Source organism: Coccinella septempunctata, chromosome 4 (genome assembly GCF_907165205.1).
Source record: "Coccinella septempunctata chromosome 4, icCocSept1.1, whole genome shotgun sequence".
In the NCBI taxonomy this organism is placed as follows: domain Eukaryota; kingdom Metazoa; phylum Arthropoda; class Insecta; order Coleoptera; family Coccinellidae; genus Coccinella; species Coccinella septempunctata.
Genome location: NC_058192.1, coordinates 20,267,091 through 20,339,179, shown reverse-complemented (window position 1 = coordinate 20,339,179; position 72,089 = coordinate 20,267,091). Strand labels below are relative to the sequence as shown.

At 36.7% G+C, this 72,089-nt stretch overlaps 1 protein-coding gene across 1 annotated transcript; it reads right to left on the bottom strand.

Annotated features, from left to right (window-relative positions):
- Positions 1-22,420: 22,420 nt before the first annotated feature.
- LOC123312218 (zinc finger protein Gfi-1b-like) lies at positions 22,421-68,413 on the bottom strand. The gene is made up of 3 exons (XM_044896530.1): positions 67,502-68,413; positions 66,531-66,712; positions 22,421-23,453 (listed from the first exon to the last, which is right to left on the bottom strand). Exons 1-3 carry the CDS (start codon positions 68,368-68,370, stop codon positions 23,260-23,262), a joined length of 1,245 nt encoding a protein of 414 aa, XP_044752465.1. The 5' UTR covers positions 68,371-68,413; the 3' UTR covers positions 22,421-23,259.
- Between the last annotated feature and the right edge of the window lie 3,676 nt (positions 68,414-72,089).

Genomic DNA, 72,089 nt, shown 5'->3' with positions numbered 1-72,089 from the left:
TGTTTCAATTAGTATATAAGTTTATTAGGAGGTTTTTATAGTTCAAAGCTAACCTGAATACATTTATGACTCGTTGTTCGCCTCTTTTTCAATTAGAGAAGTTGCATATGCCATGAATATCTCTTCCCAAATATAGTAATATATCTTTAAAGAATTGCAGTGGATGAAGAACTGAATGTACTCAAAACGTTTTGAGTAAACTTTTTCCCCTATATTCTAAACCTAGATTCAGTTCAAAAATATAGTAATCTAACGGCGTTAGATCAGGTGAACGTGGTGACCAGAGATGAGGACCATTATTTGCCATTATTCGTTCCTCAAATAAAGTCTTTACAAAATATTACATACATGTCATACATCAACCTTGTTGTTGTCAATCTTTTTCTGAACTTCGTTCTCCACAAGCGTCTCAATTATTTGAGTGAATATCTATCTTCTAAAAGTTAGGTTTCGAATTATAAAAACGCACCCTTCAGGATTGCAGTTATTAGTTAATGTTCAATAGTAAATAAGAACCTCAAGATTTGTGTTACTTATAATAGCTCATCAGTTCTGGTGAACGGCCACCATACTGTTCCCACGTACTCGACAGTAGACAGAAACTGTTTCCAGATCGTGCTGTAGAATGTGTCTCTGACTCAGTGGAAAGTTGTAAATCTTTGTGTCATCAGCTGATTATGAACAACAACAAGCGAATTAGTCGGAATGTTCAGACGGGTACAGTGAAATTAAGACCGCGGGACCCAGGACAGAACTCTGGGGAACACCAAAAGTGACAGGGTAATCCTTCTTTAAGAATGGCTTTTCCACTCATACAAAAAAATTTCAGTTAGAAATGCCTCCAACCAACCAATATTCTGCCTCTGATACCAAGATGCCGAAGCTTATGCAACGGACGACGATGTGGAAATCTATCAAAGGCCCTGGAGAAATCAAGATACAACACATCCACTGAAGAACTCATATCCCATGCTCTCATCGTCAAAGAGTCTAAGCAGTAGGTACATCAAGTTCGTTAAAGTTGATCGACCAAGTATGAAATCATGCAGATATTGTTTCATGCAGTGAAGTAATACATAATAAGGATTAATTCAGATGCATACCACCCGCTGAAAGTGTTACGATCTGAATTGAACTAGACAATTTGCCATCGTCAGTGCCCTACTCCATAGTAGGTACGCTTCATCGAAGAAAAGCATGGTTTCGGTCTCAGACAGAGCAACATAGCATCTTCATTGATGAATGGAGAACGTTTGGAGTTGATGGACCCTGGAATTGATTGATTCAATACTGGCAAGCGCTATTGAGTACTATCTATCCAGTAAACAAATCACTACTGAGTACTATATAGTAACACAAAGCGGCACCCAGTATGAAACGATATCCGATTCAATACCGTCCAGATAGAAACCCAGACGAAGACAATAGCATATCTCTAATTCAGTACTTCGATTCGCTTTGCGAACAACATGCGTGTAACGAATTGAGAAGTTTGGGAACACGTTCAGATCCTCTGCAGAAATGATGCCAGCGATAAAATAAGCAATAAAGCATTCTTGCTTGTAATACATATTATTCTTTCCAGGACCTTCGCCACGGTTGATGGCAAAGAGATGTGTCGGTAATTTTGAAGTGATAATTTTCGACCCTTTTTGAAAATGGTGGGTTACGGAAGCTTTCAACCAGTGAGCTGGCAATTTGGCAGCTTTCAACCAATGAGCTGGCAGTTTGGAAGCTTTCAGGGAACATTAAAATATCTTACTCGAAGGCAAAGTCAATTAGTGGCGCATGCTGTAGCAATCGAGAAGTTATGTCATCGATTGCAAGGACTGAATCCAGTCTAACCTGCAGAAGATATCTTCCAACCAGCTCAGTATCCACCATGATGTCACTGATGTCAGATATTTCAACAGCAGAACAGCGGATCTGGACTTCTGTACTTGTAAAACTTATTCCAGTTATTTGATTGATTCGGTCTTTATTTGATAGAGGTTTATTTTGAATTCTATCTACTTATTCTAGTTTCCGAGAGATGTCATCCTTCCCTCAGCAATGAAAGCATATGCTATCATTGCTTGGTATATATATATAAAGTGAGAAGCGGTTTGAATAAGAACGATAAGTCTGGTAATCTCTATAGGATAGAAAACGGAGGTACCTCTGCCATATTGATTTTTTTAACCACGGCATCAAACCACAGTCACACTCTATTTTGTCTGATAAAGCTGGATCTCCTCCACACTGTCTTTTTCCCGGTACATATTCGACCAGTTCTCAGCCAGCAGCTTCTAAATTTGTTATCCCTTATTAGTGTATTACTATCTCACTAATATAGGAATTAGAATTACTAATATGATAAACAATTACCCAAAGGGACACAGCGCCCACTAAATTCTGAGCAACCAGCTAACCTGCGAACATCATCAATAATCCAGAAGCTCATCGCGAAGATATATCCATAAATTGAGGCCTCGTTCCCAGACGTTCGATTCTAAAAGTTCGGCATCAAAAATTGTCATATCGTTGTACCCTTGGCTCGGATATCTGTTTAGGAGACCTGGTCCCCGAAGAACGTTTCAAGCAGGGACATGTGTGCGCCAGCCTGATATAGGTTGGTATCTCTGAATATGTCATGAGGCGAAATGACAGACCTTCCGCGATACCCGAGTTATAGATTATGGGAACGTGATCCATTTCGGGGCCGGGACGTGCTTCCTGTTGGGAATCATAAGGATATATCGTCAATTTAAAATATTCAATCATCTTCCATCTCTGGGCGTTCCGCATCCGCATTGACATCTACCGGAAAATTTGTTATATTTCGACGATGGCTATAAATTTTTCACTTGATTCAACCGCGCTGCGGTCGGAAAATGATGGGTTGTAAGCAGCTCTACAATTTCATTTTATGCTCGAATTTTTACGTCGCTCATTCCGACATTTCGAACTACATTAGGAAATCCGTTGATAAGACGACTTAACCATCAGCGTTATTGTTGCTCTAAATAACCAACAATGATATATTAATTTTTCAGTTTAAACTTAATTTGATATCAATTACCAATTGATTTCATAGGAAAACTTATTTCTTACTTGTCTGGGTTTACTGTGTAGTAACTTCTTCACGAAAACCCAGCTCATGAATTCTAACTCGATCAAAGAGGATGAGCTAATGGAGACCATACATATACTTGAGGTGACTGTCAATTCTCCTGTCCATTGAGGGGAAACAAATAGCCATAGTCGTCTAGAGAAAATATCAGTAAGATTAGAATCACTCACTTATCGGGAGATTCATATTAAATTTTTTTTACATAGAACTCTTAAGAAGGGTCTACAACGTTTCGGTAGTCAGCTCCAAAAGCGACAAGGCATCTTACCTCAGAAACCACTAATTTATATGAGGTTTTCATTATAATTCAATTCAATTAGTTCGTCATCTCGGAAAGCTAGTAATTTTTTAATTCGTTAAACAGAAAAAGAAAAAAAATATATAAAAATGAATGTTCATTCATGTTATTCACTTTCCGAGGTGAAATGATTTTTTCAATGAATTCCCACATAAAATTTTTTATCGAAAAGTCTCGCCATTGGCTACAATTCCGAATCTGCTGAAATTGAAAGGAGACGTTCGTAAAGAGCTGCTATCTTTCTGACGAACTTGGAAAATATTGTAGATAATATTCGTAACTTCTACTCATCGTTCAATTGTTCTGGCAAAACCCCATATTCTGGTAGTCTTTCCCTCTTTACGGATGGCGAGAAAGTCCCGTGGTATAAACTCCTCTTAAGGCTCTTAAGGAGGTTCAACTTTGAGATGGAATATCGCTAGATAGAAGTGAATGTTAGTGTAGAGCAGAGATGCACCAAATCATTGTGTTTAGCGCTTGTGAAAGCAATCGAAGTCTTTTTGTGCTCCCAAGCACTTTCTAACCAGTGCTTAGTAATTCGACCACTTTATCGGAAGGCATAATGGTTAGTACTCTTTAAAGTGTTCGCGAGTACTTCTGGGGATTACTAAGTACTAAACTGTTCGGAAAACTTGTCGAAACATGAATAAGCGATCGACGCATTGTCACACTTAGAGCATGTATAGATACCACAGGTCATTAAATTTTATATTTTATTGATGGGTCAGACTGATGAATGATGAGGAATCAGTGGTTTGATCCATAACGTCTGTTGAAGCTTCTGAAAGAAAATAGATAGGTTAGGCATAGGTTAAGGGTCCAAATGTGCCTATTTAGATCGTAAATTGGCCCAGTTTGCCCAAAAATTTCCAAAAATGTTCGAAACATTATTTCAGAGCTAAGTGGGTACTCATTTCCAACCTTTTCGGAAAACTTTTTTCTGAAACATACGGTGCCGACTAGTCGGCATTGTTTTAAGGAGTGATTTTTGTTCTATAAACCTGACCTTTTTCCTGTCAACTGAAGACTCCTTCATTATCCTGTTGCTCCCCAGAAAATATTTGCAAAAATTAAAGAAGGCTAAAAACCTCTAATATATCCTGAAATATTAGGAATAGGAATGTATTCTCACAAAATTTAATTGATTTACTTTGAAACCCAAGGAATGCATTTCGAAATATCTCAGATTTCCACCGGAAATGAGAGGAATATCACTTGAGACCTTCCGTGGAAATCACGAAGATAGCACTGGCATGAAAAGTGACAGACGGCGAGTGCTTGAGAAGCATCCAATTGAAAATGGAAGTGCAGACAGGATGGTGAAACTGGAAACCGGCTTTCCACTGTCGTGATCTCGCCTCTGTTAGCGCCTGGGGGAGTATGAAGTTACGAGACATGACAACTCTGGATTCTGCATAATTAAATCAACATTGCTAATCTCATTATCCATCAACAGCGTCTATTTCATCGAGAGGCGGAGAAAGCTTCGACGTATCTGATTTGGGGGAGATGGCTACCTTAAGGATGACTTTTTTATCAGAATGAATACATATATGCTCTTCTATTATAGGATTAATGGGAATAAATTGAACCTCAAAATAAAAAGAAAAGTTCTCTTGGAGGTATACGGGAATGTATTGATATCTAGTTAGCCTAGACCGGTTCCATGCATAAAAAAAATATTGCGTTACCACTGCAATGAACAATAACTCATAAGGAGTGTTAGTGTGAAACTCAGTGTGAAATTTGAGGTCAAAAAGGTGAACATGAGTTACGCAATAAATTGAAAGAAGATGTACACCGAAATTGTGGAAATCGAAAAATTGGAGTATCGAGCCATCATCAAGTAACTGTATAAAAAATGGTTAAAAGGTAAACAGATTTACGAAGATATGCTTCATACCATTGGTGATCAATGCCCTTCGTATGCGACCGTGAAAAATTGAACTGCAAGCTTCAAAAGAGGTAAATTTTCCATTGAAAATGGAAGGCCAGTTTCTGTATCAGTCCCCGAAAATATCGATGCAGTTCATGACATGATTTTATAAGACCGTCGAATTGGGCTAAAAGCTAAAACCTTGGAACATAGATACAAGGAATGGAAAATAAACATTTGTTGTTGTCCAAATACTGGAGTGAGATAGTTGCTTAGTGTCGCCAATCACACTTGATATAGTTGAATCTGACATCACTGTCACGTCAATTTTCCGTACAAGAAGGTAGGAGATATATAAATTTATCTTATCGAATGTTTGTTCCACAACAAATACATTCATAGCACGTAAATGTCAATTCCATGTATTTATGTTTTAAGGCTAAAACGGATATCTGAAGCACTGAATATTTCATACGAACGCGTTCACAATATAGTTCACGTTAATTTGGACATGAGAAAAATTGCTGCAAAATGGATCCCAAAATGTTTGCATGTTGACCAAAAACGCGCAAGGGTAGAACCATCGCGTTCGATCTGTGCTCGATTTGAAAACGATGTAGACTTCTTCAACCAAATTGTTACTAGGGATGAGACTGGGGTGAATTTCTATGATCCAGAAACAAAGCAATAATCGATGGAATGGCGACACTCTGGTTCTCCAAGACCTAAGAAGTTTCGTGTCCAAAAATCTTCTGGAAAAGTTCTTGCTTCAGTTTTTTGGGATTGCTATGGAGTAATCATGACTGATATTTTGGATAAAGATAGAACAATAACCGGAGATTACTATTCGACATTACTGACCACTCTACGGGAAAAAATTAAAGAGAAAAGACGCGGAAAGCTATCCATACGTGTTGTTTCTGCAGAACAATGTCCCTGCACAGAAATTTCATGTTGCCATGCAAAAAATTCGTGATTTAGGGCTTGAATTACTAGAACACCCCCCTTATTCCCCAGATTTGGCTCCATCCGACTATCATCTCTTTCCTCAACTGAAAAAAGTTTAAAAGGTCGTTAATTTCCATCCAAAGAGGAGGTAATAAAAGCTGTGCAGGTCTGGTTTGCAGAGCAAGAAGAAACATTTTTTTTGAAAGGTCTAGAGACGTTACAGATTCGCTGTAATAAATGTATCCAATTAAGAGGAGAATATGTTGAGTAATCAAATATTTTGACATTGAAATTTTGTTTGGTTCCATAGTAGGCTAAAGCCGGGTCCAGAATATGTAACAAAACATTTTATTGACAAAGTTATACAACAAATGTGTTATACAACTTTGTTATATAACTTGTTATAAAATAGCAGAGACATACAGACTATGTAACAAAATAAAACTAAACAAAAGTGCTCATCTGGAAGCAGTAACATCTGTAGTATTGAAAATGTCCTCAAATGTAGAGGATGTCATTTCGGCAGCAGCTTGCGTGATTTTATGTAGACGAGTGAAATCTGATCGTTGAGAGCTAGAGGAATATTATAGTGGAACAACTCTTTTGAAGGATCTAGCAATGGATGACGTAGACCCATGTGATGGTAGTTTTAAATATTTCCTAAGGATGACAAGTTCTGATTTCGAATACCTAATAAATCAAATCGGCCATAAAATAGGCAAAAAAGACACGACATTTCGAGATGCAATATCAGTAAAAGAAAGATTGACGCTGCAGTAAATGTTTAATAACACAAGTGTGGACAAGTTGCGGCGTGTTTTATAACAAAGTTATATTACTTTCTTTGATCTTTACCGACACCAAACGGATAACATAAAATTTGCTATATAGCAAGAAAAATGTTGTATAACATTGTGTTATATAACTTTTTCAATTGAATTTCTCTAACGAATTATATAACTTTGCTATATAACCTGTTTTGTTACATAGTCTGGACCCGGCTTAAGAATTTTTCAGTATATCCTAGTATGTACCAGTTTCAACATTCAATCACCTGAATATTTCTCTTAAATGTATGAAAAAAAAATTCAAGAGGTTAATCAATGTGAACAGCCAGAATCTACGGAAAAGCGATAAAAGGGAAAACGAGATTTTTCAACTGACATCGCAATAGCGTAGCTCACAGCTCACTCTCCAATTCCGACGATAACACATAAACCGACGGAAATAACAAAGAGGCCAATTCGTCAGGATTTTCCAAATCATATCATCGGGGGCCCGTCGGTGCTTTATACATCACGATGGTCAGCAACGGTCGTTCTCTGGAGAAATACAATCAGCAACCCCCGGTCAATCTGCCCTCGTACGTCCGACAGCCACCTAGCTCACTGACGGAAATTACACAGCCCTTAAACATTTCCTCTCGACAGAGAGGATAAATTAAATTTGTAAATGTTCCGCTAACATGAACGCTTTTATCTGCTGCCTTCAAAATGTATCTGACCGTTTACGTCGGGGGTTTTTGCACGAAGATTGAGCTCCCGCCGATGCAGGTTTGTGCGGAATGTGCGTTTTTCAGAAGGACTGAAGTAATTTATGGGAATTATCAGCCGACTGGCCGAATGCTGAAATGAAAATTGAACCACACAGAGGGTATTTTATTAATTCTTCAATTTGGCTGGGTAGAATAAAAATGCAATTAGAAAATAAAGACGGGTTGAAATTCTATTGTTTGCCATCATCAACAGTTTTTTCAAAAGAGGGCTTAGTATCAAGATTGACCAACATACACTTTCAAAAATGCTTCTCCTTTCATTGTACGATTCCACTTTTTTAGTATTTATACCCTCACATTTCTTGAAATAAGCATGTTTAGGCTCTGAAAAATGTATTGATTTTGTTCCTGTTCCTTATTATACCTATTTATGTTTTCGTTCTTATGACTTTCCCAATTGTGTCCGCTAGACCAGGAACTGAACTCAAATAAGCCTTCGTGTCATAATCAGGAACCTCAATTCTCAGATGGCAGTTTTGGTTTTATTTCCCCTTCAGTTTCTTTCAGAATATACACATGGGAACAGTGCCGGACTGATACAATGAACCAAAGTTAGCACTCGCTACCGAAATGTGATTGTTATAGCGATAATTAAAAATTCATAATTGAAAAACAAAACTGTTTGTCATTTCCCCTAGAACCTCATTTTAACGCCACGGTGACAAATTTCTCGAACAATGTAGACCAATTGTTTGGTGAGTTTTTGAACTCACTCTCGATTTTTTTTAAACTTACTGGTGATAATATACAAGATAATGAGAAGAATTCGGAACTCCTGTGTTGCCAGCTATCATAAATTAAAAAACTTCTTCATCTTTAATGTTTTGTATAGGTGGTTTATCTTGACGAGATCCTTTATATAGGGCGAGTCTTTGACTTGTACAAATATTATATTTTAACAGTAGATTCTTGAGGTCGAAAGAACCTCTTTTTTCCTTTACCATTTCTTTCGTATCGGCTCGGTTTAAAATATACAGGGTGTTGAAAAACCATAAAGAAATGTTATTTTTAGTTGTCACAAACGCTTTTATCGAATGAAATGGATTTCGAATATAGTTTTTCATTTATTTGATGTATCTTTTTCGAACACAAGATATCACACACGTCTACCAGTTTTCTGATTATGACCATTATACGTACCTTATAAATACCAAACATTCAAAGAACCCAACTCTTGCAACTAAGTTGGACGCTATCTAATGAAAACTTGAACGTTTTGTGGAATAAAAGTATTCTTCATATTTTCTCGTATTTGATGATAAAAAATTAAAATGTGTCTTTAAAATTTGAAAAATTAGGTACTTTGGCTAAATACAACTCTGTTTGAAAGACCCACAGATGTGTAGTGACACAGATTTAGCTAAAGTTATTCTGAAGGTAATTTTGTTTTTCTATGGATGGCAGAGCTCATTATGAAAAGTTAAAATAGGTACTTTTTTATCAGGGCCGAATCGTAAAAAGTGGTATGGGAAAAAAGTGTTTCTTTTGACCTCAAGAATCTACTGTTAAAATATTTGTACGAGTCAAAGATTCACCCTGTATGGAAACTGTCGGTTTTTTTCGTCGGGCTGTTTTTCTAGGCAACGATTCTGTTTAGACCATCAAACCATGGACGTCATTTTTTTGATAATCAATCAAGTTCCAGTGAGACACATTCTTAGACCAACATTCCTCTGAAGATTCCTACCTTAGTTGTTGATGAAGCTCCAGTTGAAAACATAAACACTGGTTGAAAAGTCCGGAAATTTATAATATTCTTGTAGTACATACTTCAAGAAGATAAGTATTCAGAGATATAAACCATTAAGAATTGAATAGCTGGTGAAAAAATGACTTGAAATGAACGGTTTGAACTTGAGCATCTCATACACAGCAATATACCTTTTTATTCCTTAAATTTCAATCATCGCATTGTGAAAACAAGTTTTACAGACACTTAATGTTAAACTTTTTTTTCTCATAAAAAAACAACTAAATTAAGAAAATAGAGACAGGTTGATATCAAGACATCCTTAAACTTGAATTTGAAAAAAAATCATGGCTTTACGTACAAAATTTAAAGCGTAAATTAAGATTTTGACAGTAGGTACTCGAATATACGAGTAGGTACATATAACATTCAATCGAAAATTAATCGGATTAACAAGTATGTCAGATGTATTGAAGTTCGACACCAGCGCAAGCTTCGTCAGTCCTGCCATTTGAGGCACTGTGTGCACTACTCTTTCGATTTGCCTAAAGGCGCATTTATACCAAACGAGCATTATTCGCGAACACTGTTTGCAAACAGTAGTACGGGCGGTGTAAACAGTCATCGGCGTCGAACAGAGTTCGCAAACCCTGTTTTCGAACGTTTCAGAGAGCTCGAGCTCATTCGCCACATGCCGGTAAAGTAACGTTTCATTATAAGGCAGTGTTTGCGAACAATGCACGCAATATGCACAGGCGGTGTAAACACTCATCGACGCCGAATAAAGTTTACGAAGCCTGTTTCAAAACGTTTTAAAATGCTCGATCCCGTTCCGTCTCATGTCGGTAAACCGACGAATCATCAAAGGGATTCAGATTTCCTTGCACATCTGGCGTCATATCATCGAAATCACCGGTGGACCGTGATAAGTTATTGGGTCTTGGTATTTAATTTATTTTGAATTTTGGTTAGATCTCTTGAATCGTGATTTCATAATTATTGATCAATCCATTTGAAATGGAGTCCATTTACGATGGCTTCACAGACAGACGATAATAATTTTCGATATTGATGGTTTTGAAATTCGGTAAAGGTACATGATACCATAAGAATCTCCCGTAGCCTAGGCTGACCAGATTATCCAATGTTCAATGACGGACGGACCTGATCAAAAGAAAAATTTTTTTTACCATTTTTTCCGATTCAGCCCTGATTAGAAGATATAGCCATTTTAGGTTTTCATAATGAGCTGTGCCATCCCTGGAAAAACAAATTACCTTCAAAATAACTAAATGAATCTGTGACGTCTGTGGATCTTTCAAAAAGAGTTGCATTCGGTCAAAATTACCCAATTTTTCGAATTTCACAGATATCTTTTATTTTTGAACTTCAAATTACTCGAAAACTATATTTCCAAATTCAATTCATTCGATAAAGCCTAGAAATAACATTTTTTTTATATTTTTTAACAACCTGTATCTTTTAAACCGAGCCGATTCGGAAAAAAACGGTATAGGAAAAAAGTGTTTCTTTTGACCTCAAGATTCTACTGTGAAATATTTGTACGAGTCTATAAGACTCACCCTGTATATGATTCCAGCTACTCAGTTTCCTACAAGGTATGGCGATAAAAAAAATCTATTTATTGAAAATAGAGAAATAATAAAAGTGTATTACAACACAAAAACGAAAATTTAATAATATTAATATAATGGTTGTGCATTACACTGTGGAATGAGAAGAGTGCTTCAGGCGTTTCTAGAGAAGCTTCTTCATCCCCAAAATTTGAATGCCTCAAATATTTGGTCAGGGAGGAAGACGCTGCTGCATTAAATTTTTTTTTATGTTCGTAACTTGAAACATGCCGTACATTATCTCTTCTTCCTCCAAATGCAATCTGAATTGGCCCAAACACTTCGTACATTGGACTTCAGAATCAAGTTTTGTGTTTTAAAAAATGGAAATTCTTTCGAAAGATCTTCCATAAATTTGCACTTTCTTTTTTTACTATCCATCTCAAATAATCTTGACAAAATACTGAATTAAATTTTGACGGACGTTTTCCAGAGACGGACTTCTTGGACGATTGACGGACTGTCCGTCACAATGACGGACGTCTGGTCACCCTACCGTAGTCAAAAATCGTTAGTGCCAGTCTAACCGACGCTGGAAATGCTCTCTCGATGATTGGTGTCTTTCTTGACACTTTTTCCTCAATTTTGTCCGATAATGACATGCGGCAGAAATTTCTAAAAAGTTCAGTTTCGTCCGCTCTCAAGTCATCTAGCAGCTGGGTATAATTTCTTCCTTTCAGAAAAGAATTCACCCAGGTTGTTCGTCTCCTCCTTTGGCGTAGAGTTCATTTGAGAGATTATTACTGTCAGAGACTCTGAGTACTATAGATTCAGTAGAAATTGCAATTTATTGCAATTTTTACTAATTGCATTATAGATAATGAGGGTTCCATGTCGGTGCACTTTAGAGAGACCTCGTTGAATTATCAAGAACAACTGCTCGTTCGGACAGGCGCGGGCTGTGTGAACACCTCCCATTCTGAGTTCTCGAACGTTTGAAAACATTTCAAAACGTTTCGAAACGTTTTGAAACGTTCGAAAACAATGCTCGTTTGGTGTAAATGCACCTTAATGTTAAAGATCTCAACTAAAACAATTATTTTCTGCATTTTCTTCGGCTTCCTCCGCTTCGTCATGAACTTTGCTTTTCTAATTTATTCGTCTTCTTTATCTTTTAAGGCTTCTTTTTTCTCGCTCACAACACTCCTTTTAACATTTTTCATATACTAGCAGTTTCTAATGAGGCACTTTCATTCTCAATAAGTGTGTCGGAGTGTCGGTAAGGAGAGTAAGAACATTAGATTTGGTCATACCTATACTCCTTCCACTTTTATTTTAGCACTCGGTCGGCCATGGAAATTTGACACATTACCATTACACATTTCACTGTGAATAGTACGAAAATGTGGAGTTATGAAGCTTGTCAAAATAGTTTTGGGTTTTAAATCAACGCTATGTTGCCCGTTCTACGAAAAAGTTTCTGTTATTACGTATTTTATCACAATGTCGAATCTCTTCGGAAAATATCTGACGAACATAATTGAAGTTTATACAAACTGATTGAAAGCATACCAAATCTAGTTATTTGCATGGAAAATACAAGAGATCAGTATAATATCATAATATGCACTAGCTTGAGGAGAGTTAATTTTCGTTATCTTCTTTGGCTAAAGTTTAAATACGTTACCTCAGTTGTAGATTTCAAAAATATTAACCCGAAGATGAAATGCATTTCATGAAGTGGTTGGGAATGGGTATCTCCCGAAGGAATTAACAGATAATTACAAGAATGTCAAATTCTTTGACAAAAATCATCTTGCATCAATATGAGTACGAGTGAAAAGAATTAAAGGAACATAAATTTCATATGAATAAGCAATTAACAGGACAACTGGCGTGTATTTGTGGCTGTTCATCTTAATACATTGATGTAATAATAATAATTAGGTATTTATTGATACCTTAAGACATTTACAATATATAGGCCAAGTCAAATGAAAAATAGAAAAATCAATTTTCGGGAATTTATTCTACCATGACATTCATGGAAAATCCTGTAGTAAACTTTTCGCATTAAATCACTCATACATAAAATTCTCAAATGCCACCACTTTTTTGGGTCTCCCAATAGAAAGAAATTCTTTGTCATCCTCTTCATTCACAATCTTTCTGATCGTGGAAATATTCAGGTGAAATATAAGTCGTTCAGATTCAAAGGAAACATTATATAAATTCTCTTACATTGAATATGTTCGCTACCGTCTGACGTATTGTGGATTATAGAATATCAGGGTATAACTATTCGAATGAGCGGACCTGAATTCTAAATAGCACTTCCAGAAACCCTGTCTCGTTTTTCAATCACTTTCGGCATTTTCGTAATAAAAATTGATATAAGTTGTGGCAACATCGTTATGACATTGAGAACATTTCATTAGTGCCAACCTTACTCCGTTCTAGTTACAAAAACTTGAGAAAATTATTTCATGGCTAACCGACTGCTAAAATAAATGTGAATGGAGTATGCGTCTTCTCATCATGTGATATCGCACCACAAGACAAATGAAAAAGCGTTTCCAGAAAAATAGACATTATAGATTTCAAGTAATCGAATATTTCACACACATGGATCGATGGACTAGATTCATAATTAAAAATATGAGTTTCGATGCGAAATAGGGTTGTTTTAGATGAAAACCCGAAACTCGTATGGAAATTCAATATGTTATCGTAGAACTTTTCGGTCAAAATAGGAATGGAAAAACATACAACTTGTCTTTGATAACTGCCTAGAATTCATCTTCTAAGTGTTTCATGTAAATAATGTAAAAAAACCACTTTTGAACTAAAGTGAGGCGAAAACTGGTTGTCTGAACATTTCAAATATATATTATGGAGAATGATAAATTCAAAATAATGTGATTCTCCCCCAATATTATCCAAATCATTCTATCTAAAACAAGAACTCGACCTCGTAACCAAAGTTCCCTGGTTTGAGTTGTCCTGAGCCAAACTCAGAATATATATTACGAAATCCAATCTAAACTTCAGGGATGACAAAGCGGTGGCCTTATAAATATGTGGCCATATCTAGGCAGGATTATGGCCTCATATTTCAGCGACGTCGTCTGAGAGCGTTCTGCATACCGTGCACAAGAAATGCGGGTAGAGGCGGTCCAAATTCTGAATTTATTCACCTGGTTTTATTCCAGTTTATTAAGGATTCATGATGGTTGAATTATTCCGGAAGACGGGTAGCGGAAAGATTTCAGTCTTGCTATTAGAACAAGAGTGTGCTCCATTTCGTGATTAGGTAGAAAATACACTTTCGGGGTGAATTTTGAAATATTCATCATTTGATCGTACTTTTTTAATTGGGAGCAATAATAAGGTTTTTGAAAAGAATCCGGAATCGATCCTATTATTAGTGGAGTTTCTGACCTGCAGGCTGCAGTATATTTGTTAGTGACCTTGTATTCGGGATTTTGTTTTCCGACTTCAAACTTCGAAATCGAAATTTCCTAGTTTTGAGTCTCGAGTATGAAGTCAGAGAAACAAGATTCCAAATTAGAGTAAAAAAAATTAAAATCTCAGTTTTCCATTATTACAGTTTTGGAGCCAGAGTTGTAAAAATATGATCAATTGTAGTTGAGTACTGGGTACAATAACTACACCATTTCCAGTTGTAATTGAGAAATAATCAATTGAAATTCAGAAAACATCAATTGTATTTCAGATTAGTCGAATTCATTTCAGAAAACATCAAATGTTATTCAGATTAGTCAATTTAATTTTAGAAATGGTCATTTGAAATTCTTTTCAGCAACATATTTATTTCAGAAACCGTCAATTGTATTTCAGAAAATATCAATTGTAATTCAGAAAGGAATTCATTGAATTTATGAACTTTTATTATCTAAATTCTATGAATGTAAACAAGAAAATTCAACAATTTTAACGCCAACAGACATGTCGTCCATGGTAATAGCAGCTTCATGGAAGGTGGTGCTATGCTGCGCTGCTTTAGCACAATCACCCCCAAAGATTGTGTCCTTAGCCTGGTCAATATCATTCTCCAGATATGCAGATTCAGAATTCTCAAGAGAATAGAATGATTGGGTACCTAGATAAAAAAATAAGGAAGTAGGATCACGCCAAGATCCTGAAATAACAACTTAAACATATATTAAAAGAAGTTTTTTCAAAAACTCATTTTATACATTGTATAGCACAAAAGAGTCAAAGATAGAGGACGGGCATTTATAATCAATCACCCTGTTCCTACTGAGCTATCAAATAAATCCTGGAGTGTGTATCTTGACTAGGATATGTGATTAGTAGAATACCTACAACTGAATTAACTTAATAATTCATTTTATGTAGGTATATATATCATTCTGATATCATGAAAATGCGTATACAAGGATGTATTGATATCTAGTTAGCCTAGACCAGTTCCATGCATAAAAAAATATTGCGTTACCACAGCAACGAACAATAACTTATAAAAAGTATCAGTGTGAAGTTTGAGGTCAAAAAAGTAAACCAGAGTTACGAAATAAATTAATAGAAAGAAGATTTCCACCGAAATTTTGAAAATCGAAAAATTGGAGTATCGAGCTATCATCAAGTACCTGTATTTAAAAGGGTTAAGAGTTAAGCAGATTTACGAAGATATACTTAATATCCTTGGTGATCAATGTCTTTCGCATGCGACCGTGAAAAGTTGGACTGCCAGCTTCAAAAGAGGTTGGCCGTAAACGGATATCTGAAATCTGAAGCACTGAATATTTCATACGAACGCGATCATCATATAGTTCACGTCAATTTGGACATGAGAAAAATTGATGCAAAATGGATCCCCAAATGTTTGAATGTTGGACAAAAGCGTGCAAGGGTAGAAGCATCGCGTTCGATCTGTGATCGATTTGAAAACGATGTAGACTTCTTAAACCGAATTGTTACTATGGATGAGACTTGGGTACATTTCTACGATCCAGAAACAAAGCAACAATCGATGGAATTGCGACACTCTGGAACTAAGAAGTTTCCTGTCCAAAAATCTGCTGGAAAAATTCTTGCTTTAGTATTTTGGGGATACCATGGAGTAATCATGATTGGTTTTTTGGATAAGGATAGAACAATAACCGAAGATTACAATTCGACATTACTGACCACTCTACGGGGAAAAAATAAAGCGAAAAGACGCGGAAGGCTATCCAAAGGTGTTTTGTTTTTAAAGAACAACGCCCCTGCACACCAATCTCATGTTGACATGCAAAAAATTCGTGATTTAGGGTTTGAATTTCTAGAACACCCTTCTTATTCACCAGATTTGGCTCCAGCCGACTATCATCTCTTTCCTCAACTGAAAACAAGTTTAAAAGGACGTAAATTTTCTTCCGAGGAGGTAATAAAAGCTGTGGAGGCCTGGTTTGCAGAGCAAGAAAAAACATTTTTTTTTGAAAGGTCCAGAGACGTTGCAGGTTCGCAGTAATAAATGTATCTAATTAAGAGGAGAATACAACTTATTCTCCTAGAAACCGTCATTTATGTAATTCAGAAAGATTACGAATATTATTGAAGGTTATGTCAGATGAATCTCACATATTATCTTACGAGGATATATTGAAAAATTCTTAGCCTACTATAGAACCAAACAAAATTTCCATGTCAAAATATTTTATTACTCAACAAGTAATAAAATATTTTGACATTATTTTTTACATAAACTTAACGTTTTTTGCTAGAACAGATTCAAATAAAAAAAGTTAGAAATCCACTTCCTTTCAATTCATTCACAAATTTTAAAGTTTCTCTCATTTAATGCAGGATGACTCGACAGTCTTTGAATAATTTTTCTTAAACTCGTCTTGAATCTTCACCTGCCCTTATGGCTAAAAACGGCCCTGGAAATCACTAATTCCGCCGCATTTCAATACAAAATAAGAAACGAGATTCATGAATAATTCACGAGATGTGGAAAAGAAGGAAATATTTTTCAATTTGCTGCAATGCTGCGGGTGAAATCTCTTTTCACGGAAAAGTCTACGATTTCAATCCGTAGTTGGAGGCAACTCTGGTTAAAAATCAAGTTGCTCAATCAAGGAGGCTGCTTTATATTCCGGAAACGCTCCGGCTTCCTTGTAAATAAAGATATGACCTTTACGGGGCCGTTTGCCAGCTCCGGCAATTTCTCTGCCTTTTTGCACCTACGTTCCGTAGCAGCTCCGGAGGCTGTTCTGATTGAGGTTTATACGACCATATCGGGAAATCTCTGAAGATATAGATTTTTTCGCAATTGGTATGGTACGGGGGTTATGAGAAGGAGCACAAACATAATATACCGTGGCCAAGTACCGAAGAAAATTTTGTTTTTTGATGTTACAGGGGGAATCTTCAAAAAACGAACTTCTCCAGAGGAACATTGTGGGATTCTTCATTCTCCTGAGTTCGATATTTCTTCTGTAATTTCTGATTTTTTCTCTGTCTTCCTATGGATCTCCTGAGTTCTCGATTCGGATGTTCTTTTGCCGTTTCGAACATGTTCTCATGTCAGTGTTTGCTTTTTTTTGTTTGAATTCTTTTGACATGATCCCTAGGTCAGCTGGGGTCTGGTGACATCTTTGATGAAGTAAATTTCTTCGAGAAAACAGGAGAATATTTGTTCAGAACCTATCAGATAAAAAAATTAACTCTTCTTGCTTTCCAATTTTCAAATAAAGAAGCATTTTTTTCGAAACCTATTGATGTTGCATCTGCTCTTTTAATGAACCAACTTCTGCATTAATTATGTAAGCTGAATGTATACCTGAATAGAATAAAAAAGTCAGAAGAATAAAATTGGCTCGAAATGTTCTGCCAAATCAAGTAGCTCAGTATCGCAACTGAGCGAGTCAATGGAAAAATAACTTGAAATCTAAATAAACATTCTAATGTTTCAATTGTAATATAATCACATCTGGAGTTGAAACTCGTGGTGAGATGAAGACTATAATACCTATCTTTCGACTTGCAAACACGTTCGTCACATGACAACTCTGCCCACCTTTCGGACTTTTTCGCCCTTACTCTGAAGGGCACTAGACAAACTAGACTAGATATTCTCCATTCACTTTTATTTTAGCACTCGGTTGACCATGGAAATTTGACACATTTCACTCTGTATAGTAGGAAAATGCTGGGGTTATGAAGCTTGCCAAAACATTTTTGGGTTTTAAATCAACGCTATGTTGCCCGTTCTATGTAAAAGTTTCTGTTATTACGTATTTTATCACAATGTCGAATCTCTTCGGAAAATATGTGACGAACATAATTGAAGTTTATACAAACTGATTGAAGGCATACCAAATCCAGTTATTTGCATGGAAAATCCAAGAGATCAGTATAATATCATAATATGCACTAGCTTGAGGAGAGTTTGTTCGTTCTTTTCTTTGGCTAAAGTTGTAATGCGTTACATCAGTTGTAGATTTCAAAAATATTAACCCGAAGATGAAATGCATGTGATGCAGTGGTTGGGAATGGGTATCTCCCGAAGGAATTAAAAGATAATTACAAGAATGTTAAATTCTTCAACAAAAATCATCTTGCATCAATAGAAGGAAATTCTTCGTCATCCTCTTCATTCACAATCTTTCTGATTGTGGAAATATTCAGCTGAAATATAAGTCGTTTGGATTCAGATGGAACATTATATAAATTCTCTTACATTGAATATGTTCGCTACCGTCTGACGTAATGTGGATTTTAGAATATCAGGGTATAACTATTTGAATGAGCGGACCTGAATTCTAAATAGCACTTCCTGAAACCCTGTTTTTTTCAATCACTTTCGGCATTTTCGTAATAAAAAATTATGTTAGTTGTGGCAAAGGCGTTATGACATACACATTACATGAGTTCCAACCTTACTCCGTTCTAGTTACAAAAACTTGGGAAAATAATTTCATGGCCAACCGACTGCCAAAATAAATGTGAATGGAGTATACCTACAACTTAGTTGGATGCATAGAATTTTCTACTCCAATACTATTTTTTATTATAGATACTATTTAAAAATCTTCCAACTTTTTCTCCAGAGATAAGGCTCTTTTTACTCTGGTACTTTGGATCTTATAAGCATCTTGCAAGCTATGAAGGGACTCATAACGAGACGAGAATCGCTTCAAATAGCGTTTTGTATTTTGTTTCTCAGACTCGAATACATTCGTCAATGGGCTATATCCACAAATCAAGACTAATTCAAATATCTTGCAGCTAAATCTGAAAACAAAGCAGTTATTCAGAAATTGATAGAGGCATGGTTATTTGAAACTCATGAGTTTTCAACCATTTCATGGTATGGTCATTGGTCAAAGTGCTCAAGCGGTATATATTGTCACCTCCACGTTGTTACATGATAATGCTGTTGTTTACTGAAAATTGTTGGAAATAAAATCTGTCATTTCAACTCCATGTCTCGGAAACTCGTATTAGTTTCTGAAAAACTGTTTTGATATCTGAAAGTATTTCTTATCAGTATCTAATCTTCAGAACTCAAGATATTTGAATTTGTAATAATGAACCTCAAAAATCAATGGTGAGGTAGGGATTAATCAGAATACTTAAATCTGAGTAGTAGACAGCCATGCCAACACTTTGAAAGCACCTATATTTTTCGATGTCAAACACCCATCTACCCATCAGCCAGTAGAGGTTATATTTTGAATCAACGGTCACGAGATAAAAAAAAATTATTCCACTGAAAGGATAAACGTCCTTGTTGCTAGGGGTTGAATAATGTCGTCTTTGAACATCAAAATGGAATAAAATCCTTTTAATTTTAGTCAGCCAATTCTCGCTTCGGGGTTGAAAGTCCCAGGAGGTACAATATACTAGTATCAGCTTCGAATTGCTCATCATTTAGAGAATCCTGTATAAGAAAATTAAAAAATTTTACCATTTTTTCTAATTAAGCTCGGTTAAACTGTTAGGCAGTTGAAAACCTCTCATTTTGAGTTATACCTCACAAACATCATGAAATGGAATGATTTTTCGGACTATAGTCTTTATTGATGTGACAACTATTCTACAAACACAAAAGTAAACCTACATCTTCCTGTTTCTTCATTATGACCCTTACATACCACAAAAATACCAGAAATTCAAAGAACCCAACTAGTTGAACGTTGAACACACTCTAATGAATATTTGACCATTTTGGAAAATGAAAGTTTTCTATATATTTTCTTCTATAATGCGCCGTTTTCGAGTACTTAATTTGATATTAAAAAATGAAAATCTGTGGAATTCGAAAAATTTGGTATTTTTGCCGAACGCAATTCTGTTTCAAAGATCAACAGATGTGTAGTTTCAAAGATTTAGCTTATTATTCTGAAGGAAATTCTGTTCTTTCAGGGATGCCATACCTCATTATGAAAACAACACAAAATATATCTATTCACTAACCCTGTAGCTATAGGCAGAACCGCTTGAGGATACCTACATTTCAAAATCTATGGTTCCTTGTTTTGATCGTCTCAGGAAAATATGGTGTATTCTGAATCGTTCTAGAATAGGTCACAGACGTTGCAATAGTCTGCTTTTCCGATGGAATTCAGTTGAAAGCCCTAGCGGTGAATGCGGGGAGCCTGAAGAAACCTCAAATCATCTGGTTAATCATTGTTCCATTTGTAATTTTCAGGATGGTTTTAGGGCTATACATTTAGTTTCCGAGTATTTTCTGGATAGGGTTGTGAATTTGGACACATATATGGGACTTCTATTCTATTATCTCACATGTTTTTTCTATTTCAGATGAAATTTTCTGATAACATGGAGAAGAATCATTGGATTTTTTTTCTTCTAAGAAAGGATCAATTATTGCATTACCTATATACACTACACTCACGGAGAAAGGGTTTTTTATTTTTACGCAGGGATTTTCTCTAAGCTCTTGTATGATACGCACAATTGTATAGTAAAAAATAGATATATTTACGTTGTCGTTCTATTCATTTTTCAATTGTGCTGCCTTCAGGGCAATTCATGATTGCTGCCAAAAACCTGAAATTATTCAGTGAACAGCTTGAGTAGTTTTAGAAATGAAACTCAACAAAAACTGTTAAGAAATTTATTTAACACAGTTTCATAAGCAAATATGGAAAAAGGATTTGGAACAATTCTGGAAATAACTGAAAAATCTCTGGTACGATAACATTCATAATATCAATAAGTAGAAAGGTACATTTGGAATTCACTTTCACTGTACACATCTGAAAATATTCACGAAGAGACCTGGTGTAGAAAGTCACAACAATACGGTGCAGGTATGCCCTATTGATTTCTTCATACGAATATGCTGAAAACCCCTAGGCTTAAGTTTATACAATCTCAATATTGAAAAAAAAAAAACGTTTGGTATCTCTTTGGTTAGATTAATATTGTACATGATATGTCTCCCATGGAATGGAACATTTTAAACATAAAGACATCTTTGGTTGATCGCTTCGAAAAATAATAAATTGCACATTTATCTCTTAGAACACTTTTTACATTGGTTACAATGATTACAATAGCTATAGGTACATATTCATTATGCTGAGTTGGAATGAATTTCCGTAGAGGAATGCTAGTGTATGGAATATCGATTATTCTGTACAAGTAATATAAACGAACTAATAAAGTATTGCTTAGATATTGATCATTGAAATTTTCATTAATATTTCGAATGAAAATCTTCTAAGCAGTAGGTTAATAGTTCCAAACAAAATAACAAAAGAGTTATATCTATACAAATGAGTTCAAAGTGAAGACTGTAAATGAATCACAGGTACACTGTTCTTTCACTAGTTCTCCGTATAAGTCTCAAAGCCGCGAAGAACTTCCATCCCAACTCATTCATTATAACTTACATAGCACCATATCTCATATGATGTCTAAATCACAGTTTCGGCGTATAGGTGAGCCAAATCAGGGAAACTGATGATAATCTGACCAGACTATTCATGAGAAATTAACACCAGAATCGTGTTTTCGCATCCTAATGATAAATATTTATAAGGGAAAGCAACATTTTATGAAACGATACTTTTCGAATGAAATTTCAGTTGACTAGGGTGTTACATTTGGAAAATTTAAACTCCTCTTCAAACCTAGACACAAACTGTACAGGTTGAAAAAGTGGCAATGTATCAAGACACTACATATTTACACTTTTTCTTGGAACTCGAATCTTCTTTGAAATAGTTTAGATATCACGATTTCATCATAGGATAACCTGTGGAAATTTATATCAACCTTCAACTCTATCCAAGTATTCCATTCTTGTAAGAAAAGAGTTTCATTATCAAATTAAGTCCCTTCAATTTTGAAGCAGGATTGGCAGGACTAAGGGAAGCTTTGAAATCAAAGGGACTTTAGGTTTGATTATGTTATGAAACTGTCCGTTACATAATAGATACGAGATGTCAATAATATTCAAGCCAGCTCTAGCAGAATTTCTTTCAGAACTAAGTTAGTGTTAAGTTAACTTGTTCATGCAATTTGAAACTGGGATAAGGAAATTTGTATTTCAGAATTTGTGGAAATCCCACGAGACTAGATGATGTGAAGGAAATTCACGGAATTTCCAACTGCAGGATTGCACAAGTTTTTCATTGTTAATGAGCTGATCAAAAATGACGTTTGTACTGATAGATACTGTATTTTTCCGTTTTTTTTGTGAAGCCGTTTATTAGTCGCCCACGATTCTTTATTTTGTTCTCATGAAGCTCTATTTTTAGTTGCGTACTTTTCGGGTACATATAGGTACGCTTATTCGCTGGAGTTATCTAGGTCATTGAAAATAAACGGAAATGATCCTTAACTGCCTTCTCCAAGAAACATTTGTCTTTTCCGAATGATTATATACCTTTGTGACATGATTCTGGTGCAATTCTTTTCCCATGAAAGCTCCCCTTTGACTCACCTAGTTCACTTCTTGAAAAGTCTTTGGTTCAGTTCGTCCAACACACGTTGGAAAACGCTGGTCGCATGGATGTCGACGCTTCTGCGTTCTCCTGCGCGTACGCGTTCAGCCTGATCAGGTTCTGGGCGAGGTTCATGCCTACCTGAGGCTTGAACATCAGAGGCATCACCTCCGAGCCCTCCTCCTCGCTGTGGGCGCTCTTCGCTGACGTGGTTGAGCTGGCCGGAAGCGTCGCTGTGCTTCCGGCTGCCTGGCACTATGAGGAGATCGGTCGCAGTTCCGTGTGCTGGGTCTCCTTGTGTCTCCTGAGGTCCACCTTCCTTTGGAACGCGCGCCCGCAGAGGTCGCAAGCGAAGGGTTTGAAACCTGTGTGCTTCCTGGAGTGGGTGATGAGGTTGGAGGACTGGCTGAAGGCTTTTCCGCATACCGTGCACTTGTGGGGTTTCTCGCCTGAAATGAGAGAAAAAAGATTAGTAAAGTTCGAGATTTTAAATTTTGGATTAGATGATAAATCTTGGTGAAAGAGGAGTATTAGTCCACTTGATATTCTACATCATGTGTTAACATTCAATAATTTGGCTTTGTCCGATTCATTTTTATCATCCTTTCAATAGTGCAACTTCTTTTATATTCGTCTCAAATTCTAGCAGACAACTTCTCGTCCACACCGAAGTTTTTACGTCAAAGCAATTTAATTGAAGTGGTATTTTTCTGAATGAATAGTTTTCAACATATATTGCATTTTCCAGAAAGAAGCAGTGTGAAGGTAAGGGTTATCTCTTGCCAGGAAAATTGCCCTTATCGAAACTATTTATCAAAATCATGCACAATGTTTTCGCTAAGTTTAATTCCATAACATATACATACATATATTTTAACAGTAAATTATTGGGAAAAGCAACACTTTTTCTCTATACCATTTCTTCCGATTCGGCCTAGATTAAAAAATATAGCCATAAGTTTTCATAATGACCTTTGGCACCCTTGGAACACTGTCATCGAAGTTTTCGAAGCATTCAATATACCATTGAATAAAATACGACGTATACTAGAAACCCATCAGAGCTTGTGATGGTGCTGGATGGTTTCATGTGTCGCACAGCAGTACCGACAGCCATCGTCTGGTACTTAGGCATCCTTGCGATATGTTTCATGTAGTTCCTTGTTGGAATCAGCTGATCCTGGAAGGCCTTTGTCTCGGGAAACAACCTTCTTGATGTCAACCAGTAGTTCGACGCAAAAATGTCGACGTAATCATGGTTGACCTCGTTCTGGTGCCTTCCACGCAAAGGTTTGCCAATCAGCTTCTGCATTTTGCTTTCTGCAGAGTGTTCGAACGGTTTCCAAGTGGTCCTGCTGCAGCTTCAACGGAGAAGAACTATCAGCATCCCAGACTACCAGATGAAGTTCTGATAAAGCAGCCTTGTTCAAGAAATATTCTCGAAGTCCTATTATGTTCTGAGACATCCGGTTGGACAAATCAATAATTTCTCTGCCTCCAAGGTGTCGTGGCAGCTCTGTTCGTTCTATTAAGCTTTTAGGGTGGTGTTTATGATGTTTTATTTACATTGTTTTTATTTTTCTCCGTAGAGCTGCTAAATCGTTGGTGGTCCAAGAGGTGATACCGGAGGAGTAGCTCAGTGCTGGGCAAGCGTAGTTAAGTGCTTTGGTCAGGTTCTTGCTGTTTAAACTTGTTATAATTATCCATTTTAAATCTTCGAGTGAACTCCTCCGTCAATTCTGTCTTCATCTGGGTCTGATTGATCCGTCTAGCCTGTTTGATCCCTAGATACTTTCTTCACTGCTTTGATTTCCGCACTTTCTTTCAGTTTGAATGTACCGTCTACTATTTTGCTTCTGGTTGTATTGACAAGACGACATTTTTCCTATCCGAACTTCATTTTTACATCGTCGGAGAATTCTTATACCATTTTCAGCATCTGTTGCATTTGGTTGTAACAGTAACAGTAAAATTGTATGGGATTATTATGGCCGGTTGCTGTTGAGGCTCGCCACTGAGTACGCGCTTTATGTTGGCTGTAAATCAACAGCTGTTATTTTATAAACAAGCCATTGTTCTTTTTATTTCCTAGTAGGCGCTGTTGCCAAATAGTAAACTAGAAACGAAGCGATTTAAATTTTAAAACCTCATATTCGAAGAATGATTTTGAATCGTTTCCGCGGTGCATTTGAAAAATTAATCAATGAAATTCATAATAATTCAGTTTAAACTTGCATATGCTGTGATAACCCAAATTCAGGAGAATTCCACATTCAATCTATGGGACAAGGGATTCAGGGCTATGCAGAACCACAGAGGGCTGAGCGAATCTTCTTGGAAAATTCCTTCTCTTAGGGAACGCTTCATTGCAGATAACTGAATCTATTATAAGTGGCGACGATGTTATTCTGCTTTCACAATGGTTATAAAAGCGGTTCGAATTGCACGAAGTCATTAATTTATACATCGTTGGAAGGCATGTGAAAAAAAAACTGGTCTTGAATAAATATGGTTTTCCTCCAAAAACCAATGGTTGCACGGAGGATAAGTCCCTCAGAATCTGAACACGAATTTTGTGGTTGCAGTGTGGTCGCAGTTTTATGAGCGAGTCATGACGCTTCAGATGTTCGACATTATCATCTCTGGTTGATTAAATCTGCTATTTTGTTTCTATTAGTCTGCTTCAGATAGTTTTTAACATACCTACTAAATAACCTGTACGAGTTCAATGAACAAAACCTAGATCTCAGTTCACCTGTCAGTAAGTTGAAAATTCGTGGCATGATGTAAGTATATGTAGGTACGCTGTCCGATAGTCTTTTTAGTTCTGTTTGTATGAACTCTTCTATGGAACAATCTTCAAGTGATCGCTATCTGCCTGTTAGATTGATACCTTTCTTAGGTATTAGTTCTAAGTAACGCTGTATGAACTGACCCATACAATGCAATGGTGAAGGCAGAGTTACTAAGAACTAATACCTAAGAAAAGGACCCATCTAATTGGCAGATGGCGTGCACGTCTTCGCCATTTGCCTATGCGATTGGTCGCTTTCTTAAGCTGCATTCACATTATGCCGCTATGTGCCGAGTGGCAAGGCCGCACGGCAAAGCCTCTGTGTATGTGAATCATGCCGCTGTGTGCCGCTGAAAAATCGCTGAACAGTGAGGATGTGCCAACCGCTGGCCTCAGTAGCCTCGAGCGGCTTCAGTTGCAATTAAGACTGTGTAGACCCATGTTAATGTGGTCGATGGCTTTGCCGACGAGATTTTGCCGATTGGCAAAGCCCGCTCGGCACACAGCGGCATTATGTGGATGCAGCTTTAGGTATTTGTTCTCAGTAACTCTGCATAAACTCACCATTAGTTTGGGTGAGGGTTACCTATCTGTGACGACAGCACAAGATCAGATTAGATATAGCCTTGGTAAAGTTCATCTTCTACGACTCTATTCTACATGACTACATTAATGAAAAATCTTGAGGGTCCATCCAGAGTTCAAGAGGAATAATCCGAAAGTCGACCCGACAAAACGGCCTACAAAACCCCCTCGTTCGACGGGTATAATCGAGCAAGCCGGTGCATGAACCCGCCGACGTCGTTCATCTTAAAGACCCATCTATAAGTTTAGGTGTTATCGATTGCTATCAGTTTGCGGCCGCCGTGATTCGTTCCGTCATGCCGCCGAGCTCCGCCCGCCCCTCTGTCGCCACGGCAACGGACCCCATGCCCGCTCGGGAGCAGGACGGCGGATCCGGCGTCGCGGTCCGGGGAGCGAGATGGCGTGGGGTGATTTGGGGTGCGGGGTCCGGGATGCGGGAGGCCGGGACCGTTCCGGAGGCACCCCCGGAATCTCTCTTATTAATTTGTCGTGTGCGGAGAGGATATTTTTGATTTGGTCGAGTGGTTACGTCGTCGGTGCGTATTCGGGTCGTTTTGGATAGGGTCCAGGTGGATCCTTGATTTTGAGTTTATCTGTCTATATAGGGTGAGTCCTTGACTCGGAAAAATATTTTAACAGTGGATTTTTGAGTTCAAATGAAACACACCTTTTGCCTTTAGCATTTTTTCCAAAGCGGCTCGATTTAAAAGATACAGGCTGTTCAAAAACCATAAAAAAATTTTTTAGTTCTATCTCACAAACGGTTTTATCGAATGAAATGAATTTTGGAATATAGTTTTTTATGTATTTGATGAATTTTTTTCGAACACAAGATATCTCCCACGTCTTCTAGTTTTCTCGTTATGACCATTAAGTACCATAAAAATACAAAAAATTCAAAGAACCCAACTTTTGAAACTAAGTTGGACGCTATCTCATGAATATATGACCGTTTTGTAAAATAAAAGTATTCTTCATATTTTCTCGTATATTGCGCCGTTTTCGAGTAATTTGATGTTCAAAAATCAAAAAGTATATTTGAGAAATTTGAAAAATTAGGTACTTTGGCTGGTTACAACTCATCTGTTTAAAAACATTCGCAGATGTATAGTGTCACAGATTCAGCTAGTTATTCTGAAGATAATTTTGTTTTGCCAGGGGTGATACAGTTCATTATTAATACTCAAAATGGTATAAGAAAAAGTGCTTTTTGACCTCAAAAGTGTACTGTTAAAATATTTGTACGAGTCAAGGATTCACCCTGTATGAGCATCTAACTTGTAAAAATTAACATTGCTGTTAAGTTACAGCCCATTAAGATGAATAAACTTATCTGAATTAAATAGGGTGACTGGTACATACAAGGTGGGCTTTTGTAAACGAAACAGCTGAGATAACAGATTCAAAATGAACGGACACCGAAAAAATCGTTTTTTGATTCAAGGACAACTTCTGAGATCAAATTCACAACCGTATCTCTTTTACCCCTGCGGTTTTCATAAAAGTTTGATTGCCCGATCAACGATTCGACAGTCACTCTATTTCCAAAACGAATTCACTGAAACTATTTCATTTTTGAATATATCGAAGAAGTAGGAATTCAGAATCATTGAATGGATGTATGAAGATCATAATTTGATGCGAGAATTATATTCTAAATGATCAGGACTGAATTAGCGTTTGAAAAAAAATTGACATTCATCGTTCAATCAAGAGTTGATTCCCCGTTCAAGCTTTATGAAACCAGGGGTTAGTGTTAAAACACCAACCCCTTGATTTTGAATGGGGAGTAGTGGGTAAGTGATACTTCATTTGAAAGGCCTTTCTGTTCTGAGTTAAGTATACTCAAATTATCACATTTGATCCATTCGTTTTCGAAATATAAACTTTGAATTTTGAACAATATTGGTTCTCCCTTTGAGCATGCTGTTTAAATCAATGAAATTGTCAATCATTTATTCCGCAATTTCGATGATAAATTTGCTTTACGCAGTTGATTTTTTAAATGAAGAAATTATTTCAATTCTTTCTGCCAATGAATAAACCATTTTTACCTATATTGTTAATGAAAAATGAAAAATGACTGACAGTCATATTTCAATTTCTTGCGTGTGACAGTAACGATTATCATCGAAACCACAAAATAACTTAGTAAAACTTTGATCGAATCACTCAGCGTTTAACGAAATGACCTGCGCTTTAAAAAATTCCTATTTTTATATCTCGAAAACCAATTCATTGAACGGAGAAAAATTAAATGTGTTGAACTCAGAATCGAAATACTTTCCAAATGAGGTATCACTCATCCCATCTTCCCAAATCAAAATATAGGGGATGGGATTTTAACATTAGGGTTGTTTCCCTGAAATCAAAAAATCAACCTGTCAGGGAGTTTTTATATGATTCGGTTCAAAATTCCGGCAGGTAGCATTGAAATTAATAACTGAATAATTGAAAACGGGACTGTATATTCAAAAATGAACCTGAAATATGATTTCGCTACGTATTTTTTATCAATTCTTAAAACAAAAATTCTTGATATTTGAAAAATGAATATAAAATATTTTGAGTTCTGCCTGCTAATCTGTTTTGCCTGTGCCACCTCGATGGGCTATTGCAAATAAACGACCCCACAAATTTTCATCAAAATCCGACTACTCGTCCTCAAGTTATGGATATCGAAATATCAAGCAAAAATCCATAAGTCACCCTGTATCTTCGAATCTAATCGCCTTTGGTTGCAAAAGAAGCCACTTTTCTGAAAGGCCTAGATGCCCCTCATTCACCATTAGACTATGGCCAACCGCCCATGAAACAACCTGTACATACGTTATTATCAATGTAGGTATACATATTTTCATTTTGGGAACACGTGACTCAAGGAAACTCATGTGGAATCCGACCATCAATACAACACTGATAAAAATCTTTCGAACATCTAAGAAAAAAAAGCAACTATAGTCTGAAGGATTTGATCCAGTATAAGGCCCTCGACGATGCTGAAATGAAAGTTTCTCCTAACTAGAATTGACCTAATCAAGAAACTGTAGACAAAAACGCCCGAGGTAGAGGAAACCTTCAACCCTAGTACAAATGATGAAATGCACCGACTAGTCTTTTAACATGTCGAATAAAAGCTAACCCAAAAAATCTAATGAAAATTCACTTCCGCGAACGATATTCCACCCGATCCGAAATGAAATATTCCACGGACTTTCCATTCACAAATTCTCGGGGCGTCTTAGCAGTGAATCAAGAAATTAAGAGAACGAAGTCCATCCCCCAGGTCTCTTATTCATACCGGTGGGTATATCTCGAGTCTTTCGCACCTAGAACACGTCCAGATTACTGATGCGGACCTCAGATCCTCCGATATCATCCCATCTTTTTCCGGATTGCTCGCCAGTGGTGGCACGTCTCTCTGATTGCGGTGTCGGAGATTTCAATATCAGGAATGATATGGCTGGCTATATCATATGTGGGTCAATGAGCTAAGAAATCATGAGCTGCGAGGATATTGGTGTGAATAAAGTAAAAACACTTGGAAAATATAGTTCCTAGAACATTTTCCTTCGTCATTCAGTATACGAAACCCGAAAATTTTTTCACTAGGTATCTTTTCGAAACATGGATCGGACGCTAGATGTAGTAAAAATCCTAAGATCCGAAAATGGCTATTATTATCCAAGATCTGAATATTTTAATTAAACTGATAACGTATTTGACTTTCCATTGTATTTCAACATTTTTCAATATCATGTTAGAGAATAATGCCGAAACTTCACGTGGAATAAGCATTCCATTTCGAAGGATATGCCTCAAGAACATTATTTATGTTTATTTTCCAAAACTTCATCTTTTTTTTGCTGACCGTACAAACAAAGTTGAAATTTTTTTTAAAGATTAACACATGAGCTGTTTCCAAATGTTAGGGGCTCCTCTGACTGCTATGTCGGATACGCTACTGTATCCAATGTAGAAAAAGTAACGTGCCTGGGCTTTCGACGTGATTGCAGGACCCTTGGTCCGTATATAGAAACGTCAAATCAGCCATATATTTTATGTTTCCCTAGAGTACCATCCACATTCGCCTGATTTTTGAACATGGGTTTTTCTCTCAGCTGAGATTATACCCAATAACTGGCGTATGTATGTTGCGTTCAGTTAGTTTCAACTGCAATAATCCTGAATAAAAAAAACGTTAATTTTGTTTTTTTGTAAGTTATCACTTCAACTATGACAATACATATGCATAGATTTGTTATAGGTCTGAAGAAGCTGTAAGCTTCTACGAAACTGGTCACCTTATTAGAACTACTTGGAAGAATATTAGTTTCATTCAAAAATCTGATAGCTTCCTACTTGGACATTAATTTATTGCTAATTTCATTCTTTCTAATGAAAGTGTGAAAACATGAACGACAATAATCACATTGGAAAAATCTTCGAGATGACGTGTAACTCGACCAACATTTTTTATTGAAATACCTTTTTATCTTTGGATGAAAATGAAATTGGGGGAAAGGTTTATAAAAACGTGTTAGAATATGAAACGTTCTAGAACAATCAATCCTGTTATTAGTTTTAATAAGTGCTGTAGGGGTTGGGCAAAATTGGCGAACTATAACTTTTTAACCCAACGAGATAGAGGAGAATGAATGTGCCATTCATGTCGTCTTTTTTCGAGAAACCCATAATGCAATCAACTGCATTCCTCTATCTTCTTTTTGAGGTACAGACCAAAATTTAAATTTGGGCGATTTCAACTTTGGTCATTATCTCCGTTTCTGTTTGTGCTAGGATGTTGAAATGAAATGAAATGAAATGAAAACAGGTATATTTGCTGAGCTATAACATAAAGATGTGTTTTTTCTTATGAAAACAGTAAAAAGACTGAAGGCGATGTATGATATATTTCTGAAATGGTAAAAAATGGCTTCTCTTACTTCGATGCGTTGAATATCGTGTAACCTTTGAGTGAAGACGCGAATGAACCTCCATTAAAACACCTTCAGTTGCATAGTTGAAAAACGCGCGCCTTTACAGGGTATATTTAAAGGTGATGCTTTTTTTTTAACAGAAGGTAGAACTGGTTAAAATGAAGCGTTTCACCAAAAATCACCTATACAAAACTTTCAAAATGATAAAGTTGAAAAAAAAATCAAAATGATTACTGAAATAGATCCCAATATGACCCTAAACCGTTTGTTAGCTGAATTATCGCAAAGCAGTGGGAAAAAAACTTATCTCCTGATTCGATAATGTCATTTCGTTTAGGATATTGGCACGTCCGATATTTACGTTGCAATGAAAATGAAAACTTAGGATTACCGAATTTTTCTCACTATTTTTTCAGTTACTTACACTTTTTTTATGAAATGGCTCATTTCTATACATTGAGCTCTAAAAGAACTTCTTCTTTTAGAGTTCAATGTTTCTATACCAACTGACGGAAGAGACAGAGACAGAGAAAAAAAAGAATATTACTTCAAAATTTCACCAATAAAATTCGTCTAAATTTTTCACGAATTTTGTCACAATAGGCATCACAATCTTCTTGTTCGAACATTCCAACAATCGCCTTAAAAATGGGATGAAATGGGGAAACATCATAGCACCTTTTCAACAAATCTTATATAAGCATTTTCACGAAACTGCCTCGAATTTCTACATTTTTTTTCACCCTAAATTGCACGATTCAATAACTATTATTCTCTCAAGTGACCTGATGCCTTTAATCCGATGAACTTGGAACTGAACCATTCATTGTCCAGCCATATGTTTATGTTTTGTATCTCAACCATCTTGGATATTTTATATAGACAATTTTTGTTGAAACGACTTATTTTGATGAGTTTGTCAAAAAAAGCCTCACCTTTGAAAACAGCCTGTATAATACCATCAGCGGTACAGTACGTCCACATTGACAAACCAACCACGAAAGTCATAACATTTTATCGGACATTTATTGCAGTTGGAGGTTCTGTTCGTAAGTCACTGCTCAACACTACTTGAATAAGACAGTAAGTTTAATGTTCCTCTGGAGAGGAGGGTGAAAACCGCAAGCTACCTGCTTTTTTACCATCTCTCACCTCGATGCGGTCTGATAGCGCACACATTCAAGTAAAGACGCGAATGGACCTCCATTAAAACACCGTTAAAATCTTTTGGAGTCCGCGCTTCATCTTCAGACTTCACACCTTCAAACCGCATACTATCAGCGGTTTTTCGAGAATCAATCCATCCCCATCGAAAAACTCCATAACCTTCGACGAGGTCGAAATTCCGGCAGCAGCGATTTAATGGGCCTCGGGCCGAGATCCTGAAATTCCGTGTCATAACCTGGCGCAATTAAATCGTCTGAGAGCAATAAAGAAGGCGCAAACGACGGCGTCGATAAATCAAAAGCGATCATTAAGGGAGTCCTCGCCGGATTTCCTCCAGTCAAATTGGAATTCCGGAACCAGCTCCAATATCGCTGTTAATAATGCGATCGCACGCGCGGTGGCGTTCACCCTCGAACCTGACAACGGATTAATTTCAAAGCGCGGCGGTCCATCCTAGATGATGAAGTTGGGGTCGTCCTATATCACGAATACTGAATCTGGGCCATTTATCCTGACGAGGGCATATGATGATCGGTATCACCATATTTACCCATAACTAGCAGTGCCCACTAGCTTCGTAGGAGCTAAATTCATCCATGAACTATGATGTGAACAGAACATACACATGTTACTTAATTTCCATGCTTTCCAATCAGTGGCGGACCGCCAGGCACGGCAGTGCCGACCCAAAAAATCTCAACCATTAAAGATGTAAATTCTCACTTGTATCAAATTCATACCAAAATCGAATTGCGTATACAGAGTGAGTCAAGTTGGACGCCTCGGACTTTCGTGGCCAAATAGTATACCTTTTCAGTAACGGTCTGGGGAAGTATATGTATGGGGAGTCCGGAAGAGTTGAACCCCTTTTCACTCTGAAGCCACTTAAGTTGTATCTGTAAATGGTAGCAACTAATTTTTTTGCGTGAAGATATCATGACCAAATAGGTAACGATAGATAATAGTAGAGTGATGGTGAGATGAACATTCTAAGTACAACAATTCTTTTTTTAGGAACCGAAAATTGGCTCATGTCTCCCTTACCCATGGGAGAGTTGAACAGGGGACGAGAGAGACTTGACCATAAGTTTATTTATCAGTAAAAACATTGAAAGGAAACAATTTCCAATGACCAACGATTGTCTATGTCAAGGTTTTCATCATCAGATGTATCAGCGTATAAAATACATACTTTTCTATTTCAGAGTCACTCTCCCTCTTATTTCCTTGATGTTTTTCACTTTTTTGAACCTTTGTATATTGTTTTATATTTATTTCTATTATTCTATTTTCTTTTTTTGGAGCAAACTATTATCTAAGCTCAGTGCGGGAAACTTAAACCACTGATTCTGTCTCCCGACCCATCGGTCAAGTCTCCCACACTCTCTTTTAGTCTATTCAACAGATGTTTTCTTGAAACTTTTAAAACTATTATTAAAAAAGCTCATCGTTTGTAAAACAATATTAATCATTGACAGCAATAAAACTAAATAACACCACGCATCTATTAAACTTTTCAGACAATGTAACAAACAATAACTATTCAATTTATTACTTCCTAACAACAAAATCACGTTCAACCCTCTCACTCCCGAACTGTTCTGATGGCGGCCAAAATGGAGACGCCACTAGTTGTGCCTTGTTAGGAGTACGTCGCAAGCTATGAACAATACTGGTAGCGCGAAATTTGAATTGAAATATTGGAGGTGGATCAAGTCTCCCACCTGAGTAAGTCTTCCGGACTCGCCCTATGTTGATCTGGCTACAATTTAAAAATAATGACATTCGTAAAAAGTATTTGAAAAGAGCGTGACATAACAAAGTTATATATTTTGTAAACGGAACACCCTGTATTTTCTTCCATTTTTTAATTCTTGTAGATAAAATAAGCAGACTTTTCCAAAGTATCCCTATAGCTAACTCTCACCGTTTGTGAGATATTCAACTTTTTCCCTAAATATAACATTGTGAAAGAAATTCAATATAATTGAAACTAGCTACACTCATTTGCCTTTCAGCTAGTTACTGTGTAGTTGATCTAGTAGACGATCAATAGTATTATAGTATACAGTGTATTTCATATTATCAGGAACACTTGCTCCAATAACTTTGTTATTTCAAATTGAACACCCTATATCTTTCCACTAGAAAAAATTCACCTTTTCATTTCCTTTCAAACCATATAATAGTTCCCTATACCTAAATGTGTTTCAGGAGTTATCGAAGACGAAAGCGCCACCTATAGAATCTTTCCTAGCGACCGCTCGTTCAGGTACCACCTGCTGGCCCTGCTCGGCCTGACCATGAAACATATCGATGGATCGAGCATACATATCAATGAGACTTTGTCGCTTAAATTTTAAACTAAGTTCTGTTTGGATATTATTCAGATAACGACAAAAATTAGATTCTCCCCTTGTCTAATGTCTTTTACTAATATCCCATAGTTTCGCTTTAACATAACAAATTACAAGAGATCGTTATTGTTGCTTCGAATTATTTCAGTATTTCGTTTCTTTCGTGCGTACAGGGTAAATGGTTTGATCGTTTCCACATGAGTTACCTATTTCTTTATGTGAGAGAAATAGTTAAAAATCCGGTTAGAGAATTTGTTGTATCTCTGAAACTCCGGACGTATAGCTATCCTGACCTCCTAAAAATTCCATCTAATAAATTCAATAATACACCAGCCATTTCTACGCATTCGAGAAAAGCATATCAACTTGTTTTCTGCGACTCACTTCTGAATATTATTCATTGGGTCTGAGAGGTCAAATTGATAATTCAATAAGATTGTATTTATCAAATCGTAAGCAGTTGATTGCGATGGATGGCTTTGACTTAATTTGAGTGGGGTATTATCGGTCATAGGTGTCCCCCCTTTTGATATATTTCGACAATTTGTCTGACCAATCAGATTTGGTGTTATTACAGAAGACGACTTTTATGTTCTGTAAAATTATTCAACACGTTCTCGGAGTGGTTGAATAGTTATTAATAATTTCAGATTGCAAAATAGTCAGCCATTCTCAATCGGAAAATACCATCAAACGTACTTACAAAATCCTTCTACAAAAACAATGGCGTAACAAAAGAGCAGGTAAAATTGACAACATTTTTGGATCACGACCTTATGTATTCTAAATTCATAACAACGTTTCATCGGGTTTTTCTTACAGTTTTCATTTGTTTAATACGATTCAATCAGGATCAAAACAACAACATTCGTTTATACCTAAAATTACCTATCTATATAGTGATATATTTTGCACTGTGCCTTCCCAATATGTATTTGTAATTGAATACAAGGTGAGCTTTTGACTCGTACAAATAATAACAGTAAATTCTTGAGGTGAAAAAAAAAACACTTTTTATCTTCACCATTTTCTTCGAATCGGCACGGTTTAAAAGATACAGGCTGTTGAAAAACCAATAAAAAAAAAATTTAAGTTTTATATCACAAACGGTTTTGTCGAATGAAATGAATTTCGGAACATGGTTTTCCATTTATTTGATGAATCTTTTTCCAACACTTCTTACACTTTTCTCATTATGACCATTACGTACACTAAAATTATCAAAAATTCGAAGAACCCAACTCTTGAAACTAAGTTGAACGCTATCTAATGAATATTTGAATGTTTTATGAAGTAAAAGTATTCTTCATATTTTCTCGTTTACTCGTTTTCGAGTAATTTGATTTTCAAAAAATTAAAAAGTATCTGTGAAATTTGAAAAATTGGGTAGTTACTTTGGCTGAATAAAACTCTGTTTAAAAGATCCACAGATAGTGTCACAGATTCAGCTAGTTATTCTGGCGGTAATGTTGTTTTTCCATTGGTGGCACAGCTCATCGTGAAAACTTAAAATGGCTATATCTTTTCATCAGGGCCAAATCGGAAAAAATGGTATAGTGTTTCTTTTGACCCCAAGAATCTACTGTTAAAATATATGTACCAGTCAAAGACTCACCCTGTATATGTAGTTATACCTGCAATTATTATCAATATCATCATTTCATTTTTTTTGATTTTTTCCTCTTCATTCAAATACCTCCTTAATGTGATAACCTACTAATGCACATGTTTTCTCTGTTTCTTACAGAGACATTAAATCCTTTTTTATCGAAAATATAAATTGTGATGATAGTTTTAGTGTCTGAAATTTTTTTCAGAATTCAATTCCTGTCTGCATGCCGCTAAAACCTTCATTTCTTTTTTTATCAAACCATATAGGTAGGTACTGAAATGTTAATTACTGAAGATTCTATGGCTCACACATAATTTTTATTCTCATAGAAGGTTTTTCTCTAATTCGTTCTGCAGTTTGAAGAATTTTGAAAATTACAAAATTTTATGTTAGAACTAACCATTCAGCTACATGATGAACATGAATTCATTGTTTTTACACCTAATGAAACTTTGTTCAGTATATTAATTGTGTTTCTCACAGAACAATTTCCAGTTTTATCTAATACTTGTCCGAACCTATTATTGGATATGAATTTAAAATTAAGGTCAAATTTTGTCCCCCGCCCGCAAAGTGAAATTAATCTGTTTCAGAAATCTTAGAAAACTTGGAACATCCTGTATATAAATTTCGGTTTATCGATCGATACGCGACATACACCCTGTATTCATCAAACCAAATCCTCGGCGGCACCTGCAGCTCATACAAATTTAATTACGTATAAAACCCACCCCGCATGAACGTTCGAAAAACAATTCCTCATAAGCCATCAAATAATAATCGCACACTCTGCTCCGCAATAAAAGAGATTCATGCTTACGGGGGCCATAATCGTCGATATCAATTCAACCGCCTCGGCACGATAAATCTCGCGCAACACAAGGCGGCAACAAAAAAACGAAAATCAAAAATACATTTGGGGTCGCGGCATCCGCGAAACTGCAATCATTCCTTAAAACGACTTATATGAGCTATAGACTTTAATAATTGAACATTATGGGTATCCGGAAAGCTTTCAAAAAGATTGAGCGCGCTTTGCCAAGATAATGCCTTATATTAACTCCGGAAAAGTAACGCCGACCAGGGCCGGATCCAGCCCTGCTGGCTTTGGAGAATATCGAATTTCAAACATCCGTAGCGCACTTATCCATTCATTCTTCGACGATATTATCTCAGAACGGCATCTCCGCCAGCATGGAAATTGTATGAATATGCTCTTACAGATCAACGTTTATTTCGACCAGAACTGTGACAGTAGACAGGGTGACGAGCACTGAACAAAGTGGTTTGAGCACTAAGCACTGACAAATAGTGCTCCCAAGTCTCGAGCACTAAGCACCGATTTTTCACAAAAGGCTCGAGATAACTAAGAAATTTGTGAATGTAATTCGATTTTGCGAGCACTAAGCACTAAGCACTTTTTTCAAAAATTGTTGAAAATAAGATTTTTTGATGTAAACAGTGTGTTCGATTGAAATAACACACCTTCTATAGGTACTTGAGACGACCGATTATTGATAGATACGAGGATGTATTGATATCTAGTTAGCCTAGACCAGTTCCATGCATAAAAAAATATTTCGTTGCCATAGCAATGAACGATAACTCATTAGAAGTGTCAGTGTGAAGTTTGAGTTCAAAAAAGTAAACCAGAGCGATGCAATAAATTAAAAGAATGAAGATGTCCACCGAAATTGTGAAAATCGAAAAATTGAAGTATCGAGCCATCATCAAGTACCTGTATTTGAAAGGGTTAAGAGGTGAGCAGATTTACGAAGATATGCTTAATACCATTGGTGATCAATGTCTTTCGTATGCGACAGTGAAAAATTGGACTGCAAGCTTCAAAAGAGGTAAATTTCCGTTGAAGATGATGACCGATCAGGAAGGCCATTTTCTGTGTCAGTCCCCGAAAATATCGATGCAGTTCATGACATGATTTTATCAGACCGTCGAATTGGGCTAAAACGGATATCGAAGCACTGAATATTTTTTCATACGAACGCGTTCATCATATAGTTCACGACAATTTGAACATGAGAAAAAATGCTGCAAAATGGATTCCCAAATGTTTGAATGTTGACCAAAAGCGTGCAAAGGTAGAAGCATCGCGTTCGATCTGTGCTCGATTTGAAAACGATATTGACTTCTTAAACCGAATTGTTACTATGGATGAGACTTTGGTACATATCTACGATCCAGAAACAAAGCAACAATCGATGGGATGGCGATACTCTGGTTCTCCAAGACCTAAGAAATTTCGTGTCAAAAAATCTGCTGGAAAAGTTCTTCAGCTTTTTTGGACTGCCATGCAGTAATCATGATTGATTTTTTGGATAAGGGTAGAACAATAACCGGAGATTACTATTCGACATTATTGACCACTCTACGGAAAAAATTGAAGAGAAAAGACGCGGAATGCTATACAAAAGTGTTTTATTTTTGCAGGACAACGCCCCTGCGCACAAATCTCATGTTGCCATGCAAAAAATTCGTGATTTAGGGTTTGAAAAACTAGAACACCCCCCTTATTCACCAGATTTGGCTCCATCCGACTATCATCTCTTTCCTCAACTGAAAAAAAGTTTAAAAGGTCGTAAATGTTCTTCCAACGAGGAGGTAATAAAAGCTGTGGAGGTCTTGTTTGCAGAGCAAGAAGAAACATTTTTTTTGAAAGGTCTAGAGACGTTGCAGGTTCGCTGTAATAAATGTATCCAATTAAGAGGAGAATATGTTGAGTATTAAAGTATTAAAATATTTTGACATTGAAATTTTGTTTGGTTCTATAGTAGGCTAAGAATTTCTCAATATATCCTCGTATGTTGAATTTTTTAATTGATTTTGTTTCAGAGACTGGGGATGAAAACCCTTAAGAGTTGCAGAAGATTTAAGTATTCATATTTGGGGGTTAATACTCAATGGTGCTGAGTATAAAATGTATATAGGACCTATAGGTAGATCATAACTTATCCATATACCAGAACTTTACCTTCATATATACGATTATGAAGACTTTCCAGAGAAGTCAGGTCAGCATCAAATCGCGGGTATTTGTATGACAAATTGGTAAATCTACCTTATGCCCTTATGGAATCAGAGCATCAGAGGGCCAGTCCTGCTCCCGCTACCGACAAGAGCGCAGCTTGGATATAAAACAGACGACTACAGAAGCATCCCGGTAATGGTGGCAGATTTCTCGCCGTGGTTATGTTTTAATAGAATTTACGATTATTGCCGTAAGAGGGTTGAACGGCGTGCACGGGGCGGCAGATTTCAGTTAGTTTGAGTGGAAATTGCTCGAACACTCCCCGTGATGATTTTGTCGTTCGCTTTTAGCGCCCGATGAGGATTTCTGCCCGAAAACCGCCAATTACGCCCTCCATCTTGGACGTTACGTTTTAGGGCTGATCGTTATGCAGCCGTTTTCCGGGGTGGAGATAGGTTCCGATGCCGTTTCGGATTCACGTATGAGCTGCGCCAAGAATTCGAGGTATCCACGGAATCGGTAAACGGTTCCAAAAAATTTTATTGTAGAGGGTTGTTGCATGGAGCATTTTCTGATAATGGACCACTTCATGGACCATAAGGAAACAGTTTAATTGGAACGTATATGTGCTTATGCAACTCATCTTTTTTATTTTCCAAAAGCGTTCATCGAAATCAGATCTGGCATCCTTTTATGAGTTGTGCAACAGGGACCTCAAGGCAAGAAGATATAGAAAAGGTGATTAAATTTAGTTCAAAGCCGATTGGAAAACTCATGACGTAGAGGGTGGCAAGATCAAGCTCACTGACAGAACTCGATTTGTTAATTTGAAACATTTGATAGTTTCGTATCTTTGAATACATGGTTTTGAATGGAAAAGATCATCGAAGATCCGTTAAAACAATATTTTCTGCAGGCTTACTGGCTTTGACAACTACCTACTATGAAAAATCATGTCAACTCTTAAACGTAACAACATTTTCCTTTCAATATGTGTGGATTAGCAACCACAAAGACCTACAAAGACGAGGGATGCTTTATTTAACAAGTCATTTCGTCATCCAATGTACGCACTGAATTTCTTATTTGGAGTATCATCTCGCATCTATGTATATTGAATCTAATTTCAATATCGAAACTTCGCTATAAGGTGGAGAAAGACTTCTAGTCTATATTCAATTCCAGATAAGCAGTATCCTCAAAGAAAATAGTTATTTAGATATCAAGGACGAGAAGCTATTGCAGTCGAGGCTGCAAATTGATAGCTGAGGCGCAGCCTCGGCTAGCAAGCAGGAGAGATGAGATAATATAGACAATGGGGAATTCCCCTCAATTTGGGTATCACTACATATGCAAGTTAACTGAATAATTATGAGTTTCATTCATGATTTTTTCATATGCACCGCGGAAACTATTCCAAATGATTCTTCAAATATGGGGTTTTAAAATTTAAATCGCTTGGTTTCAAGTTCACGATTTAGCAACAGCGCCTACTAGAAAATAAAAAGAACAATGTCCGATCAGCTTGTTTATAAAATAACAGCTGTTGATTTACAAGCGCGTACTTACTGGCGAGCCTCAACTGCAACCGGCCATAAAAATCCCATAACATTTAACGACCTTCCTCGTTTGTCGCAGACTTCATAGATAGCCATCTTTGTCTATCTCATCAAGATCATGTATTTGTTGTCCTTTATTATCGAGGCATATTTCAATCGATGTTGCCAACTTGTGCAATTGAAATGAAACGCTTTAAATTTCAAATACCCCTTTTTATTTTTCATTTTTAAGTGCTTAAAATATTTTTTTGGAAAACGGTTGGAATGGTTAATTCAAAATGTGACGTTTCAAAGATATTTCATAAAAAATACATCATTTTTGTCAGAAGTAGTATTCCCTATTGCAGTGGCGGCTCGTGATCTAGTTCACTAGGGGGCTACTTTTAGAATAATAATAAAAATATGAAATTTTAAAACCAGTTTTCCGCAAAATTTTATGCAATTTATAATTCTTTTTGAAACGTACCTGTTCTTATCTACTTGCTCGTTGTGCTTAATAATATTATTCCGGTATGCTAATTGAGCAGCGATATTAGTCGTAACCAGAAAAGCTAATTCTGTCGAACAATTTACATGCTTGGCAGATAGCTCATGCTTCTTAATTTTTTCATTAAGGTGCTTCAAATCCTGCCCTTGCCCATACGTTATCAATTGTTATACACTTGTCTTGAGAATCGTCTTGCTTAAGAAGTTTTTGGAGTTTTATCTGCCTGGGTAAAATTTAAATCGGGAGTCAGTCTACCCAGCAGTTGAATACGGCTTTTTTCCGCTAGCGAAAGCCTCGCGAAATCAGTTTTTAAAATATTTTGAACACTATTGTCCGCCGTGATTTTAAAACGTAAACAAATACGAACGCACGCTAGGTTGTCTATACGCTAGCCGGCATCGGCTAGAATGAAGTGGATAGGGGCGACTTTTATCGTAGCCCTTTTACTCCTTAAAACGACCGACACGAAGAGTTGCGGCTGGAGCCGAATGACTGTCCGAATGCAAGAATTCGGGGCTACACGATTCATCGCCCATGCAGGGACGAACTGCTAGATTATGATTGAAATAAACAAAACTGCAGGAGTCGCATGAAAGTTTTACATTAATAAATTATATAAATAACCGTGGAAAGTAATATTTTCATTGAAAATCGTATGGGAAAGTAAATAGCATAAGAGGATTGATTTCTTGTGATTTCTTGTATGGGGGGCTGTAGCCCTATAGCCCTCACAGACCAGCCGCCACTGCCCTATTGTGAATTTCATGAATATTTGGTAACGCTGTTGTAAATTTCTATTTTTTTTGGAGGTACAGAGGAATCAGATATTTAATTTAGCCAAGATGATAATCTGAATGATTTTTTAACAAGGGTGGTTCTGAAATATAGGTAGGTATGCACAATAGGCACATCTCATTGGCATTTCTTTATATGGATGAGATCAAAGTGGCCATAACTGGCCACCAGTAAGTAATATAACTGGCGCATGTGCCATATTGCACCTTGTACAGAACCTCTGAACAGAATACTATTACAGGGTGTATCTTTGGCTTGTACAAACATTTTAACAGTAGATTCTTGAGGTCAAAAGAAAAACTTTTTTCCTCTATCATTTTTTCGGAATCGGCTCGGTTTGAGAGGTACAGGTTGTTAAAAAACCATGAAGAAATGTTATTATTAGTTCTATCTCACAAACGATTTTATCGAATGAAATTAATTTCGGAATAGAGCTTTTCATTAACTTGATGAATCTTTTTCGAACACAAGACATCACCCACGTCTTACAGTTTTGTGGAATTCAAAGAAGCCAACTCTTGAAACTAATTTGATTATCTAAGGAATATTTGTGAAACGTTTTATGAAATGAAAGTATTCTTCATAATTTCTTATACAATGTGTGTTATACAAGCTCTATGACAATTTTTGACAGAAGGTAGCTGTGCTTCTTTTGAACATTTTTTTCCTATGAACGTAGGTCCCATTCGTTTTCGTTTAGGTGTTACAAGCATTTGAAAATTTTTTTTCATGTTTTGATTAAGTAGGCCGACAGAAAATATCGGTTTTTTAATTATTCATTTGAAACTTGTTTTAGTAAGGATGCAACAATAACCATAATGAACATGTATGGGCACTGCAGAATCCATATAGCATTGGACAAAGACGATTTCAGCAACGTTTCAGTGAAAACGTTTGAGGTGGGATATTTAAAAATGATTTGATGCCAGTACATGTTATAAATGATCGTTTGAATGCAGATTTTAATGAAAATTTTTTGGAGCACAAACTTTTTGACTTCATTGACTTAGGGCTCAACATTATTTGAAATATATGGTATCAGCACGATGGTGCACTACCAAATAGAGGGAGACAAGTAGTTAGTTGACAGAATAAATGTATAGGTCAAGGAGGACCAATACATGGCCACCTCGTTCGCCTGATCTAAATCCCTTAGATTTTTATTTATGGGGACATAAGAAGCAGTTCGTTTGTCATGTTGAAATCCAATCTCATCAACAATTACATGATAGAATTCAAGACGCAGCGAACCAAATACGAAACGACCCAAATCTGATTTGCCGAGTAACGGCATCTTTAGTTCGTCAATGTAGTTTCAAAATTTCCATTTATTAATATGATTTGAACATAAAAATTTTTCAAATGCTTGTATCTTCTAAACAAAAACGAATCGGATATATCGATTTTCGAGTAATTTGATGTTCAAGAATATAATCTGTCAAATTCGAAAAATTGGGTACTTTGACCGAGTGCAACACTTTTTAAAAGATCCACAGATGTGTAGTGCCACAGATTTAGATGATTATTCAGAAGGTAATTTTGTTTTTCCAAGGGTGGCACAGCTCATCAGGAAAACTTAAAATGGCCGAAACGAAAAAAATTTTATAGGAAATAAGTGTTTCTTTTGACCTCAAGAATATACTGTTGAAATATTTGTACGAGTCAAAGACCCACGCTATAGATGGATAATGTTTGTCACACATAGTATTTTAATTGTATTTTTAGTGTTGTTTTCGTCATACGTTCAAACTAACTGAAAGACAATATCAAAACCAGGAAACGCATCTTCTGTACTTGAAAATCTGGATTAAATGCATCCTAGAAGAATCTCACAATTTTCCAGCACCGAATTCGATAGTATCGATTTTTCCATCCGCGTATCCGTCATGCGGAAGCGTTCGATGAAAAATCCACAAAATTTCCCGGCCCCAGCAATCCCGCAAGGTAAACACTCGAGATCGGCGTTCCCGATAAGGCCAATCAGGCCCAGACACTTCAACCGCCAAATTTAGATTGGCCCCAGGCTAAATATTTTCCTTGCAACTCCGCTCCGGACTACGGAGTTTGCACAAACGGTTACCCATTAGGCTCGGGTTCGAACCCGCTCCGTGTTCGAGCGATGGATTTGTTGTTTTTGGCTTCCGAATATCCGAGACCGTCGTTGGCTTTCACCGAAATCAATTCCGGCCTGTTTTGATTCGGGCTGAATCGGGGCCAGAATTCGATTGAAGTTGTAACTGCTGAGTTTGGTGTTTAGAACAGGTATTTTCAATTAATAGTCTTCGAAACAGGGTGTTTTTAAAGGTAAATGTGTTTTTAACAGGGTATAAACTTGGACAAGACAAACACGGTCACGAAAATCGATTATTAAAACTCTTATGGATAGCAAAAATTGGTCACTTGCTACTTTTGTATTGAGTGTATGGTTCCTTATTAATTCTTGCATATTTAATTGAGATTTCTTGTGTACTCCATCTCATCTTTGAATCGATGATATCATAGCTGAACGACTGATAATGAGCATTTTCTGCATACTCTAGGGCTATCTCCTCTGGTCGTTTTCGAACAGATCTGTTGTACTGATCTCATAATAATGATACGAAAACTTTTGCATCAGAGGATCTCGATTCTCAGGATATATTCAGAAACTTGACCACTTAACGCATTTTACCCAATAAGTTTTTCACGAACGATAAACGGTAATTTTTCAGCATATTCATAAACAGAATGGGGAATTCTCCTCAATTTGGGTTATCACTGCATATGCAAGTTTAAACTGAATAATTATGGGTTTCATTATTGAAACTCACCGCGGAAACTATTCAAAATCATCCTTCAAATATGGGGTTTTAAAATTTAAATCGCTTTGTGCGGAGTTTACGATCTGGCAACAGCGCATACAAGACAATGAAAAGAACAATGTCCCATCAGCTTGTTTATAAAATAACAGCTGTTGATCTACAGGCGCGTACTTACTGGCGAGCTTCAACTGCAATCGGCCATAAAAATCCCATAAAATTTTACGACCTTCCTCGTTCGTCGCAGACTTCATAGACAGCCATCTTTGTCTATCTCATCAAGATAATGCATTTGTTGTCCTTTATTATCAAGGCATATTTCAGTCGATGATGCCAGCTTGTGCAATTCTCACAAATCGCTTTAAACTTTAAATACCTATTTTTATTTTCATTTTTAAGTGCTTAAAATAATTTTTTTTAGGAAACGGTTGAAATGGTTATTTCAAAATGTGATGTTTCCCTATTCCCTATTGAGCCGATGTGGCCCATACTTGATGAAAATCCATAATAGTGCTGAAAAAGAATTATATAATTTTCACTAATAAATTAGTTGCTTAACCACTACACGTGTTTGGTATCACAGTTAGAATCTTCAAGTGGGTGGTGGTAAACTGAAATATTTGTTATCGAACGAGAAGATATATAAATTAGCAATTAACTCGACTCCTAAATATGCAGAGGCAAAGTGCAACATTGAACATCAATGTACTCGAAAACGGAGCATAATACGAAAAAATATGAAGAATACTTTTATTTTACAAAACGTTCAAATATTCATTAGATAGCGTCCAACTTAGTTTAAAGAGTTGGGTCTTTGAATTTTTGATATTTTTATGGTACGTGATGATCATAATGAGAACACTGGAAGACTTTTGGTCGAAAAAGATTCATCAAATAAATGAAAAATTATATTCTGAAATTTATTTTATTCAATTAAACTATTCGTGAGAAAAATAACATTTTTTTAAGGTTTTTCAACAACATGTATCTTTTAAACCGAGCAGATTCCGAAAAAATGGTGAAGAAAGAGGTGTTTCTTTCGAAATCAAGAATTTACTGTTTAAATATTCGTATGAATCAATGACCCTGTATATATTTTATTCTTATTTTTGTTTATAATACATAGGTTCGTATTAGGTTCTATTTCATTAATCATTTTCAATTTTTTTTCAATTTTGTTATTTTGAAAGTTTTGTATAGGTGATTTTTGTTGAAACGCTTTATTTTGACCAGTTCTACCTTCTGTTAAAAAACCTCAACTTCAAATACACCCTGTATTCATTAGTTTCCAACATTTCTGAGTACTATTTTCCACTTCCAAAAAGCTTAATAGTAATGTCGAAGGATGAATCTACCTCTCCACAATATTTCCAGAGCTTGCTTTGATTCACCCTTACGAAAAATAGGACGAAATCGCTATAATCTCTTAATCGCTTCACCGTCATCGAACTCTCTTACCGTCCGATATGATCTCTCCGGCAACGTCAGCAGCCGTATCAGATGGCATGTGGCGTGATGCTGGTGTGGAGGGCCATTTGTTGTCTTAATTTTATTAGCGCCCCCATGCGTGCTGGGCCCCGGTACCAAACGGCGGCCGGCGTCAGTCCCCCATATCGACGATCAAATCATAAAAGCGAGCTTCTCCTAATTTTTAATCACGATCCGCCGCTTTAATGGTCCTCGGACATTTGCGGATGATTTTAATGTGGTGTGGGTGGATCGTAAATAAAGCCAAATGAGTGTTATTGCCGTTCTTTATGGGATTACGGGCAGCGATACGCAGGTATTGCTTGTTGCTAGAATCTGGAAGACGTTAGGGTTCGGCAGAGAAGTTAGGCAACACTGCCCCAAAATCCAATCTAAAATTCTGAAAAAAAATATAGCCTGCCTCCGGCAAAATCGCCGAAGTAATACAGAGGTGAATTTTTAAAAGCGCGGGAAAAGGCATTTTAGAAATGGGTTATTTCAGGAGAAAAATATCATCCAATTTGAGTGCAACAAGAAAAAATACTCGACAAGACTGCCATGGTAACTACCGGTAGATTTGGGTGACTTGGGACAGTCCTGTAACTTGGGACAGTCCTGTAACTTGGGACAATTACCCCCTTGCAGATTTCTTTGTTTCTTACCATTTATGAGTGAATGGACAAACTTATAAGATTGTATAGTGTCTTTTCCATTAGTTTAACAATTAATTGAGTAGTGGAATTAATGTCTGGAATTAAATATCAATGAATATATTAACGGCAAGCAGACAATTATTGAATTCTGAAAAAGTACACCTCCTGCCCGGAGGTGTAGAATTCAATAATTGTCTGCTTGCCGTTAATATATTCATTAATTCCTGTTGAGTTTGCCGTGACCAGACCGTTTGAATTGACAGGAAAGATTAACGGATTCAGGAGAGTAAAAGCGGGTTTTTTATGGCCCTAATACATTCTAGTGTCCTGTACAAGGGTTTCACTTTGTGCATGTGTAGTTTTTTCTTCGGGATACGTGGGATATTGGGATATTAGATATGTCATGAAACAAGGTTGTTTACAAATCAAACGGCAACGCGGATCTCATTCATTTATTTTGTAGTTTCATAGGGTGACTTCGGACAATGCCGAATAGATACAAGCGGCGCATTGGCAGCAGGAAATATGCCGATTTTTCGCAGGATATTATTATTTACGTTATTTCCACAAAGAAATCACCAAAGCATGAAAGGAATCAAGGTTTCCTTGCTTTGTTTAGTTTTTTTTTTACATTTGAGTTGCAGTTTATTGACTTTCGCTGTAATAGGGGTTTATCATTCAATTTCTTCACCGAATTTCGACTATATAATCACAAATTCTAATTTTTCAAAACTATACACCGTCCCAAGTCACCTATTTCATTCGGGAGTTGAGAAATCAAAAGATATTAATTTGTGTCCCAAGCCTCCCAACTCGGTGGGTGACTTGGGACAAGTATATTTTATTTTTTTCAAAATTTATATCCGGATTCTGAAGCATATATCCTAATCAATAGTCTGAGTCATTAAGCATATTCGAACCCCTTTTTCAGTTAAAAATAGTTCACCGTTTTGAAAATATAACCAGTTGAATTCAACAATCATCCCAAGTCACCCGAATCTACGGTATCAGGTATTTTAAAAGTTGCTACCACTCGATTATTTAAATTTTACTCGTTATTGTACTGATGATGCCGATAAAAATCCATAATCAAAGGATAAAAATAAATAGTATTACCTTCTGATGAGAGAAGGTAACACTATTACCTTCACAAAAATAGGGATTTCTACTTACATTTTTACAACAAGGCTTCGCTATAGCAATAGGGGCATGAAGTTGATGGTAATACATCCACCCGCCAGTTTTACAGTTGGTTAAAAGTAAAGTTATTATTTTCTGATGAGATAAGGTAATTCCATTTTCTGAATTTTACCTTCAGAGAATTTGTTGCTAAGTAGGTACACATTGAACTGAATTCAACTATTTTTTTACCATAACACTTGTTTCCCTATTGCGATAGCTTTTTCATGTGGGCATGTGGGTGAAGGTAATGGTATTCTCTTCTGCTTGGTTATGGTAATACCATTAGCTTAAGTTCAGCCAGTCTTACTTTCACAGCAATCATTTTTTTTTCGAATTGAAATCCAAACTTCCCGAAAATATTGGCAGGTCTATCCGAGATATCAGACTTATACAATTTCAGAAAATAAATTAAACTTTCTGGCTATAACACTTCTAATGTCAAAGCGTATATCAATTTTCAGCTCAGTGCCTCGTGGTCCAGTGTTCCAGTGTAATCAATTCCATAAGGGTACATAATCTAACCCTCAGCATTCGACTTCCACGTAGGCAGGAGATTGTTATGATTATCTTTTCGAATATATCTTTGTCTCAATATGGCCACATATTAAGTAAATCTATGGATCACTGCTGCCATAGTATGAATTTTCAAACAAGCTGAGACCAAAGCGAAATAAAAATTGTGATCTGCAGTAAGTTCATGTCAGTCGAATCAGTGTGAGAGTGCAATTCGCAGTGGATTTATTCCGAATACCGCAGGAAATCTCATTCGGTTTCTGGTATTCCGGTCATGTTCAGGGAAAGTTTCATATGTATGAATAATGTCTAGAGGCCCCATTCTGAGAAGCAGGCGCGAATTCTTTCAGGATTGCGGACGCTGGACATTTACTCCGGGAATTCCTGGCATTTCCAGGATATTGGTCGTGCTAATTCTTTCTTTCGGTTTCATTTATTGCATTTTCTGAGAGGAATATATTTTGAGTTAAACTCAGCAGACAAGATTTTTTCTTCCGAATGAGGATGATCTTACACTCTAACACAAAGGCAAAAAGAATTAAGGGTGATTCCTCGTCAAAAAAAAGTGTGGGATCTTTCATATAATTATTTTTTGTTGGAGCAGCCCTTTCTCAAAGGAAGCTCCATAAAAATGGCAACTGATTTCTTAGAAATTAGAAAAATGAGCGGATATTCCATGAGAAGCCGCAAAAAATTTGTTGGTGTTCCTTTAGGAACATAAGGGGTAAAATTTGTCACCCCTAAAATTTGTTTTGCTTTAATTTTTTTTAATTCATATCCTACTGAAGAATTAACTTCTAATAGTTGATTCATTTTGAACCAATAATGAATATTATACAATATAAAGCTTGATCGTAGAATCAACGCTTGATTGTCAATTTGTTTTCAATCGATAATTCAGTCATGATCATCAGAATATCATTGACTGTCAAATCGTTGATCGGATAATCAAAGTTTTATGAAACCCGCTGTAAGGCTTGTGATTTCTTGCTAAAACTAACGGTTTTTGAGAAAAAAAAATTATCATCAGGTACCTAAGTAGCGAGTGAATCAACTCCAAACTTAAATTTATCTAAGGAGACGGATATTACTATATTCGTCATGTTTCCCGCTTCCATAGAATTTCTGCTCAATTTGAATTTCTAAGGCTCGTTTGCACCAGTACTCTTTAAAAGGAGTGCTTAACTAAGCGTCGTTTAAAGTTATTGGACGTTTTTTTCATGACTGTGACTCATCAGAATCTTGAGTAAGGGGCCCTTAAGTTTTTCTATCAAGTGGTACTTCAGTTTTTCATTTGGGTGCAACTTCATCCTAGTGCAAGAAAGGCATTTCATTGGCTGGTCGGTTACCGATGATTGTTGTCATTTCATTAACCTAACTCTACTGTACTGTAAGTCAGTTTTAAGTACCTAAATTATTATCTATATTATTATCAAAAAGTAACAACTCTTTGTTATTGAATTAGCCTTATTGATAATGATAAGGATTGTCAAATAAAGGGTACCAAAGTTTATAAAAGTACAACACTTACTTTGTAAGGTGTTATGCGAATTTGTTTTATTAATGTTGAAGAGGAACTTGAAAAAATGTCCTTGTTAGTACAAATATGGTGATTGATTGCCAAGCAGGTGGTGGTGATCTATAAAGAACACCCAACTTCTCAACAGAAGAAAAAAGTTTACTTGGTATTCAGTAATGAATTCGTTCAATTCTCAAAATCCAACAAAAATGGGAAGTTCTGCAACCAGTTTAACAAATTATTTTGAGTTAGAATCCCGTCCTCAAATATTTAAGTGGTCATTATAGGAGCACTTAAACTTAAGTTTTGGCCATTTAAATGTCAGTTAACAGCTAGTGCAACGAAATTTAAGTTAAGGGTTCATTTTAAGGGACACTTAACACTAAGTGTGTTTAGTGCAAACGTGTCCAAGAATGTGTTTAAATGATCTTGCTCAGTTTATGATTGAGATTTCAATTTACTCAAAATACAGGGTAATTCTGATGATAAATCAAATTTCAGCTTCGACTATTCACAACCAGCATTTCAATCAAAAAATTTAGGGAACCTGGATCATTTAAGTCATGTTAAATACGAATACCAATTTTCATTAGGTACTCAATGAGCTAAACTTCTGAGGTAAAAAGAATTGCAAAGCAAAATTATCCTTAGAGACAATCATGGCTTCGCATCCTATACTCATAATATCTCTCTGTAAAAACCCGTGTTATCCTACAACCACCCTCTCAGATCAAAACGAACATATTCTCTGAATTAAATACTTCCCACCCGCGGACTCTGCTCTTTAAATCTGAACCCACATAAACCAGGAACAGAACGTCGCGTCGTGAAAAGGGCGAAAAACAACCCCGATCTCAACGAGGAACGGACATATATTTGCATGTAAATAATGCAGGCTTCCTGTTAACTATAGCAGAGTTAAGGATCGTAATTCTTCCCGGAAAGCAAAGCTGGCGCTAAAACAGAGCGGAAAGAGATCGAACGGTCTGGCCGGTCCTGGTTTACGAGCGTCGGGACGCCTCTTCCGGAAAGCGTAAAAAGGATTTCAGGCGTGTTCGAAGACGCCACAAAATGGCGGAAGAACGCTCGCCTCAACAACCCTGTGGATATTCCGTTTTAGCGGCGATTTGTCTGGATTGCTCAACTTGAGGATTTTTGTTTTTATTTGGGATTTTGTAGACGGAGTTGACGAGCGTTGTCGATGATACATTTGAGTTCAGTAAAATATACAGTGGCGGCTCACGGTCATTTAACCAGAGGAGGCTGAAATTTTGAGTTGCAACCCCTTCTTCTCTGTCGATAAATCGCATAGTTTTTGCATATCATACTTAAGAGGAACACGTTCAATGATTAACTTTAATTGAAAATAGCTTCCAAAATATAGTTTATTGTCCGGCAAGAAGCAGCGTCGAGGTTCAAGTTATTTCATGCCAAAAAGGATTAACTGACTGAAATTATTTCCCTAGAGACTGTGGAAAATACTGCCTCCCTTTTCGTTGACATATTTGTTCATGAAAAAGTGTTTATTGTTGGGATTTGGAAGTGGCAATCCGTGATTATAAGCAAAAGTTCATTAAATAAATAATATATAATTAAAATACAGCAGTTAGTAAAATGAACTTGAACATTTTAAAGTGTTCATACAGGTTTTCAAAGATGGTGGTGATACTGTGTGGTAGAACTCATCGAAATGAACCCCATTTCACTAACAATTGCCTTAGTTGGGGAGCCCAAGAGGAAAATTCGAGCGTCTCAGATTAATATAAGGGGAGGATACCTTGGGCTCTGTAGAGTACCTCTATACTGAAAATTAGACCTGTATATAGGGGGAATTGTCTAGGACAGCCTGTCGGAATAGTACAAAAAAAAACGATTATTGTACATACTCGTGCATGTCAGATAAAGATAAATGTGGTTAATCACATGTTAAATATATATTCTCTTAATCTGACAATTTAACAGTGACGAAAATGTTTGGGAGAGAGAGCGCCGAACTTGCAAAAAAAGTCACGTGTACATTCTCGAGCGCGGTGGCTTTTTTCTTAATTTGAAGCTAATGATTCAAGAATAACAGAAAGAATATAATCAGATAGTTTCAGCAAGCCGAAACAATAAAAATTGGTCATAAAGGTCACAAAAATCAGTTTTTTTCGAATTATCTCCTCTTCTGGGCTTCAAATTGTTCTTGCATCCATTATAAAACTTGTAGAGCGTAACATTTTCTACAAATTTTGCCCGAAGAAATTTTCTCTACGTTTGAGATATATGGCGATGAATGTACAGGGTGGGCAAAATTCGTTGTCTACTGACGGGATCTCGAGAACTATAGCCGCTAGAAGAAAACGGATGACACATTCTCTAGCTCTTTTTTCATGACTAATCCAAATCAGAAAACAGAATCGGCCTAGTATTTTCAGATTTCGAGTTATAAACAAAAATTGAGATTTTGACGATTCCGAAAAGTTCTCTTAAATTTTTTGTCTTTGAACTTACAGATCTGAAACTTGAACTCTCTTAGGCACTTTCATACTTCAAATCTACTGACAAAAGATTTTTCTCCAATTCAAAAATAACAAATTCAATAAAATTTTGCATTTGAAAAAATAAAAGTTCACCTAATGATTCGAGAGGAAAAAAAATATTTTGAGCTCATCAGTGGATTCTATGTGAAAAAGTGTCTGTAGAATGTTGAAGTTTCAGATTCGTAACTTCAAAGACAAAAAAGTTATGAGAACTTTACGAAATTGTCAAACTCAAAAACGAAGTATCGTAGGAGGCTGCGGTTCTCACGATTCTTTGTTTCTCTAAAAAAAAACTGGCAATGTATAATTCGTTTTTTTCTAGCTGCTAGAGTTCTCGAGACCCTCTCAGTTGACAACGAATTTTGCCCACCCTGTACATTAGACTGGATTTCTACATTGACCTTGGCCTTTCGCATGTGTGGCTAAGCTCTTCGCCCTTTTCGTCCTCTAGCTCGAAAACAGTTAAGGGTATGAAAAATTGCTTCAGACAAAAGTTGTACAGAATTTTATTAGGTACAATTTTTGAAATGGATATATACAGAAACGACTAGAGGGCGATTTGAACAAAATGCCTAGTTATCATTTTCAAACTGTCAAATTACGAAATCCCCCCTGATTAGTGTCAGATTAATTGATCAACACGTCTGTAACACCGAGATTAACCATCTGTATGAAAATCAACACGCTCGAGTATGTACAAGTAACGATTTTTTTGCATTTTCGAAGGATCGCTGTGACCTTGCTTCACGTCCGAATTGTCAGTCTCTTGAAAAGTAGCTTCTTTTGGGTCCAATTAGCACATCCTCTATCAAATTGTAAGATTAGATTTTTTTTATATCTTTGAAAACCTGCAGATGCTGTACCGCTGAAAGTGCATACATCATGGAAACCTTTTTTTCATTCTACCATCTAATCTTCAAAATCCACGAATATATAAGTCTCCACGACGCTCGAGTAAATCCGGATTTAGCATCGTCGGCTGCCCAACCATTGTTTAAAGACCACTGTTCTTCATACAATGCCCCAACTACCTGTGATGCTTATACACAGTATTCAAATAGTCTCGGACATTTCGTTGCTAGGAGGAACTCTATTCCTGTGAATATTTGGACAGAATCCTTTCTCGTAGAAAGTAATCTCTACACTCTTATTGTGATTTAATGATAATAATAATGGAAAAATCTTCCAATCGCAAGGTGTGTACTCTTTGAAAATGGTAGGTTGGAAACACCCTGTATATCAGAGGTTTCAAATCGTTCCTATTCCAACCCTATTTTTGAACAGAGTACCTCAATCTGATGATAATTCGAAGTGATAAAAAACCATTTTTTCACAATTCACTTCGATGTAGCTGGTTAAAAAGTGCTGACAGTTGTATCGATCAGACAAACTCTACCAGCAGTTCGAGACCTCTCCCAGGGCCTCTCCAAATGGCCCGAAGCGTGAGAATGATCTCATCCTCTGCGGTATGTCGGCAGATGATTACAATTCGATACTAATATAATTATCGTTATTGGCTTTCCTAATCCCGGCTGCTAATGTTAGGGGCGCTACGGCCGTCTGTAACCCGACACCGTGGGGATGAAAAAGCGATGCTCTTTTGTCCGGCGCGTGGCTCAAAACTACCCCCCCGTCCTGAACTAACGAACTAGAAACGCAAATATTGCGTTGCGGTTTGGCATCGGAGAAATTTGAGTGCTAATCAGCTTAAGTAGTTCGTAACATGGATAGCTACTTCAATTGATTGTGGAAGTAGGTGCTCTGCGAGTGAGTATGTTGTGATTTTAAAGATCTGAGGTCATAAGTTCGAGCATTCAATGTAATTTCAAAAATCATGAGATACTATAGTACATCAATAAAAAATGAGTAAAATTTGTACCATTGAATACGTAATTAGAAGACTTTCAAATTGGGGTGTTTCACATGATATACTCACATACCCCAATGAAAAAAATCCATGACCTCATGACGGCCATACCAATGAAATAATATTTTTCGCATTTCAAAAATTGGGGAAGCAGAAATATCTATAAATAGATGGGTTTGAGCATTTTCAACAAAAATTGTTTTTTTGGAAGGAAAATTTATTCCTTACATTTGCATTATACTGTAGGTACATTTATTATGTTAGAAATATCTGAAATTTGAATAGATTATTCAGCTTCATTTTGAGTTCTTACAGTTCTCTACAGTTGAATCTTGATTGATGCCGAATTATTGTGTGACTAGCCTGAAATGATACGTTTTTGGCGCAAGTCATAGGTCAATTTTTTTTTAAATTACGTAACTTTTCATTCATAAGAGAAGAGTTTTTCATACACCCTCTAGGGTGATGGAAGGTAGGTGAATTATTTTAAATAGCAACCTTAACTATTTATTTTTGACAAACTTGGATAGACCTTTTGCTACTTAGGATAATGAATAGTTTTTTTTTATCAACTCTTTTCTTCTTTTCTATTATAGGAATGAAATGGTTAAAGTTATTGTGTTCCAATTTTTACTTTTATGTATTCTGAGGCATATGAAATGTACCTAAGGAGTGATTGATGCTTTTGAAATGTTATCGAAAACTTGGCTTTTTAGTAGGCTAGTGATTGATCAATCATACAGGATGTATTTGAAGGTGAGGATTGTTAGCTGAATTATCGCAAAGCAGTGGAAAAACCTTATCTCCTGATTCGACCATGTTGTTTCGTTTAGAAAAATGGCTTGTTCGATTTTTACGTGGTAATGAGAATGGAAACTTAGGATTGCCGAATTGTTGTCATTATTTTTAGTAACTTACACGATTTTATGAAATGGCCCATTTCAATACCAACCGACAGAAGAGAGAGGCAGGACACAAGTGTAAAAAATAGAATAATACTTCAAAATTTCACCAATAAAATTCGTCTAAATTATTCACATTTTTTTTCACAATGGGCATAACAATCTTCTTGTTCGAACAACAATCGTCGTAAAAATAGGTTGTAATGGGGAAGCATCATAACACTTTTCCAACATAACTAACATAAGAACTTTCAAGAACTTGCCTCGATTTTCTACATTTATTTTTCACCCTAAATTGCACGATACAACAATTATGATTCTCTCAAAAGTGACCTGATGCATCTTATCCGATGAACTTAGTACTGAACTGTTCATTATTCAGCCATATGTTTATGTTTTGTTTCATATTTGCGATGCCGGAGTCACCTTCCTCAGTCCTGTACTTGAAATTGAATGAAATTTTGTCGAACTTCTAGGGGTTGTATCTCAGCCATCTTGGATATTTCATATAAACAATTTTTTGTTAAACGACTTATTTTGATGAGTTTCTGTCAAAAAGAACCTCACCTTTGAAATCACCCCGTATCAAATGAAAATCACAAATACAAAAATGAAAATGTATAACACATTAGTGATACAGTCTCTCATATTTCATAACTTAAGGAAAAGCCATGTTTTTAATCACATTCTTCGACCTCAAAATACATGAAAAATAAAATTCCAATTCAATTAGTTCAATTACTACATCCTTATTATAAAACTAGTATTGCCTTTTGAAAATACTCAACCAATCTCCACTCCTCGAGAGGTTTCATGATGAACTCCTCAATTATTTGCTTAATTCAAAATAAGAATTCAACCTCATTTTTCTTAAAAATAGTGAATACCGAAAACAATAAATTATTCAGTGTATTACATTTTACGTAGGTACTCTACTCTGTACAGTTCTATCAGTAACATGTGTTATTTCTATGTATTGCTTTAAAAAATTCAGATCATCTGCAAGTATCTCAAAATTGTCGACTGAAATAATCTGCATTTTTTAGGTGTTCCTCGTCGCAACGACGTTTATTGAGTTTTCCAAAGTGATCTGACTGAAGAGACGGGCATAGATCCACGTAGCGGTCGTCAAAATAATAAATTAGGGGGGCCCCTCGACCCCCTACCATCATACAATAACGCGAGAATCCAGCATTCTTTTCTTGTTACCGAATCAATTAACGTCCGGACGCATTTCTTATAATTAGACTTTTTTCGCAATTAGAAGAAACCCCATTTTTAAAATTGCCACCAGGACCGACGTCTTCCGAAGGGTAATTTTGATTGTGTCACGAAAACAGCTTTTTTTCGGGACGTGCGTCGAATTAGCTCCAGGGGCGTGCTGAGGAATGAGACAAGGGGATGGTCTTTCTTTTCGGATGAATTCTACATTTAAAACTAGCAGCTCCATGAAAATTGTTGTTGAGAATTCTTAGGTTTTTGTCATCGATTTTTTTATGTTTACATATCGTTACAAATCGTTACAATTAATTCTGAACATTGTTTTCATCTCAAAAATTTAAAATAAAAATGTTTTATGAATTTCGTATCTTGAAATTTTCTAGTGTTGACTAAAAATTGACATTTTTTGATAACCTTGTATATTTTGAAATAATCGATCGTTCTGATAGTTTTTCTTAAGCAATATATATGGGGAGTCCGGGAGAGTTAAACCCCTTTTCACTCTGAAGCCACTTAAGTTGTATCTGTAAAAATGCTAGCAAGTAATTTTTTTACGTGAAATGCCCAAATAGGTAACGATAGGTAATAGTAGAGTGATGTAGAGATAAACATTTTGAGTAAAGCAATTCCTTCTTTAAGAACCGAAAATTGGCTCATGTCTTCCTAACCCATAGGAGAGTTGAACAGGGGGCGAGAGAGACTTGACCATAAGTTTGTTTATCAGCAAAAATACTGAAAGAAAACAATTTCCAATGACCAACGATTGTCTATGTCAAGGTTTTCATCATCAGATGTATCAGCGTATGAAATACATATTTTCTATTTCAAAGTCACTCTCACTTATTTCCGGGATGTTTTTTACTTTTTTGCATCTTTTTATATTTTTTACATTTATTTCTATAATTCAATTTTCTTTTTTTGAAGCAAACTATTATCTAAGCTCAGAGCGGGAAACTTGAACCACTGATTATGTCTCCCGACCAAAGCATGGGTCACGTCTCCCGCATTCCGTTTTAGTCCATTCAACAGATGTTTTCTTGAAACTTTTAGAACAATTATTAAAGAGGCTCATCGTTTGTAAAACAATATTAATCACTGAAAGCAATAAAACTAAATAACACCACGCACCTATTAAATTTTCCAGACAGTGTAACAGACACAAATTATTCAATTTCTTAGGGTGCCTACAGATTACTCTGACGTGACGTGGTCCCACGTCATAATGCGCATGATTCAAAAATCTACAAAGGACTTTGAGCGGTAATGTTCAAATTGTTCTGACGTGACGTGGGAAAGCACGTCTAACGTCACGTCAGGCCAGTTTGAACGCTTCCGCTCAAAGTCCTTCGTTAGATTTTTGAATCATGCGCATTATGACGAGGGACCACGTCACATCAGAGTAATCTGTAGGCACCTTCACTTCCTAACAACGAAATCACGTTCAACCCTCTCATTCGCGAACTGTTATGATGGCGGCCAAAATGGAGCCGCCACTAGTTTTGCCTTGTTACGAGTATGTCGCAAGCTATTTACGATACCGGTAGCGCGAAATTTGAATTGAAATATTTGAGGTGGTTCAAGTCTCCTACCTGAGCAAGTCTCCCAGACTCCCCCTATTCTTCGTAGAGTGTAAATGAAATTAAATTATGCAAAAAGGGTAATCAATTTTTTTCCACAGAAATCATTAGCATTACTGACAGAGTTCTACTTTATTTTTATTTATGATTACGTGTAGGTCGTGAAAAATATAGATTGTTTGATATTCATGTTAATTATTTGATACCTAACCGACAATTCTACAATGATTCATAGTAGTCACCGAAACTAAGTTTTTGTTTCTCAATGCATTTTCTTGATTTGAATTTAAATTGAAATAATGTTGTTGTTCTACTTTTCTACTATAAACTTATTCAAATTGCCTTAAACTGTTTCAGGAGGTTTCAAGAACGCACCTAAGGATGGAGTCTACTGCACCGCCCTTGACTACCAGATAAGTTTTTTAATTGCGAGTGCCTAGAATGCGAAGTGTCACTTTTTCCCCGGCCAATTACAGCCGGGGAGGAATCGAGCACTTTCATTTGTTTCCGAGTCCCGGCGGATTTTTATATCGTTAATTACTTTCGAGGCACGTCGTATTCAGTGCCCTAGAGCAAACGAAGAGGTTTTTTTGGTTGTCGGTTCCTTCCAATCGTTTCGGCAACGCGTCACGAAGTACAGAATCCCTCCAAATCTGGCTCGTATCCCAGAGAAGACCCTGCTGGCGAAAACGGTCGACTGCTCGTTCACAGATTCGGCCTGGAGACGATGATTTTTCAAGAAGAATTTGCACCTTCAATATATGATAAATACTAGTTCAGTTTATAGTTTGTTGCATCTATTATATTCCACTGCGACTTGGAGTCTATCATCAGAGCTGTTCCTCCACAGTTTCAATGAACTCCAGTATCTGAAAGAGCTTCAAGGAGGCTGAGTCCTGATTCATCCTAAAATTTTTTCGTCCAAAAGATTCCTTGCCCAGGTTTAAAATGGCGAGGTATTCTGTAACCAGGAGAACAGGAGATTCCTACAGAATCTACACTCTACCTATTCCCATCGTGGGTTTCCTAGGGCCTCACTCAGATCCAAATACTTCTTGGATCTTGCAATTCAAAAATCCCAAAGAAACATCTTGGAAGATTTCTGATTCCTCCAGAGTGTTTCTTTTATGTTTATCAGGAGTTGTGTGTAATTCAGTCTACTTGAAAGAACCTATCCGCAATCCTAGACATTCCAGTATTTATTTGAGAAGAAAAGAACTAGAGGCTTGAAAGTTCCATGGTACGTTAAAGATGTGATGCAATTATTAAATCGACATGTTTCGAGCTCTTTAGCTCATCTTCAGGAGTTTAACAATCATATTAAACTGGAAGCAAAACAACAAAATGAGAACTTACAAAAACGACAAAACCGAAACATCAAAAACTAATCGAAGTGGAAATACAACGAATAACGAGCTCAAATAATAAAAATGTTAAAAAACGTTCAAGAAAAGTAGTCAACAATTTTGAAAATTATAAATAATTAGTCTTACTACTGAATATGTCAAAAACGTTTAAGGAAAGCGATCAACAATCTTAAAAGTAAGTCTTACCAAGGAAAGAAACCAAAAACAAGAACAAAAACAAATAGAGGCAAAGAAAGGCAGAATGTCATCGGGTGTACACACACGAAAGTCTCCAATCACAACATTAATGTCATTGGGATTTTTGAAAATTTTCTTTTATGTGGTCCGGTGCATTTTCTTTCTAAGGTAACTCGAATAAAGCATCTGTTCTCCGTAATATTCAGAAGAGCCTCTTTGAAAATTCCAAAGCCTGCTTAACACGAATTTCCTTAACAGTATATTTTCCTTGAAACCAAGCAGCATTAAGTAAGTTCAGTAGCTGGATGGAAGGCCACATTGGTTATGTATTCGCGTTTGTGCTCTTCTAATTTCTTGTTGTTTTTGATAAAATGCCAAATTTGAACTACATTTTCAAAAATTATGGGGTTGATTTGTTTCAAACACAAAAAGTTTCCATAAAATCGGTCATAATTCTTATTTACATTTGGCACCATCAAACTGAATAATCAATTTTCGAAAACCAATTAAAGAAATTCCAGGGAATGAATTAAATTTATTATGTGGGCGCTTACCTCTTTCGCCTTAAAAAATAAATCATTTTAGTTTAGTTCCCCACCATGCCTAATCCTTTTCCGAAAGATCATCCCCTCCAAAGTAGGCACTTCCGGCGGAAATCCTCCGGATCGTCCTTCCCATTAATCGGAAACGCGAATTTTAATCAAATTCCCAGGCGCTAGCGGAAGCGGCAGGCATCAGACCGCAAGGTTGTTAACAGTGTAAAGTTATAACCCGACGCCTTGTCTAATTAGTAAATAATTCACTGGTAAGCCGCGTCGGCAATTAATAACGGCTTGGCTTTAAGACGCGCCGACTGAGAAGGGTTGCGCCGCTATATTTCACCAGAGCGAGGGCTGTAATTCACCCTGCCAGCGATATTGATATTAAAGAACCCTTAATAGACGTCCTTATAAATTAAGTCGACGAGAATTGACCCAAGGAGGGAGATGGAGACGATCTTCGGAACTTGGCAGGATCTGATTTCCGGTCTGCTTTACTTTATGGTCAGAAACGGGGGCATGAACGGAACAAAATAACTGTTACGATTAGTTATGATTTAAACTGAAAAATCAGACATTTTTATATAAGGTGGACTTCTGAAAACGAAACGGACGAGAAAATGCTCCGACACATCAATTTTTCAGTCAAGGGGAGCATTTTCATCAAATTCAAATTCAAAATTATATCCCTTCAACCCTAAATGTTACAACTCCAACTCTTATATTTCGAATAGGGAATGGGAATAGGGATTGGAAGGACTTTCTATTCTGAGTTGAGCATATTCAATATTTTTTCATTCAATTTATTCGTTTTGGGGATATCAAAATTTGAATTTTGTACAGAATTGGTCATTTCGATCAACATGCTCTGTGAATCAATCAAATTTTCACTAATTTATTCTATGGTTTCGATGAATGAATCGTTAACTCTCATAATTACACCAGGCATGAAAATATTACTATTTGGTTTTTTCATTAACAATTTAACTAAAAACAGTTTATTCATTGTCAGAAAATATTAAAAAAATTTCTTCATTTTTTTAAAATAACCAGCAGCTTCATCATCAAAATTGCAGAATAAATGAGTAAAAATTCGATTGACTTACACAGCATGTCTGAAGGAAAAGTCAACCTTGAGTAGATTTTTATATTTCTGTTTGTAATGTTGTATTTATATGTTGATTTGTTCACTGACTTCTGATTGTATTATTCATAGTTGAATTTTAGTATTCGTTGGACAATAAATATATTATTATTATTATTCCTAAAATAGATGCTCTTGATGTTTTTCGAGATATCATCAGTGCTGTATCCCATTACCGAGAATAAATCTACTAAAAGATTCAAAAACAAAACTATAGGTGCGATCAAACTTATAATTTCTTAGGGCTACTCGCGACTGTGTGACCTCCAGTGACTGAAGAGACCCAACCGTGACCTACAGATCCTTTCACACTCCTGGCATGGATAGTCACCAACCAGATCTGGCCGCCGCTGTATTCTTCTCGAGTCTCCACTATAACTGTGGACCAAAGACCCCCACTGTGATCTGTCTAACGCTAGTTGTTCCCACTTATGATCGGCATCAACTGATTTTAGGGACTGATGCAATATATCCTTAAACCACTTATACTGGCCTCCTGGTTTCCGAGCTTCCTCTTTGAATTCGCCATACAGATCTATTATGTCTTGCATCCTCAGAATGTGTCGGGCATCTGAGTCGGGCTCTAGTTACTTGAGTCTCCATTGTAATCATACTCGCGCGCTGTAAAACTTCTGCATTTGAAACTTTGTGGAACCAACTGATGTGCATTATTTGTCTTGAATGACGTTGTTGCGTTTATTCAAGCTGTTTAATGTGTCGCCTGTAGGGCGTCCAGCGTTGGGAGGACCACTGCTTTGTAAACAGCTGTCTTGGTCTTCAGATTGAGGTTGTGATTTTGAAACACTCTGTCCTTCAGCTTCCAGGCTAGCTCTAGTATTTATGAAGTTTCCCAAGTATTTGAACTGCTCAACCTGTTCTAGAGTTTCATGTTCCAGGCTGATATCTGTTTGGAGGCTTTCTGGACTCACCAGGATTTTGGTTGTGTCAATATTGAGTCTAAGGCTCGAAGCTTCGTATATATGTTTATAGGTGTCCAACATTATCTGTAGATCCTCTAGGTTGCTAGCGATATGTGCGCAGTCGTCTGCATATTCAAGTTCCGTGATAAAATTTCTACGGGTTTTTTTTGCTCTAAGGCGCTTCAGCTTAAACAGGCCTCTATCAAATCTGAATTTTATTCCAGCACCTCTTACGGGCATACTCATGTCAGCAATTATCGACACAGCTATGGCGAAAATATTAAACAGTAAACGCGCTAACACACAGCCTTGTTGTATTCCAGAGTTGCTTAAGAAATGGTCGGTTGAAGAGCCATTATGCTGTATTCTAGGGATGTTGTTGGTGTGGAGGCTTTTACACACCGCTAAGAATTTTTCGGATACTCCAAGGCGTCCTATGATTTTCCATAGCGCTCTCCAATTTACCGAGTCGAAGGCCTATAGATTCTTGATTGTTGTTCACGCACCTACTCTTGCAGCTGTCGCGGTGTAAAAATTAGGTCCACCATATTTCGATGGGGTCGAAATCCGCATTGGGTTTCAGATAAGAAGTAAGTTAGAATACATATCATCGCAAAATCACAATGATCCTCCGTAAAACCTTTTCAAGAAAGGGCCCTAATTGAAATTTCTAATAGAGCCCTTTCTTAAAAATTAGAAGTGATTTTATGAAAGACACCAATATAATCCCCGTCACTGGCGTGAATTAGTAAGTTTTCTTATTGCAAGAGGCTTCAGTTTATCCGAAAACCCTCATGGTCTGAAATGTATCTGGAATCCGCCAAATTTTGACAAAGCTATCGCAAATTGATTGGATTTTGGAGGTCATGTTTAAGAGGCTTTAGCCCCTAGCGCCCGTAGAATGCATTTTACGAGTAAGACCTAAGTTCTCTTCATATTTTGACCTCTATGGAGTATATGATGAATCCGGACAATAGGATCTGAATCGAACTAGCTAACCACCATCACGCGGACCATAAGCAGAAAGTGGCATCTACTCTTCCTCTGCAATTTGTTGGAACGTCTGAATTTAAGTTCTTATGATAATAGGAAAAGATAACTGTTGCTTCCTGAATTTTTGGTGCGAAGTTGAAGTAGTGAATTAGGTCCTTCTGCTGGCGGAGTACTTATGGTTGGAATAGCTTCTCTATTTTTCTTGTCGTCAATTATTCGTGGTGTTTATATGGCCAAAATACAGTTGTCCTCCTGTTCAGAGTTGGATTGGAATCGAATAAGACAACACAAATAACCGATTGAAAGAAAATTGACGCATATGTTGGAAAGGGTGTCATCATGATCTTTCTCTTCTACGAAAGAGGCCCATTCAATAAGCAATAACACTCGTGCACCTTGCGCACCAGGACGTCTCCGTAAAAACAACTCGCGATCATCCCCCGTCCAAAAGCGCAGCTTCGACGTTTCGAGTGCTGCTCCGGACCCTCTTCTCGCATCTGGTGCACCCCAACCTGTTTATCCAACGCAGGTTGGTCAAGTGCAAGAACAACAAGGTCCCGACACCCGAGCCGCGTCACCAGGCGCTGGGCGCGAACCAAGATTTTTATTGGGGGTGGCGGTATTTTCTCACGTTACGTTCTCCGTAAATATTTGGGAGGGCCCCCTAATTACCGCTGGTCCCCGGGGACCGGGGCCGCTACAATGCCGTCATAAATGCGTAACCGGAGACGTCGAGCCCCCCGAGAGGCGAGCCGGCTAATTTCAGGGGGATGGGGTGGCTCGGGTGGCTGATTGAATTGCGTGGAAAATATTCAGATCGGGCGCGAGAAGAGGCAGAGGTCATCATCTCCTAGCCTGAGGGCGAGGGTGGGAAAGGCGATGATACCGATGTTATTGTTTTGAATTATATGAAAGAAATATCACTTATATCAAGTTACCAGTAGAAGATATAACTTTTCGGACCGAGTAGCCTTTAGAATCATGATAAATTGAATCGTTACTACACCCACCCCTGTCTTTGAACAGTGATAACCTCGCTTTTGTCAAACTGACGACTGACGTAGATTTATTCAAACTTTCGTAAAAATCTCGAGATTCGGAAACTTTTCTTTTCTTACTTATGATATGGACGAGATTAATTTGCTAGTTACACTCTGGTGATTCGTCTTTCGTATGACATTTTCGTGGCCCTCAAAATGCTGCGGTTCGCTTTCAGATTTCAACTGTACAAGAAGAACTGGCAGCTCTTTTTTCATTTCTAATCCAAATCTGGAAACAGAATCGGCCTATCATTTTTAGATTTCGAGTTATAAACAAATATTGAAATTTTGAGGATTCCGAAAAGTTCTCATAACTTTTTTGTCTTTGAAGTTACAAATCTGAAACTTGAACCTTCTTAGGCACTTTCATACGTTGAATCTACTGACAAAAGATTTTTTTCCAATTCAAAAATTACAAATTCAATATTAAAAGTTTGCATTTGAAAAAATGAAAGTTCACCTAATGATTCGAAATAAAAAAAATATTTTGTGGTCATCAGTGGATTCTACGTGAAAAAGTGCCTGTAGAAGATTCAAGTTTCAGATTTGTAACTTCATACACAAAAAAGATATGAGAACTTCACGAAATTATAAAACTCAAAAACGAAGTATCGTAGGAGGCTGCGGTTTTCACCATTCTTTGTTTCTCCGAAAATGAGCTAGGAAATGTGTCATCCGTTTTCTTCTAGCTGCTATAGTTGTCGAGATCCTCTCAGTAGACAACAAATTTTGCCCACTCTATAGTTTGTACACCATAACTTGGGTAAAAACTTAACAACGGTTTATGAGTTATTGGAATTCTCATGATGAAAATTGTTAAAATGGAAAGTTTTTGAATATTTTTATTAAAAAAAATAATTAAACTGAAATCTTTTAGATTTATCAAAGAAAGACTTGAAATTAGAAAAAAAAAGCCTTTTCAAACTGTAGTTTGAATCCAGTATACTGGATTATTCTGTGACTTCTGGAAACAACACAAAAAACTGATAATAATCTTATACCTAGTTTGTTGGGATTGTTGAGAATTCATCAACATTAAATATAAATCATTAAATATGAAAATTATTTATCGAAACAGTTTTTTTTTCTATGCTTACCGAATGTCACCGAATAATCAAGCAGTTCGAAGTGGCTCTTCCTCATTATTTCAATATTTTTATAACTCTGAAAGTTTCTATTTTAAGTATAGGTAATCCTCCCTTTTTCTACGTAGAATCGACTGAAATAATGAAAACTATGCTTTTTAATTTGAAAATCTTGTGTTTTGATAATATGGATTTCCCTAACTCGATGATCTTCTCATAAACACCCTGCACATTTTAGGTCCGAACAAAAAATAGTGGTACTCTACATATTAGAAAAATTTCAAATGGTAAAGGGTATTTTTTTGGAAAAAACCTCTCTTGCAGGAATATTCCAAAAGATGTGACCTCCAGTTTTACATTTTTTTTTCATAAGATTCCCATTAACTCATAAACCGTTGAGTATTCACCCAAGGTATGGATACTGCAATAAAATCAGCTATCTGACGATGCAAAGATATACTGTGGGTGCAGTTTGAAATAGGAAAGAAGGCTGTTTCCGGTCCGAACATATTTTAGGGAGAAAGTTCATAGTCAAATATCCCCACATACAAATTTTCAGCACAGTGTGATTGGTTTGCCATAAACATCCAATAGGCCATATCACGGTAAATCACCCTGTATACTCTAATCACACACAGTGCTGGGAGATCCTGTATACCCACCTACCGACGAAGACCACAAAGAGTTGAAGATACGAAAGTTCATTAAAACATAGTTTCTATAGCAAGCATTGTAATATTTATTGGTAAAATACTCACCAGTGTGTATGTAGGTGTGCTTTTTCATATCGGATTTTTGATGGAATCTCTTGCCACAATACTGGCAAGGGTATGGTCTGGTGTCAGAATGTATCAGTAGATGTGTGGAGAGAGTTGACGATCTCTTGAATGATTTTCCACACTGTTTGCACTCAAATACTTTCTCCACATTATGCACAGCTCTGTAACAATAATGAAAATGCATCTGTACTCATTTCGAATTAAAGATTTACTCCAAAAAGCGAGGAACGTTTTGAAGCTCTTGACTTTCTCAAACATCTCATTTGAAATGTTCAGATATTGGGAGTACAAATTAGTTAGATCCGTACCTATCATTAGTTAACTCGTGCTGCATCCATGGGAGCAAACAGTTATCAAAAGGGACAATGCCTGGAGTATTTTTCAAGACTTTTACTATATGAGGCCCTTCACCGTCTCACAGTTCAGTTGGCTTGTTTTTGGATGATGCTTATGGATTTCAATTACTCGAAACCTGCTCGTTGATGCAGCCTTCCTACATGATTATACAAGAAGACTTTGCGGTTGCCGCCAAATCTTTGTCTTTGAGTTTTTTGGCTTTCCAGAGAGGCTTGTCTTCTCGCTGAAATCGTCAAAAACGTCCAAAGCAATTCCTACCTGATTTTTTTGGAGCTTGTCACTATAAACTTCTACAAGCATTCCATGTTACTATGTCAGCTGTATGTTTTTTCCAATTAAAGCAGAAAAAACCCACAGCAAAAGATGTTGAGTTGACATATAACCTAACGTATTCAACGCAGTATGAATTTGTATGAATGTGATGTGAGCTGAGTATTATATAGACTGACTAATGTCTAACCACCAAAACCAGCTGCCACTATGAGACATTAACAGCAGTCTGGGTCATTTTTTAAACCTAACTAATTTGTACTTCCAATATAAAATAATTAACATCCACTTTCGCCAAGACTATTCATATAATATTTACTCACCTATGTTGACTCAAACTGATCTCGTGTCCGAAAGTCTTATTACATAGTTCGCACGCGAATGGTCTTTTTCCGTTATGTGATCTCCTAGCATGTACCTCCAGGCCGTGTGGGGTAGAAAACATTTTCTCACACTTTATACAAGAATACACGTCTCCAATTGGCATCATACCAGGTCTCATCAGAAGGTGATGATGGTGCGGATGAATCGAAGGATTTGACATAAAATGATGCCTCAGTCTGTACAGATTCTCTGTCGTGTGTTGTTGTGGGTATTGACCATGCTGATTTTGACCGTTCGCCATCGCAGCAGCCATCGCGCTAAAGTACAGGGAGGAGGGCGTTGGTATAAAAGCTCTTTCTTCACCGTCCTTCTGCGTGTAAAGGTTTGAGGGCAAGAGACTGGGATGTATAAAGTTCCTTGGTAGAAATTGGGCCCCATACTCTTGACTGGTTTTCATCTGGGCGTCCTTGAGGAGATCAGCAAACTGTGGATACAGGTACGACCTCGTAACCGATACCGTCTCCTGATAACCCACCCTGTCATTTCTCTCCTTCGGGTTATCAGGCCTCAAAAGCGCACTCACAGAAAAAGCTTCGCACTTTTTCGTCGTCGTGTCGCTCTTTTGGATTTCGGTGACGGAGGGGGGTCTTGGGGATGGGGAGTTCGTCCTCGAGTTTACCGGAGAGTCTACTTCTAATTCGGGGGAGGTTACCGGCGAGGGTCTCGGAGACGTTGCGTCCCATTTGTGTATCTGACTGGATTTGTTGGAGGCCGCCTCGTCCCCGCTGTAACAATTCGTGTCCCTTTGGTAGCATTTATTGTTGTTGTTATTGGTGTGTTCGTCGTCTTCGTCATCCGATTTGGACATCAGACGGTTGATGCCGAACTTAATGATACCTGAAAAAAGAAATGTGTCAATGAACCTTTCCAGCTCTCAGCGATCAAAATTGATCATAGAAATACCAAACGAAATTGATTAATGTCTCATATGATTCAATGGTTTCGTTTTGATTACAATTATGTATTAAAGTATCCTGATTCTTCTAAGTAGCATAGGGGCACCTCTCAGAAGCTTGACTGAATTATACAAATGACACTGTAACACATTCTCTGTACAAAGTATTTCGGATAGTTATTTTTGAAGAGATTCATTTGATGTCGTATATGTTGTTTATAAAACTCTTCCTCACTAAATTTGGAGGCTCTAAAGGAAAGATTTTAAACATCTATGCAGATTTACATCAATAAGATGCCAGTTTGTTATTTTCGCGTGTTACAAAACTGTTTGAAAATCGAACTCTTCCATCGGTTCATATTTTCAAGGTAACTTGATTGTCACATGAATGTAGTTAAAAACATCTTAAGCATGTTGTAGCTGTATTTTCATTTAATCCGTTTTTGTAAGATGTTTTGTGTTTGTAAAACGAATAACTCGAAATTCCTTCTGATTCACCTGATCTAACTTCATTATCTTTCCTCAACGGATAATTTCACAAGAAGTTATACTAACTAAAATAATAATTAATAATTCTTAAGTATTGTTGGGGATTGCTCTACTTAAATAAACCTAGCAATAGACTCATCAGAAATGTGTATTGCTGATTCCTGATGGTACTTCCTTTTTTTAGGTTTGTACAAGATGTTCAGATGTTGACGTGCATACTGAGCAGGCCTGTACATTTTCATCCTTTGGATTGAACAACAACAAAAATTGTTTATGAAAGGTCTATAGACGTGGAAGGTTTGTTGTAATAAATGTGTCGAGTCGAGGGGTGATTATTGATAGATTCGGGTAACTTGGGACAATTACTCTTCTTGCAGATTTCTTTGTTTCTTACCTTTTATGAGTGAAGGGACAAACTTATAAGAATATGTAGCGCCTTTATGGTTAGTTTAACAATTAATTCCTGTTGAGCTTTCCGTGACCAGAGCGTTTGAATTGACAGAAAAAATTAACGAATTCAGGAGAGTAAAAGCGCGTTTTTTTATGGCCTTATACTTTCTAGTGTCCTGTACATGTGTTTCACTTTGTGCATATGTAATTTTTTCTGGATACGTGGGATATTGGGATATAAGATATGCCATGAAGCAAGGTTGTTTGCGAATCAAACGGCAACACGGATCTCATTCATTTATTTTGTTGTTTCATAGGGTGACTTGGGACAATGCCGAATAGATACAAGCGGCGCATTGGCAGCAGGAAATATGCCGATTTTTCGCAGAATATTATTATTTACGTTATTTCCACAAAGAAATCACCAAAGAATGAAGGAAATCAAAGTTCCCTTGTTTTGTTTAGTTTTTTTACATTTGAGTTGCAATATATTTACTTTCGCTGTAATATAATCACAAATTCTAATTCTTTAAAACTCACCGTCCCAAATCACTCATTTCTTTTGAGAGTTGAGAAATCAATGGAATTCAAGTTGTGTCCCAAGCCTCCCAACTCGGTGGGTGACTTGGGACAAGTATGTATATTAATTTTTTTTTTTTAATTTATATCTGAATTCTGAAGCATGGTATATATCCTAATTAATAGTCTGAGTCATTTAGCATATTTGAACCTCTTCCTCACATGAAAATAGGTCACCGTTTTTGAAATATGACAAGTTGAATTTCAAAATCGTCCCAAGTCAAAAATATTTGAGTTTCAGTAATAAAAACAAAATTGAAGAGGATTCTTCAATTCAGGGAAGCAGTATCATGAATAATAAACAAAGAATTAAAAATACACCCTGAAGATGATCCACAAACATGCTGAAACGTAAGGAAATTCGAACCAGAGATGAGGGAAACATCCCAAATAATAATTTAGCAATCACTCAAACTCCATCACCGTCAAAAATTTCCCAATAAGAAAATTATTTGTGCATAGTTACGACATTTCCGAAAAAAGAATTATTTCGGGAAACTGCTCCGCCTATCCAGTAGTTAAGTCATCTCGAACACCCCTAAACCGTCCAGACAAGAAAAGGAAATGAACCATTTCCCGAACACTCACATAATAAAATATCGCTAATACACTAAAGTCTCCGAACAGATGTCACACAAGGAGGCAATGAATAATTCAGGCTCACCCCTGTACACATTACACCCTCGTTCTTTATGTTGCAGGCGTATCGTGACGAGGCGAACGAACGGGGTAGCGTTTTGTAGGGGTGCAACCCCGGTAGCTGCTGTTAAACTATTCGGTCATAAGCTAATGATTCGTGACACCCCTCAAAAGAATACATTATGTAACCTCTCTTTATCGTTTACTCGCGTGGAGAATTTGTGGACCGGCCTTTAGCTATTTATGTCTTAATTTCGGCGCGAATGTATACTTGGTCATAGGCTGCTTCTCTAATTAATCATGAGTGTGTTCAAGGGTTAGTCGTATGGGGTGTAATTTGACGACCGTGTAATTTCTCCGAAAACGGAGCTGATGATTTGAAATTGTATGAGGAATTGTGATGGAATATTCGGAATATATTATAATTTATGTTCATCAGGCTGTTTGATTCAGGAGTTCAATTCATAGATTTATACCCTATTCACTTTTATTTTAGCACTCGGTTGGCCATGGAAATTTGACACATTCTACTCTGTATAGTACGAAAATGTGGGGTTATGACGTTTGTCAAAACATTTTTGGGTTTCAAAGCAGCGCTATGTTGTCCGTTCTACGTAAAAGTCTCAGTATTTACGTATTTTATCACAAAGTCGAATCACTTCGGAAAATATGAAGTCGAAAATATGGGACCAACTGATTGAAGGCATACCAAATCTAGTTATTTGTATGGAAAATACAAGAGGTCTGTTTTTAAATATAATTATTTTATTTATTTATTAATTCTCAAATTCCACCACTTTTTTGGGTCCCCCAATAGAAGAAAATTCTTTGTCATCTTCTTCATTCACAATCTTTCTGATTACGGAATCATTCAGCTAAAATATAAGTCGTATAAATACAGATGAAACATTATATAAATTCAGTTACAATTGAATTGGGCATTTTTGTAATATTAATTGATATTAGTTGTGGCAACGGTGTTATGACATTAACGACATTTCATGAGTGCCAACCTTACTCCGTTCTTGTTACAAAAACTTGGTAAGATTATTTCATGGCCAACCGAGTGCTAAAATAAAAGTGAATGGAGTAATATACGATGTTTTAGCAAGTTTGTCTGAGGAGTCGAGCGTTTCATTGACAAATCCATATCTGTTTTTTCAATGGATAATTCACACCAATGATCGGTGTATCAAATTATTATCATTTATAATCGTCTTCTCACTCTATAGGCATGATGAATACCTATATGAATGCACATTATAGCTAAAAATCGCAATTATTGCATGTTTTTTCTGTGAAAATCGAAAAACTGATCGTTTCTCCTGACTCAAACAAATAATATATAATAATATATATATAATTCTTTCTAATGAATTCTTCAATACTGTGTTTTCTGTGTTGTCACCTGTAAACAGAGTACGAAATTAATTTTCCGACAATAGGGAATGCCTGGAGAAGGTACAGAACTGCAATTATCAGGCTTTCTATAAGATCATTATGGTAAATTATAAATTTTAAATGTTGAGAGAGAA

What these genes read in the sequence shown, in the direction of transcription:
- LOC123312218 (XM_044896530.1), bottom strand. Translation starts at nt 68,370, where the DNA reads ATGTCCAAATCGGATGACGAAGACGACGAACACACCAATAACAACAAC. An exon ending in ATCAGTTTGAGTCAACATAG is followed by an intron (nt 66,713 to 67,501) that starts GTGAGTAAATAT and finishes TTATTGTTACAG; the next exon opens with AGCTGTGCATAATGTGGAGA. An exon ending in GCACACCTACATACACACTG is followed by an intron (nt 23,454 to 66,530) that starts GTGAGTATTTTA and finishes CTCTCATTTCAG; the next exon opens with GCGAGAAACCCCACAAGTGC.